Genomic DNA, 72,089 nt, shown 5'->3' with positions numbered 1-72,089 from the left:
ATTTTGTATTACAGAAACTGGGAAAGTTGAATACAGCCCCACATTGCTTATCCACAGGATTGTTTACAGTACGAATGCATTCATAAAACTAAACAAATTAGAACCCTTGAGCCCTTTTTATTCCTTACATGCATAGAATGTATTCATTTTGGCCTGAGTCTTTCCAAAAGAATCTTCCCAGTCCATAGAGGAAACTGAAAAGATAAGAACACTTCCCACATTTCTTATATTCACAGAGCTTCTCTACATGAGTAGTTTCATATGTGAGAAGAAAAATTAGTCAGAAATATATTTTGATGGGTTGTAGCAAATCTCCCAAATTCAGAGGGCTTGTTTTCCAGTGTGAGGGAAATGGCTTTGAAGGCAACAGAGAAAATGGACTGATTTGTCATATATTTTTTATAGTTAAAGGGTTATTCAGTCAGATGTGGTGATATCTGCCTTTAATCTCTGAGATTCGGGAGGCTAAGGCTGAAGGATCACAAGTTTGAGGCCACTTTCAGCACCTTCACAAGACTCTAAGGAACACAGCAAATAACTATCTCAAAATTTAAAAAAAAGAAATACAAATGTTGCTCAGTGTTAGAGTTCCACCAGGCTAACGCTCCATTACTATATATATATATCTATATCTATCTATCTATCTATATATATATATGCACACACATATACTTGGCAGTGGGAGCCTTTTCTTGTCTTTGAAGGTGGCAAGAAATACTGATTTATCCACATTTCACATTCAAAGGATTTTTCTCCAGTAAATTTACTACATATTTATGAGGGAAACAGTAGTAACAGTAGACTTTGCCAATTGTTTTCATGAGCAAACCTCTCTACAGTATGTGTTCTTCAATGTGTGTAAAGATGAGGTGATGTAGCAAAGGCCTTTTCACATTTTTGATATTCATAGGGCTTCTCTACAGTATGCAATTTTTCATGTTGGTGAAGGTTAGAGGATGTAGCAAAGGCTTTCCCACATTGTTGACATTCATAGGGCTTCTCTCCACTATGTGTTCTTAAATGATTTTGAAGGTAAGAGGACCGAGTGAAGGCTTTGCCACATTGTTTACATTCATATGGCCTCTCTCCAGTATGAGTTCTTTTATGTGTTTGAAGGTGAGAGGACTGAGTGAAGGCTTTCCCACACTGCTCACATTCATAGGGCCTCTCTCCAGTATGTGTTCTTAAATGATTTTGAAGGTAAGAGGACCGAGTGAAGGCTTTGCCACACTGCTTACATTCATGGAGCTTCTCTCTTGTATGAATTTTTACATGTACGTGAAATTTACAGGATCTAGCAAAGGCTTTTCCACATTGTTTGCATTCATAGGTCTTCTCTCCAGTATGTGTTCTTTTATGGTTTAGAAGACTAGAGGACTTAGTGTAGGCTTTGCCACACTGATTACATGCATAGGGCTTCTCTTCAGTGTGAGTTTTTCCGTGTCTGTAAAGATCACTGGATGTAGCAAAGGCTTTGCCACACTGCTTACATTCAAAAGGCTTCTCTCCAGTATGCGTTCTCCTATGTTTCTGAAGGTCAGAGAACTGAGTGAAGGCTTTGCCACACTGCTTACATTCATGGAGATTCTCTCTTGTATGAGTTCTTACATGTACTTGAAATTGACAGGATCTAGCAAAGGCTTTTCCACATTGTTTGCATTCATAGGGCTTCTCTCCAGTATGCGTTCTTTTATGGTTTAGAAGATGAGAGGACTGAGTGAAGGCTTTGCCACACTGATTACATTCAAAGGGCTTCTCTCCAGTGTGAATTCTTCCGTGTCTGTAAAGATCCCCGGATCTACCAAAGGCTTTTCCACACTGCTTACATTCATACGGGTTATCTCCATTATGTGTTCTTTCATGGTTTAGAAGATAAGAGGACTGAGTGAAGGACTTGCCACACTGCTTACATGCATAGGGCCTCTTTCCAGTGTGAGTTTTTCCATGTTTATGAAGCTGATGGGATCTAGCAAAGGCTTTTCCACATCGTTTACCTTCATAGGGTTTCTCTCCAGTATGTGTTCTCTGGTGTATTCTGAATAAACAGGGATGAGCAAATTGTTTCCCACATAGCTTGCATTTAAAACGTGTATTCCCACGGTGCCTTATCGTGTGAGTTGGAAGACTTGTGAGTGTAATGAAGCTTTGATCACCTTGTTTATATTCATAGAATTTCTTTCTAGAATGAGTCTCTTCATGTCTCCTCAAAAAAGATAGGAAAGGAAAGGCTTTCCCACATACCTCACATTGAAAAGATTTGCCTCCACTGTGTGTTCTCATGTGTCTTGGAACACCCGGGAGAGAAGAAAAGGCTTCACAACATTTTTGACCTTCATGGGGTTGCCATCCATGAGTTTTTTCATGTCTTTGAATGTCACTGGGACAACTGATGACTTTCTCACATAGTGTACTTTCATGAGGTTCATCTGCAGATTGTATTAACATTTGTCTCTGAACACTTTCAAGAGAAACCAGAGATTGCCTGTACTGTTTAAATTCACATGGCTTCTCTTCACAGTCCTCATGCTTGTAGAATTTGATTCCAGAGTGAGAACTGGTCTGCCTATAAAGGAAGGAAGGGCATATGAAGTCTTTTGCACACATGATGCAGTCATTTGGACTTACTCTATTACACTATTTCTATGTCCAGTTAAAAATTGGCATCTCATTGAAAGTTTCCCCAAACTAGCTTCTTTGCCTTTGAATTTCAAGATATAACTTCTTTGAAGAACAATACTCACATTATCAGTGCTTAACTCATGCATGATTTTCTATTTATTTACAGGTTTTAGGCCGACATTACTACTAACATCAGGTAAAGGCTAGAATAAGCTATCATTACTACTAACATCAGGGAAAGGCTAGGTTTTCTGACTTGTACAAAGTGCCTAAATCTAAAGAAATTGAAAGAAAGGAATCTTTCTCAACATAGCTTCCTTATGGCTAACATCCAAATAGTGTTATTCACATACACAATTTCATACCACTTTTTGCATGTCAGCAACTTTGAAAAGACTGAATATCTTTTACAGTTATGTAAATATTTTTGGTAAAAAATGCAAGAAAATAAGTACATTTCAACTTGTGCATATTTCTTTGGTTGGTTTGTTTTAAAATTTATATGATATTCTCAGATTCCCTCCAGGATTTCTCTTGTGACTATAATTACCTTAGACTGTTTCCAGGATTTTCGACCTGATCTTCAATGTTCTTGTCATTCCATTTGTTTCCTAAAATGACAAACCAGAAAAATCTTTTATAAATTTTGAGGAGCTAGTAATGCCTTTACCTGCTCCTTATGCTAAATAATTCACCAACTGATTGCCTTTTCAAATTCTACATAAATGACCAAAATCTTCATGAGTTCTCTAGTTGATTAATTAAATAATCATCAATATTACCTATAAATGCCAGGTTTCTGAAGACTTCCAGCATCACGTCTACGTAAAGGTTCTTCTGAGATAGATCCAGCCAATCCCACTCTTCCAGGGTGAAGTTCACAGCCACATCCTCAAAGGTCACTGAGATCTTAAAAATGCCACAAACGTATAGTGTAGTCCAGGATAGACTGACAACTTGATAAATCTATACTTAACATGCATGCTATTCAGATGATTCTCTGACCTTCTGATTAATTCTACAACTTGGTTCATCAAATCTTTGTGGCACTCAATTCTTCTCAGACATTCCAACACTTGAACTGGGCCGCTTCGAAGGCAAAAAGCAAAGTGTTTTATACCCTTCCTTTGGTAAGTTCACAGTAAGTAAGGTGGGCTCCTGAGTCACTCCTCACTTCTGGGTTGGTTGCACCTCTATTACACATCCTAAAAATGTTCTGTGCAGTACAGAACTCATATTAGCACTAATAATAGTACTTACTCTTAGAAAAGAAAGGCAACTTACTAGGAAATTGCTACAATCATGGATAACAGCATTTGAGAGCAAATTTTCCAACCACAGTGTTTCACTGTGCCTACACAGTTAACATAGACAACATGGTATTTACTCATCTCTTGAAACTTTCTGGAAGTCCATTGTTCTATCTAGAAAGAAATTCCTAGAAGCAGCCCTTTTTTGACTCACAACTTCTAGGCATGGGTCACAAAGAAACTTCTCTCATAGACAATATAAAGACAAACTTTCAAACAGGTTGTCAGAATTTGTGAACTGGGGATTGAGCTCATCTATGTGGTTACAGCAAGAGAGCAACAAGAAGTTTGAAGATGCTTTACTCCAGATGAAGACTTTAGTCAACTAGTAAACAAGTACAATAATTAATGAACACAGAAATTTGATAATTTCTTGTGGTCACTTTCAAAGCAGAATGGTGTCATGGAAAGATCACAGGTGTCTTATAAATACCTCAATGGAACAAAGATGTCACCTTGTCCGAACAACAACCTTACAAAGTTTTATGAGACTCAAAACGGTCTTCTTAATAAACAACAGGAACTACGATTCTAAATCTCATAGCAACAATGAATGTACAACACTTGAAAAACTCTTATGAACAGAAGTCAGTTCACTACCATGGGAACTTTCATGTACCTCATGGCCACGTTCTGAACAAAACTCTTTGAGCAAGGAGGGACCACATGTACAATGGATGTCTGTTGTGAAAGAGTTTTCTCGTGCCTGTAATGATGCTGGTGCAAACAAACCTAAGGTAAAAGCATTTCCAGATTGTGCTAAAACAGCAGGGTTGCAACCCAGAATCATCACCTATCTAACACAGTTTGGGTGTGAAACAGGTCACTCCATGTACACCTCTGAGAATGCTGTGAATTCTGTCTGCACAATGACAGAAAAGCCAAAAAGATTATCTACCAGAATGTGCCCCTGCCACTGATACACAACCGTACTCAAGGACTTAAAACAGGTGACCTCCTGAGCAGCATAGTATCAGCAGAGGTGAGGAAGAGACCCAGAGGAAGCTTTCAATGTGCTGGCCTTCTCACCATGAAAAGATCACAGACACCAGATGTTTGGATACAGATCACAATGATGGTCCAGGAAAACTGGAATCTAGTTGCAAAGGGCATGACATACCACTATTCTGTAGAAAAAAAAGCCCATTTATTATACATTCAAATGTGAAAGAGTAAAACACTTTTCAGATGCTTACAAAAGGTTTAAACTATTTATTTATTTATTTAGGTGGGGGCAAATTAAAAGAAAAAAAAATAAGCAGAGATTGAACCCATGGCACTTAACCACTGAGATACATGCTCAGCACACTTTTCATTTTAAGACAGTACTCACTAACTTGTTCAGGGCCTAGTAGGTGGCTGAGGTTAGCATCTAAATTAATGATTCTCCTCCTTGAGCCTCCCCAGCTGCTGGGATTACAGGCAGGCACCCTGCACCAGTGAAAAGTTAGTTTTTTAAAAAAACAATAAGATAAACAATTGTATAAAAATGATAGGCAGTAAATACAAAGATCAGCATGCATACCAAAAGGATACAACAGGGGGCTGGAACTATCACAGTACTGCAATGAAACAGAACAGAACAGAAAGCCTGGAAACATTTTGATTCTGTCATCAGCTAGAAGGTAATAGAACCCCAAAATTACCTAACACAAATATAGCCAATTGATCTTCAAAGAAAGAAAGTCATTTACACCCAAGATTGAAGTTATTCCAGGGAGAGAGAGCTGCTACACACATACCTCCAGAGAAAAGTGGAAACACAAGCAGAACCATCAGAACAAGACATCACCATGGCCAAAACCCTGAAAGGATCCCAACAGCTCCATGAAGCAGTCACAAGGAAGAATGGAGAGCGGCAAGCAAAGTGTGACCTTCTCTAGCCCTTCAGACTGACCCTCTCTGGTACAGGACAGAGGCCTGACATCCCAATGTGAGAGCATGGTCACTGTCTCCAGAGTGCACACAGCAGATCTGATGTAAGTTTGGCCAATCGATACTAAAATCATTATGGAACTATATTAATGTCGAAAACAAACTCTCCCTCTTCTATTTCAGAAGTGATCATTTTGAAAAATAAGCAGAAATTCCTTAAAAGAAATTAAGTAAACAAACAGCCTGCATTAGAAAAGTAGAGCAAATCATTGTTTACTCTCTCAACCATCAACTAAAATCTGATTAAAAAGAAGCTTCAGAAGAGACCAGACTCCAGAATTCCGGGGTTAAATTTTGTATTTATGTATTTGTTTGTTTATATTTTATACCAATGATTGAAACCAGGGGTACTTAACAAATGAGCAATTTTAAAATATTATTTCTAATTTGAGAAGAAAAATTCTAAGTAGCTCAGCACCTAAGATGTTGAGGATGGCTTTGAACTTGGGATCCTCTTTTCTAACACTCCTCAGTTGCTGGGATTCCATATATGTATCACTGTGTCAGCCATAGGCTAAACTTTGCAAATAACTGTCTGGAATTTTTAATGTGCATGGACCTGAAACAAAGCAGAAATATACAAAACTGTCCAGAACGAGGAAGACTCTGCGGTTACACTTTGAGACAACACCACGAGTCTGTAGAGTCTGACACCACACAGCAAAGAAGCAGACAGGAGGGCTTCACTGGCCATTCACCAACAGCAAAACACACAGCCTTCTCAGGATCACAGCAACACTCCCCAGAATAGGCCACATTCTGAGCCATAAGCCTCACTTCAACAAGTGCGCAACACCAGTGAAATCCTAAGTAGGCTCAAAGAACATGGGAGCTAAGCAGAAATGAGATCAGAAGCAGCTGGAAAGCCTCCAGGAAACGGGAGATGCAACACAGGACTCTAAACAGACTCAGGGGAAAGAGGTGATGCAAGGGAAAACTGGACCTTGTTTAGAAAAACATGAAATGTAAAAGTCCAACATGGGAAACAGCACAGATGTTGTCTCAGTGGTATCTACAGCATCCAAAACATTATCTAAGGGATCCAAAACACATTTCAGAATAAAAGAGAAAAAAAGCAATCATCAAACCTTCCACTTCAGAAAACCAGAGAATGAAAAGCAAGGTAAGTGTAAATTAACACAGACAAATAACATAAAAGGTACTGACGAAACCACAATCAGGAAGTCAGCAGTCTGCAAAACCAAGTTCTTCATGAAGATCAGCATCACTGATAAACTGATAGGAGGATAAGGAAACAGAGCACAGGGGTGAGGCTATGGCTCATAAAACAGCTTGCCTAGCACCAGTGAAGCACTGGGTTCAAACCTTACCACCACATCAAAGGAAGTAAATAAAACTAAGGCATAAGAAATACTATGACATTAAAGTAAGAAGACAACAGAGGACAGAGAAACTACACATTAGCATTAAAAGAGCCATTGTTAGCTTTCATGGGCACTGCAAACATATCATGAACATGTGCTCCATAAAAATTAGATAACTTAGAGGAACTGGCCCAGTACTTTGAGAGAAACAATCTCTTATAACTTACACAGAAGTACAGATACACAATACAGATGAGCCCATGCCTACTGAAGAAACTGACTCAATAACTGATGACTATCCAAAAGAAAACATAGGGACTCTCAGCGTCACCAGTTGCTGTGTGCGCATGGAGGACTGAGCTAGCTTGCAATAAACACCTCTTTGCTGCTTAAAAAAACAAAACCAAAACAAAAAAAAACATAGGGCTCTGATACATCAGACAGGCTTCCAAAAGGCGCATAGGAACCACCACCAATTTTCTACATTTCTTTTCTAGCATGAAGAAGCAGAGAAAACGACGGTTTCTTCTGAGGCACATGTTACAATATTAGCAAAATGAACATGATAAAATAAGGGAGCTATGAATTACTCTCATGGTCATAAAAGCAAAACACCTCCACAAACATGACTTAACTAAATACAAAAATAAATAAAAAGAATCACACAACAATTCCAAGAGAGAATTATTACACCTATGCAAGGTTGATTCAAAATTTAAAAACTAATTAACATCATCCATCACAATAGAAAGTTAAATAATAAATATAATGGGTGCATCAATACTAAGGAAAAAGGTCAAGAATAATGAAGAAATATACTGAAGCTCAGAAAATCACAAATTTCTTTAGAGAGAGACATGAACCTTTACTCTATGTGAAATAAGTCAAAGAATTATGAACATCAACAAGATGATATCACGGTTGTAAAGCACAAGGTTAACAAATAGGAAAATTGTTATACTGATGGTAGCAGCAAGGTGGGCACAGAGGCAATGCCCGGGATCCCTGAACTAGTTGAACTATCTGCAGTGACAAGAGCCAAGAGGATCCCAGCTTTGAGGCCAGCATGGGCTGTTTTACAAAACTGTCTCTAAATAAATAAATAAACAAACAAATAAATAGTACTAAAAATGTAGGTTAATGGTAGAGCACTCTTGAGTCCAACACCCAGCACCAGAAAACAAAACAAAACATTAGCACAAACATATACGAGTTATATAGCACACATACACAGAAAGAAAGAAAGAAAGACTCATATATAAAATTGAAAAAAAAAAAAAAAACTGTATGACAAAAAGTGCAAGTTTTTAAGGAGAGAAGGAAAGACCCGGCAAAAATGTGTAGATATTTCATGTTCATATTTGAGAAGCTTCAGTGTAATCATCAATTATTATCAATGTCAGTTATGGATTCAATAAAATCAAAATAAAATACCTTTCATGTTTCATTTACAGTCATAAAAGGCCCATAACAACAACAAAAAAAACCCCACAATAATGAAAACTAAATCCATACAATGGACATTATCTGAGGTTCGAACTACTAAAAGGCTACAATCATCAAGACAGTGGTATTTGGCACAGTAGAAATATACTCTACTGATATTTGACAAATAAGCAAAGGAGAAATCACTGCAAAATATACTCTCTAGAAAAGTGTTGCCAAAGCACCTGTACATTAGCATGAAAAGAAATGGAGCATAGTTACTTCACAAATGTCACAAACTCAGCTACCAGTGGAGACTCGGTTTACAAATATGACACAGGGCTGGAGGTGCAGCTTTAGCAAAGCACCTGGCTGGCACTTAGGAGGCTGTGGATTCTCTACCTACCACCAAAATATTGCCTACCCATCCTCCAACTGAATTCAAAATTTAGAACTTCATAAAAATAACGCAGAAGTACTTACAAACAAATATGGACTTGGCATGAAAGCTTCATATGCAATATGAAAAACATGACCCGTGAGTGAAACACTAGTAAACAGAACTTTATCAAATTGAAGTTTCCATTTTTCAAAAGATAAACTTAAGAGAATAAGAAGACAAGCAGAAAAACTGGAAAAATGTTTTCAGAACACACAATAACTATGGACTGGTGTTCAACATACATGAACAACAACTTAGTAAGAATGCAAGCAACCAACTTAAAACTGGGCAGAAGATCTCAAGAGACACTCACACAGGCAGCACAGAAAGACAGTGAAAACATAAATCATCAAGAACTCTTTCCCTGCTCATGTGAATGGAAAGGAGAACAGATACTGTGGAAGACACTCATGTGCTTACAAAATCAATAGTGTGCACTCTACAATTAACTCAGGGGCACCTTTCAAGAAGTGAATGGAAAAACTACAATGTTACTACACAAAGAATATCACACATAAAACGAGCTCTCCAGCCTGGAAAGATACAGCACCCTTCAATGCACACTGGTAAGTGAAAGAAGCCAGTCTCAAATGGCCAAATGCAGTAAGACTCCAAGTCGACATAGTTCTGAAAAAGGCAACCTTATGGAGGAACTAGCATGACAATGGATGCCAGAGACTTAGGGCATGTGTAGAGAAGAAAGTTTGAAAAGTAAGAAGTGATAAAAAGAAGAATCACAAATTCTCAGGGCAGCGAATCTCTTCTGTATGACCTTGTCATGTAGAGTACATGACACACACAATGATATCACAAAGAGAAGGAAACCTAAGGTAATGTATGACTTGGACTGATGATAATGTGTTGCTTCATTCACACTCTTCATCAAATACACTCAACTGGATCATTAACTAACAAACATCCTACACCAATGCCAGATGTTGAAAACAGTGGAGACTGTAAGCTGGATGGAAGGGGTGTATGATACTACGTGTAATGGTTCACTTGAATTGTCCCCTTGATTGGATTCAGAGATGCTGATGATAATGAAACATTTGAGTGGTTCATTGAGGGTGTGGCTAGGAGAGATTGCCATGTGGGATACCAAAGTGGAGAACGTCCCTAGATGTGGGCAACATCAACCCACTAGGACCCTGGCTTGGATGCAATAAAAGTTGGAAGAACAAGGCAGGAGCATCAGAGCAAGCTGGATTCTTCTCAGACGGCTGTTCCACTGCTGCTGTGATCACCTGAAGATACCAGACTTTCCCTTCTTCACTCTTGTAAAGCAGATTCTGCCAGGATATTTCCAGCGAGTGTCCAAAAGCACTGAATCACAGACTAGGGTACCACCATCAAACCCTCTTGTTCTGAAGCTTAAGTATCTTGGACTGCACATCTTCTACTTCTATAGCTCTCAAGCCTGAAGATGGCCATTGTGGACTACGCAGCTTCTGGTCATGTAACACAATCTAATAAATATCTTTTTAAAACTATACTTCCTCTCCATCTGTTCATCTAGAGAACCCTAATACACTATATAAGCCTACAACTACTCTAAGAAATAAACTTAGTTTAATAAAGAAGTGGATAAACCACCATACCATAGCATATTCACAAATTATACATAAGAAATAATATTACATAATGGATATATGTTCCATAATAATGCAAGAACAAAGGAAAGTGGATGACACACACACACACACACACACACACACACACACAGTATAAAGAAAAGAAAGAAAGTGGATTTTCAATACTGTTCTCATCTAGAGAAATGGATAATTTATTTTAAAAGTCATTATAATGGGATTCATCCCAGGAATGTAAGGTTGCTTCAAAACACAGAAATCAAGAAACATAATTCATCCTATTAATAGAATTAAACACAAGAATCATATGATCTCTCAATATATGCAGAAAACGCATTTGACAAAATACACCACAACTTCATGTTCAAAACACTACAGAAAATAGGGATAGTAGGAACACACCTCAACATTGTAAAACTATATCTGCTAAATCCAAGGCCAGAATCATTCTAAATGGGAAAAAAATGAAAGCATTCCTGATGAAAACGGAGCAAGATAAGGATGTACTTTTTCACCACTTCTATTCAACATCATCCTTCAAACTCTAGTCAGAGCACTTAGAAAATGTCTACATTTCATAAATGAATTCAGCAAAGTAGCAGGATATAAAATCAACAACCATAAATCGAATGCATTCCTATATATCAGCAATGAATCTTCTTAAAGAGAAATTAGAAAAACTACTCCACTCACAATACCCTCAAAAATAAAACTAAATACCTGGGAATCAAGCTAACAAAAGAGGTGAAAAACCTCTGATTTAAAATATAGAATAGTAAACAAAGAAATTGAAGAACACCTCAGAAGATGGAGAGATCTCACAAGATCCTGGATAGGCACAATTAATATTGTCAGAATGGCCATACTACCAAAAGTGTACAGATTAATGCAATTAATACAATTCCTATTAAAATCCCAATGAAATTCTTCATAGAAATAGAAAGCGCAAACATGAAATTTATTTGGAAAAATAAGAGACTCAGAATAGCTAAAGAACTCCTTAACAAGAAAAGTGAAGCAGGAGGCATGACAATACCAAACCTTAAACTACACTACAGAGCTTTAGGGAAAAAAAACAAAACAAAAACAAAAACAAAAAAACGCTGCAAAATATTGGCATCAAAATAGATTTGTAGACCAAGGTACAGAATTGAGGACACAGAGACAAACCCACTTAAATATAGTTATCTCATACTAATCTAAGGTGCCAAAAACATTCAGTGGGGAAAAAAAGAGCCTATTCAACAAATGGTGCTGGCAAAACTGGAAATACATATGTAGCAAAATGAAATTAAACCTCTATCTCTCAACCTGCACAAAAATCAACTCAAAGTGGATCAAAGACTTAGGCCCTAAATCAGAGATTTTGTGCCTAACAGAAGGAAAAATAGGCCCAAATCTTCACACCCAACTCACAGCTCACCCCGCGGGACCCGCGACCCAAATCTTCACACATTAGCCTAGGATCTGAGTTCCTTAACAAGAATCCTAAAGCACAAGAAGTAAAATCAAGAATCAATCAATGGAATGGATTCAAATTAAAAAGCTTCTTCTCAGCAAAGGAAACAATAATGTAAGAAGAAAGCCTACATGATTAGAGAAAATCTTTACCACATGCACCTCTGATAAAGAATTAATCTCTAGGATATATAAAGAACTCAAAAAACTTAACACCAAAAAACCAACAACCCAATCAGTAAAGGGCAAAGGAAATGAACAGATATTTCACAGAACAAGAAATACAACTGATCAACAAATATATGAAATAAAGTTCAACATCCCAGGCAAGTAGAGAAATGCAAATCAAAACTACTCTAAGATTTCCTCTCAGTACTGTCAGAATGACAATCATCAAGAATGCAGGCAACAATAAATATTGGCGAGGATGTGGGGAAAAAGGTACACTCATACATTGCTGGTGGGACTGCAAATTGGTGCAACCACTATGGAAAGCAGTATGGAGATTCCTCAGACAACTGGGAATGGAACCACCATTTGACCCAGCTATCCCTCTCCTCAGTCTATACCCAAAGGACTTAAAATCACCATATAGATAGTGATGCAGTCATGTCAACATTTATAGCAGCTCAATTCACAATAGCTAGACTATGGAACAGCCTAGGTTTCCCTCAATAGATGAATGGATAAAGAAAAAGAGGTATATATATATATATTTAATGGAATATTACTGAACTTTAAAAAACACTGAAATTATGCCTTTTGCCAGTAAATGGTTGAAGTTGGACAGTATCATGTTAAGCGAAATTAGTCAATTCTATAAAACCAAAGGCCAAATGTTTTCTCTAATATGTGGATGCTAATTTACAATAAAGTCAGGGGGCGGGGGCACTAGGGAAAAATAGTGTTACCTTAGATTAGGTAGAGGGAAGTGATGGGAGGGGAGAAGAGTGGATGTGGGGGTGGGAAAGATGGTAGAATGAAATAAACATTATTATTGTATGTATATGTGTGACTACATGAACAATATGATTCTGCAAGATGTACACTCAAAAAAACGAGAAGTTATTTCCCATCAATGTATAATACACCAAAGTATATAAATGCATCCTACTATCATGTATAATTAAAACAAATTTTTAAAAAATTAAAAAAATATAAACTATTTTCTTCAGATATGGTGGTCAGTGCTTTTAATGCTAACAGCTTGAGAAGCTGAGGCTGGAGGATCACAACGTTCAGGATAGGCTGGGTAACACAGCCAGATGCTGTCTTATATTAAAATTTAAAAGGGCTGGAGATGAAGAACAGTAGAATAAATCAGACATTATTACCCTATGTGCATATATGACTACATGACCGGTATGAATGTACATTATGTACAATCAGAAAATGAGAACTTTCACTCTATTTATGTATGATGTGTCAAAATGCATTTTACTGTCATGTATAAGTAATGAAAACCAAGTAAAATAAATAATTTTCTGCAAAAACCAACAAAACAAACAAAAAGGGCTGGGGATGCAGCCCAAGATTCAGTATCCCTAGTACAACTAACCAACTGCTTTATTTTCTTCAAAGCAGTTATTTTACCCAGACACGGGATGTGCCAAGTGATGATTCTTTACCCTCAAGTATGATATTCAGAGACAGAAAACAAATGCTTTCAAAAGTGTTATTCCTGCCAGGGATACTGGAACAGGCCTATAGTCCCAGGGTCTCAGGAGGCTGAAGCAGGAGGATCACAAGTTGGAGGGCAGCGTACAAAACACCTGGAATAAGATCTCAAAATTTAAAAAGAGGAAAAATATGCGTGGCTGGGATTTCACTGATAAAGCTTCTCTAGTTTTGATCCCCAATACAAAAACAAAATACTCTTCCAATATTTCTCTAGAGGAAAAGTGAAAATTAATAGACTGTGTTCATTTGAAACACAGGAGGAAGACCAGATATTTATGACGGGAAGTGGAAAAGATGGTGGCATTTTAGAACGCAGGAGGCAACTGCAGTTTGAAAGACCTACAGCAGCTTTCAGGGGAACTAAACTGGGGGAAGGAAAGTGGATTTGGGATCCTGCTTCCTACACATTTGGAAGAGTGGGTGCGGGCCACCAGCAGGGAGGGGAGGGGAAGCTGGAGTCCTGAGCCGCCCATTCAACAATGGAAGCCAAGGGACAGGGACAGGGCCCAGGGCCACCTGCCAGTGGGAACTGGGCCTCAAGCTCCCCAGCTGACCTCAGGGACCAGCCCACCCCTAGGGGCCAGAGAGCAGAAGCCCAGGGCCATCCGCCATGGAGGACTAGGCTGCACCCTCTGCACCAACCTCGAGCACCCAACACCCAGCTCACCCCGCGGGACCAGTGGACAGAGGCTTAGGGTCAGCCGCCAGCGAGGTGACTTCAAGGTTCTTGCATCCAGCCCAACCCCCAGGACCAGGGGACAGAGACCCAGGGCAACCTCCAGAGGAGACTCGGCCAGGCTCTGCAGCTCACCCGTTTGTGGGGCCCCAAGGCAGGTGCTGACCCCGTGGCTCCAGCCCTGGACACAAACTCACCATTTCTGTCTTCCTGGGGGACCCCGGGTTCTCTCCAGGAACCTCAGGGAACCAGAGATGGAGGGGACACAGGCTGCTCAGAATCACCCAGGCCTTTCTGGCAGAGCACGTGGGGCCCGGAAAGGGAGGAGCCGAGTTGGTCAGGAAGAAAAGCCCGCGAGATTTCCAGAGCCCGCCCTTTCCCATGGTTGTCGGACCTGATTGGACACTTCCACCCCAGCGTGTCTGATGGGCCGCCTCTAGGCACGCCTCTGCATTGTGACTGACAGCTGAGTTGATCCAATCACTACCTAAAACTGGCTAGAGTGGCAGATCCTTGGCCCCAGCCCTTTTCAGGTGCGACTTTTTAGCTAGACTGAGAAGGAAACCAGGTGGGAAACCTTTGCTTGGAACCTGGTACAGTTGGGAACATCTGGGATTGAGCTCTGGCTGAGGGAGACTGCTTTCCCAGCATGGGTGATGCCCTGGCTTTTAACCTCACCACAGAAACAAACAACAATTAAAACAAACCAACAAAAAAAGTGACTTGGGGGGTGGCGGAGGCAGGAGGAGCCCAAGGTTCAGGTCAACATCTAAAAACAGGGAGATCCTAGCTGAAATTAAAATAAAGAGGGTTGGGGATCTAGCTCAGAGGTCAAGCCCCACAGGGATTATCCCACAGAACCTCAAAGAAAAAGATACCTCTATGCATTTATAGTGTCAGCTGGTGAGACCTCAGGCAACTTAGCAAGACAGTCTCAAAATTCTTGAAACAATATTTAAAGATATCACATATATCACACTTGTATGATATCTAAAAATGCAACGAGTTTGACAATTATTTCAGTAATTGTCCTCACCTCCTGGCCACTGATCTTATGAGGAGATAGCCTGAGCAGTTGGTGTTGGTGATTTGGCTCAGTGTTCTCTCCCCAGCAGAATGGGGGTGGAAGGAAGGCAATGTGCCGTGGAAATAAAATGGGTGCCTTGTGCTTAATGTAGGTGCTCTACATTAAGACTTTGTGAAGTCTTCCACATGTGGCACACTGTCCCGAATTCATTCTACCAAACAATGTCATTCATGGATAATAGAGGCAGGTGGCTAATTAGGAAGAGTCACATTCCCACAAGTGTAGAAGAGTGGCCACATGCCAGTTGAGGGCTGAGAACTTCAGGTGCTTTTTCCCCCCCTCTGTGCTGGGCATTGAATCCGTGGCAGGGGCACTGTAACCCTGAGCTCCATCCCCAGCCCTCTTTTTTATTGTGGTACAAAGAAGGTGGGTGGGAGCATAAATGTAATGGGTTTGAGAATAAAACTCAGGATGGGGACTCCAATTTACTATTGACAAATGAAGCACAAGACAAATAAAAAGATTAGACTGGGCATGGTTGCACACATCTGCAATCCCAGTGACTCCAGAAGCTGAGGCAGGAGGAGTGTCAGTTCAAAGCCAACATCAGCAATAGCGAGGCAGTAAGCAACTTAGTGAAAACATGTCTCTTAAACAAATACAAAATAGGGCTCGTGATGTGACTCAGTAGCCAAGTTGCTGTGCATTTAATTCCCGGTACCAAAAATAAATAAACAAATCCTAATTATATCATTGGTCTCCTTTTAACTTCCTCAAAAGACATTGAATTACAGAATGCAATAAGTATTCTAGCCAGTTACTGTTTAATCTGGAATTTGACAGCTATATGACATATAAAAAATAATATGCAAAAATTAAATGAAGAAAAGGATTTACAGCTGTCTGTGTAGGAGGGTGGATATTAACTTTGTTTTTGAAACCAGGGATTAACCTGAGGTCTGCCTAAACACTGAGCCAAATTTTAACTCTTTTTACTTTATTTCTTTGTCTTTTCTGTTTTTTTTTTTTTTTTTTTTTTTTTTGAGACAGGGTCTTCTAAGTTGTTTAGGGCCTCACTAAGTTTTGAGGCTGGTTTTGAACTTGCAATGCCTCTAACTCAGCCTCCCAGGTCACTGGAATTACAGGATGTGCCACCGTGCCCGGCAGTGTATTTCTTTAAATGACCCAATGGGAGACAGTAAAACCCAGGTGATGATCCAGAAGAAGGTATACCCCATAGTACTCAGACAATGAGAAATGAAGGTGGGTAAAAGGACCTTGTGCACCAGAAAATAAACTACTGACTCTGCTGTTTTCTGTGTGCCTTCTCCCACAAACATTTCACCTGAAAGACCATCCGTAAAACCTGTGCTTTCTCTGTACATTTGTCTCTCAGTCTTTTGTTATACTTAATGCTTTGTCCTGGGGTTTCATAAACTGACTTCCAGAGCACTCATGTTTAATAGAATCAAGCCTTTATTGAAGCACACCAGTGGTGGCTGACCAGAACATAAAGCTGCTCCCCTGATCAGCCCAGAACAATTGCAAGGGCACTCCTTATAAGCCTGAAAACTGCAAAAGGGATGTTCAGGGGGTCTAGCCAATGCAAGCAAGCCAGATTACAGAAGCGGGAGAGTGCAGTCAAGGGGCAGGAAGCCTAACCAATCACAGTTAGCCCAGTCACCCCAGTTACAGAAACAGAGCCCTGTTACCCTAGTTACAGAAACAATGCCCCATTAGGTAGTTCCATGTTCTTAAAGGTTTCTATAGCAAAAGGAAAAGAACATCTTGCCCCAGTCATGACTCTTCTACTTGGCATGGTTGTTTTACAGGATGAAGTCATAAAACAAAATGGAGTCACATGTGCTCCTACTATCACACAGCTACAAAAAAAAAAAAATAAAAATAAATAAGAATCTAATTAGAACTGTTCATCATGAGCCAAGGTGACATAGATTTAGTTACCATTACAGTGGGTACTTGAAGGTTGGATGTCACCCTGTGGTCAGTCAAAAGTTAAGTGGTGGACCTGGGCAGGACTCTCTGAAATCTTGTCTGGCACTCCAATGAAACTGGAGTGTAGAAGGGGTACACTCTCCCTCTCCTCTCTGAGAGGACCTAGTCTACACCTTTAGAGTGTCCCCTTCCCCTGTTTCTAGCCCTTCAATAAGCTCATGTCTATTACTTGGCAACATGTCTCAAATTTTTCTGACTTGCTTCCAAGAATTGAGGTTTGAAGGGGGTCTTCACACTGCCTCAATATCACAGAAGTTGCCAGGTCTGCAACAAGGTCATCTTTGGGTTAGAATAAGTGAGCGTATTTGTCACATCTCTAGGCCAATACATTAAAAAAAAAATGAAAGAAAATCATTGAAGAATTTCATTGTTAGCAAACAAAAACAAAACAAAACAAAAATAGAACAGTAGCCTGGAATGGTGGTGGAAACCCTTCCAGGGGGATCAAACATTCTAGGCCAGCCTCAGTATCTTAGCCTCACTGTCTCAGAATAAAACTTCAAAAGGAGCAAGGGATGTATTTCAGTGTTAGAGCACTGCTTGGCTCAATTCCCAGAACACAACACAACAAAACAAAACGTCAACAAAAACACCATGAAGAGGGATAAAGAAATTTTTAAAAAATAAGGAAATGCAAAGTGAGAAAGGGCAGACATCAATCCAACTACATCAACAGTGACATTATATGGCCATTGACTGGACAATCCTATCCTAAGGTAGAGATCAGCAGACAATGAAAACAAGGTCCAATTCTGTGCTATGTCCAGGTGACACTTCTGGGATGCAAATGTATAAAGACTTTGAAAATAAGAGCATGTGAGTCCTACACCATGAAAGCAGACACCATGAGTGAGCTCTACTATACTACCTCCCCAACATCAGGAAAAATATTTCAAAACCAAAATTTATTGAGAGATAACAGCCATGAGACAGGGACACATGAGCTTAAGGTGTTACTGAATGCTCCGTCCTCTTTCCCATGCCAAGCAATAGTGAGGTCACACTGTGAGATTACAGGGAAAAAAATTGTTTGCTAGCAAAGGAGCAGCACAGTGCAGCAACTCCTATTGAAGAGGCTGTGATTCTGCACATCAGAAGAAACAGTTGACCCTTTGGGGTGGGGGGATTCATGGATTGAACTCAGGCCACTCGACCACTGAGCCACATCCTCAGCTCCATTTTGTATTTTGTTTAGAGCCAGCATCTCACCGAGTTGCTTAGCACCTCGCCTTTGGTGAGGCTGGCTTTGCACTCTTAATCCCCCTGCCTCAGCCTCCCAAGTGGATGGGATTACAGATATCACCACCACACGTGGAACAAAGCAAAATATTTTGTTAATAAGATAGAAAATCCTTATTTTGATGTAAATGAGAGTTTAGAGTTCAGCTATTTGGTTTGAGTTTGCTATTGTAGGAGCCCAAAACACATTCCAGTAGACAAAAAGATGATAGTGTCTACATAATCTTAGATGTTTTGGCCTCATGTCCTCCCCGGCATGTGAAAGCATCCTATCACATCCTCTCACATTCTTACAAATATGAAAGATTCCAGGGTGAACAGAAAACACAAGCTGACTTTGGCACCTAAAAGAGGGCCTCATGTCTAACAGAAGAGTGGGGTACCATGAGGACAATGGGTGGCGAAGCAATGACAGAATGACAGACATGCCACATCTTCCTCCCATGTGAAGGCTGAGTTCTGGAGGCTGCTCCTGCCAAGGGGAGGGACACACACAGGTCTTGGGCTGGGGATCAAGTCTCAGGCCACGTGGGTTGCAGATGTGATCTGGGGCTCTGCACAGACCTCTGCAAAACCCATTTCTAGGACAGTGACAATCCCAGGCCTCCCTACATCCCTCATCCCCATGTTTCATCAGCCCTTGGGACCCAGAACAAGAAATATGGTGAGAATTGGACCCAACTCTGCCCCAGATCTCAGTTCAGGCTGCTTGGGTGCATACAGCCTTGGGCTCTGGGCAATTCAAAGAATCGAGTAGAAAGGTGAGACCCAGACGGGTGTCAGGTAGCCGTGCTGGATGACCAGCTTTCCCATGTCAGGACAGCCACAGAGGGCTTGGGGGTTGAGGTGGGGCTGTCCACTGGCAGCAAGGCAGCACAACAGCTGAGACACAGGGGTTTCCCTGGAGGGTGATTTGGAGTGGGAGGAGAAGACTGAGACTCTGTTGCCCACCCCAGTGCCAGCCCTTTCATACTAGATGCCTGGCCAGAAAAACAACCCAACAAATCCTGTAAGAGCCCTTTTTTTTCAGTTTTAAAGTGAAAATTAGAGGGACTGGGTGTGGGATGCTGCCTTGGTCTGAGGGAAGCACAGACTAAACATGGATTTGAGGAGTCAGGCAGCTGACTGGCTCCATCCCTGGTCCCTATGATGGGTGTGTCTTGCCAGAAACTAGTTTGTCTGTCTGTTTGTTTGTTTGTTTGTTTCTTTTCTGTGTAAATGGGGCAATGCTGTGGTCATCCATGTGTTTCTGCTGAGAGAATGAGGCACAATGGGTGTGGAAAGGCAGAGTTTACCTGGGTCAAGTGAGAATGATCCTTAGGAGAAAGAAATTCTGTCCACCTAGAACCTGTGCGCTTGCATCAGCATCCTAGTCATCTGGGTTTATAGATCATTATGAAACCACTCGAGGAGGATCAGAGGAGGAGGTGGCAGCACAGATGTCACTGTGCTGCTCTGGCTGAGGAAACCAGAACTCTGCTAATGGCAATGCCCTTCCCAGGGTGTCTTCTGTCAGAATGACCCAGATGGCTTCAGTCCCAGGCCTTTTGGTTTCCCAAGCTAAGTGATTTGTCGCCTCTTCCACTTGTTGGCAGGTGATGCTTGGGACCCTTTTCCACATACAGGGTCACATGTGGTCACTGTTGAATGATGACAGCTGTAGAGCAATGAGTCATGGGGATGAGGAAACTGGCCCATGGTTCTGAGGACGGCCCTGTGAACACCCAACCCCTCTTGCAGTCTCCTGGCCTGCAGGTCAAAGCCCTGTCAGTGGAAGAAGCTCCTCACACAAGGCCAGGTGCACCCTCTTCCTCAGCAGCAGGTGAAGCTGAGGCCTAAGGAGCTCCAATGAGTCCCTCCAGCTCTGATGAGATGGGAAAACTGGGAGCCTCTTCCTGGGATCAAATGAAGGTTATGAAAAGAGCACATGTCCCCATCCCTCATCCCTGACAGCCCTTTCCCAGATCCTCTCATTCTCATGAGCCAGGGAAACCTTTAATTTTCATAACTAGTTGATGCTGTAGTTGGACATGATACCGAAATATGTCCTCTAGAGCTTTGGAGTTGTTCTGTAACCTCACTTGCAGTGGAAGCACAAATGAGAGTCAGACTCCATCCTTCCTCCTGCATTAAGAAATCCTGCAGGAGGAGTGGGAAGTGTGTGGGAAGGGCGCCCCCTGCCTGGCTTCTGCGGGATCACATGGCTGCCCTGCTCTCAGCATTCATGTTAGCCTCAGACTGTGTCACCTGAGCAGGGAGACGAGACAGGATTCCCCAGGTGTGGGATATTTTCACAGAGCATGTCAGTAACCTCGGGAAAACAGGCACTGTCGGACTCAGTGAGACCCATTCTATCAATGAAATACATAATGGCCTGGGGATGTGGCTTAGTAGTCAAAGTCCCTGAGTTCATTCCCCAGTACCCTCCACTCCATCCCGGGGGGTGGGGAAAGACTTCAGGAACCAAGTCCTGATACAGGAAAGGGGCGCCCTTTCTCTAGGATCATCCAGATGATGGGGAGTGAAGGTTAACAATTGGCACATTGAACATCATCCTCAGGAAACACCATAAAAGGCAGCAGATCTCTTTGAGGGTTTCACAGTTCTGAATTCATTGTTTAATTGCTCAACTGTCATTTTATAATGGACTCACTAGAGTTCCTTATATAGTCTGGATACTATAAACTAATTAAATGTGTAATGTGAAATGGTTTCTCCTGCTCAGCATCCTGTTTTTTTTTAAAAAAAAATTTCACATATGTGACCTTCTCAGCAGCCACATCAATGTTTATAGCAGCTCAATTCGAAATAGCTAGACTATGGAACCAACTTAGGTGTACCTCAATAGATGAGCAGATAAAGAAAATAGGGTATATATAACCAATGGAATATCAGTCAGTTTTAAAGTAGACTAAAATTATGGCATTTGCTAGTAAATGGTCTGAGTTGGAAAATATCATTCTAAGCAAAATAAGCCAACCCCACAAAACCAAAGGCCGAATGTTTTCTCTAATATGCGGATGCTAATTGGAATGGGGGGGCGGTGAGTGACTAGGGAAGAATAGCAATTACCTTAGATTAGGTTGAGGGAAGTGATGAGAGGGAAAAGGAGAGGGATGTGAGGATAGGAAAGATACTAGTAGAATGAAACAGACATTATTACTGTATGTATATATTGGACTACATGACTAATATGATTCTGCAACATGTAAACTCAGAAAAATTAGAAATTCTATCCCATCTATGTATGATATATCAAAGTGCATAAATACATTCTATGTCCTGTATAACTAATTAAAACAAATAAAAAATATTAAAAAATATTTTCACATCAAATTGTATGTATAACTAAAATAAATATAATTATGTATTAATTATATTTTGTTGTACACATACATTTTGGAATACTTAAACCTAGAGACTATTCTCTTATTCTTTATGATGTTTGAAGAAAATTTTTTTTTAAATATGATGAGGTACTCTTTATTAAATTTTCTGTTCTTGCTGGTGAGGTGGTGCATGCCCATAATTCCAGTGGCTTAGGTGGCTGGGGCAGGAGGATTGTGAGTTCAAAGCCAGCCTCAGGAATTTAGTGAGGCCCTGAGCAACTCAGTGAGACCCTGTCTCTAAATTGGTAAACCCAGCTTAATTCCCCCTTTAGATTGGGAGCCATCTCACCACAAAGGCATGAAAAGTTAATTTTGGCTTTACTATAAATTACCACAACTTCTAAACTTGCTTGGAATGCCTGTTCGTGCCTTGAACTTACCCATGCCTGGCTTCCCCTGACCAGATAGCAGCCCTCTCTGAAACTTTAGTGGACCTCATAAATTCTGGCCTTCTCTGGCCAGATAATGACCCTCTCTGAAGCTCTAATGGTGCCTCATAAATTCTGATGTTGGGATCTAAATTTACTCCCTAAGTGCTGGACCATTAACTTACTACATGCCTTTGTGTTATGCTTGTCAAATCCTGTTATCTGTAAGATCTCAAGACATGCCCCCCCCCCCCCGCCTTTGAAACATTCTGTGCTATAAAGCTGCACTCCTAGAAAGCTGCGGGGCTGTCTTCTGTTCCTACGGGTTTTGGGAGAGGCAGCCCTGGCTGGTGGGAATTACCAGCTTGCTTTAATTTGATTTCAACTGGAGTCAGTGGTCTTTCTTTATGTTGTGGTTTATCAAATGTAAGAATACTGTAGAGTTGTGTGTAAAGCAGTAACTTTCCAAAGAGATTAGAGCCTCTTTGATTTGGGTTTAAAAAAAAAGCATCTATTTTTATAAAAATGAAACTTTGGAGAACATTTTTACTGGTCCTGGAGCAAATATTTTGACTTGAATACTTTGAGAAATCTTTTCATATGATACCTTGTGAGCTTTTAAAATTTACCAGGAAATTTGCGGTGGTTGGAATATTAGTAAAATATTTATGATGTAGAATATACTTTTGAGATCTTTGTATAAAAGGAATAGAATCAACGATGGAGACACTGCTGATTTTATTTTTGTAATTCTCAGTGTAGCATGTGATCATCCTGGTTATTATGGGATAGGTGGCTCACATTGATTTGTGATTTTGAAACAAAGAAAAAAATACAGAAGAATAAGAGCAGGGAAGAAATTTAAATTACCAAGAGATAGGAAAAAAAAATCTGTTCTTTCTAAAGAAATCCCTTCGGATAGAGCTCATGTTTTTGAGTGATATACTTGCAGTATTGTTTGAAGAATTGTTTTGTCTTAAGAAAAAGAGATGTTGCTCATGATTTGTATTGCAGTGTAGAAATTCTGTGTTTGAAATTGGGGTCTACAGACTTTGTGATTGTGGCAGTTTCTTTGCAAAGACAAAGAATGCCTGGCTGCTAGGTAATACCTGCTAAATGGGAAAGTCCTGTGCAAGAGTGTGGTGAGCCGTGTTTGTAGACCGTTGCCGCCATTAGAAGATGGCGCCGGTCTCCATTGTAGATCTTGGTAAACAACTCCTTATTAGGAAAAGTTGGCGCGCTGTCCCTCAATACCCTATGAGAAAACCCCACGTGGCAGCTTTTGATTGGACTCGAGTAAGCTTTATTAGGCTGTGTGTGGGTGCGTGGAGAGAAAGAGCGTGCTTGAGAGAAGACTAGAGTTAAGGCCTGAATAAACTGCTGAAAGAAGAATCCTGTGTCGTGTCTTCCTTGCTGGCGAGGGGGTCGCGACACAAGAGCATGCACTGCCTGGCTGCCATAGCATTGTCCTTTACAACTTTCCCTGCTTCCCAGACCTGGGATGCCCAGCCTCCTCCCTCTGAGCTATGGAGCCAACTACGCAGGCACTATCTGGTTTCCATGGATATGCCCTTGGTAGGTAGGAGCCCTGTGTTACTTCTAACCTGGACCTTATCTCAGCTTGACCAGGGTGATGGCCTCTCGGATAGCAGCAGCTACCTCCTTGGAGCACTTTACTCCCAGTCCAATGTGACCATTGTAGTCCCCAATAGCTACAAATGCCTTGAACCTGGTCCTCTGGCCAGCACGAGTGTGTTTCTGTACAGGCATGATCTTCAAAACCTCATCCTTAAGTGATGCCCCCAAGAAAAAACTAATAATCTCAGAAAAAAAATCAATGATCTCAGAAAAAGTCAAAGCTCTCCATTGTTCCTGTGCAGAGAGGCTACTGTGGGGACAAGATTAGCAAGCTTCACACTGTCCCTTGCAAGGTGACAGGATGTTGTGGTTCTGTGCTAGTATGGCTCAACCTTGCCCCCAGAGGTACTGGCATTGTCTCAGCTCATGTACGCAAGAAGCTACTGATGCAGGCTGCTATGGGTGACTGCTACGCTTCTGCCAGGGGGCTGCACTGCCACCTTGGGCAATTTTGCCAAGGCCACCTTTGATGTCATCTCCAAGACATACGGCTATTTGACCACTGATCTCTGGAAAGGATCTGTGTTCACCAAGTCTCCTTTCAGGAATTCACTGACCATCTTGTGAAAATCCACACCAGAGTCTGTCCAGAGGGCTCAGGCTCCAGTTGTGGTTACAATATACAGTTTTTATACAAAAATAATAATAAAGTGAAAGAAACCTGTAAAAAAATGAAGAAATGCTAATCAGGATATAATCATAGAAACGAGAGGTGTGTCTTCTTTGCATTAATAAACTCCCAGGTAGGGAGGAGCAAACACTTCACTTTGGCACCTCCTCTTTACCACTTTGCTTCACTCCTATCTACTCCTCCTGGCTGTCTGCTGCAGTATTTGTGTCTGTGTCTGTCTTTGTGTGTTTTCTCACAGGTATTTCTCCACAAGTGTTCCTTTACAGCTGGAGCCCAACGTGAGGCACTAGAACCCACATGTCCTCCCAGTCCACAGAGAGTTTGGGACAAGGAGATCAACCCAGACAGAGACCTTTTCTGTTTAGACAAGTAGAGGAAGGTGTGGCTCACACTGGCCCGGAAACTCAAGGGGACTTCTTTGTCTGACATGCAGCTGCACCACAGAGAGGAACTTTCTTTCCTACTGTGCAAGGCTGGGCATACTGTAAGTGATGGTAATCTTACTGCCTTGCTAACAGAGATAAGCTCTTGCAGTCCCTTCTATCCAGAAAATGGATCACTAAATTTGAAAGATGGGGAGAAGATGGGTGGAATGATAGAGGAATCACGAGCCCCCATACCCTTGTTGCAAAGTGAGTTTGTTTGTAGGGATGAAATTGATAAAGTCTCAGCTTCTCTAACTGCATGCTCTTCTCTTTCTGTACCTGGCCACGCCGTCCTGCCGCTGCTTGTTCTGTACACTCCCGACCTGCGACCTGCTGCTCCCCTAGGTGATTTACAACCTTTTTCTTCATGCATTGCCTCTAGCTAATGTCCCGCCCCCGGCTAAATTCAAGTTAACTTTGTTTGGGACAAGCTGTGAAGGAAGGGGGATTTCATGATTTAGCTCTCTGTTCCACTGGGTTAAATTTTGCCGGTCAGCCAGAGCATAAGCAATGACCTTCTGTTCTATTTGAAGAGTTGTAATGTACTGTTTTAGAAAATTCCAAAATCACTAAAATGGTAACTCATCAAGCTACCTTACTTGCCACTGCCTTAAAACTCAGGACAAAAGGAGGAGGAACTAATTTCTCCAGCCCCCTCAGGATCCCATGATGCATCGTTTCCAATTTAAACAGAGACCTCTCAACCTCATTTCACAAGTCCTTTCATGCTACTAGAGAAAGCGCTGAAATAGGCTTGATTACTACTAAAGACATCCAATGAGGGGTCACAGGGACAGGAGCCATAACTCAATTGATAAAGTGTTTGCCTCCTATGCACAAGCACCCAGGTTTAATCCCCAGCAACAACTTTTAAATGAAAGGGAAGATAAAATGTTAGACTCTTCTGTTACTGGTGATGTTTGTCAATTACTAAGAGTAGACCTAAATAAACTTTTTGTTCTACTAAGCAGTTGATTACAGGATTATCAGACAAATACTAATGTCATGGTAATGAATACTTTTATGGTATGGCTTTATGCATGGCCTCAAGAGGCCACACCAGTTTGTAAAAAAAGAAAACAAAAATATACAAGCATCCCAAACATCCCTGTGGCTACCATGCTCTGCCCCTTCCAATCCACAACAAATCATTGGTTATGTTCAAACATGTGTGGAAAATGTTACAAGATTTGCAAGGATGAAAACAAAAAGAAAAAAGAAAAAAAGAAAAACAACTCTCCAGAAAGAATATAAACTGCAACACCATGTTTAAGAAAATAATCTTATAAAAGAAAGAATGATACTACAGTTGTCCTTACTTTTAACTTCTGCTGGATTTCTAACTTTACTAGCCTTATATTAAAATGTGAATTACAGACACTATATGATGTACTAGGGTTGTAAAACACCAGTTTAGACAAAAGAAGTGTATCTTTTAAATCCAAGCCTCCCCTTTTGTAATGTTGCAACACAAAAAGAAAAGAAGTAAAAAGATTTCAAAAGTTCAAGTTTTCTTTTTTCAAAAGTTTTTTTTTAAGAATTTTACAGGTTTCCAACTGATCCTTGTGAGTTAAACATATATTCTGACCTGACAAAAATGTTGATATTACTCCATGTAAGTTTTTAAATGTTCTATTAAGTTGATGTGTTTTTCTGATTAGTCTTGTTTTATCTAACTATAAAGGTTATTATGTCTTTCTGCAATGGCCAATTTCTATAGAGTTAACTCTTAAACACATTCAAATCTTTCTTTTAATAAATTTTATGAAGATAAACATGGTTATGTTGGGAATAAGTCTGATAATATCAAGGACAAATATGCTAGCTATATGAAACCAATGATTTCAATGTCCAACATGTTTTTTGGATTTTATACCTGACATTTCCAATTACACAGGCCTGTCTTATGGCTACATATTATATACTTGGTATTGAATTGACATTTAGACAAATGAACACTCATCTATTAAAATTCAAAGAATTAAATGGATCCAGATAACTTAATGCAAATCAAGTAATTAAATAAATATGTAAATGTCTTTAAGGTTATGGCTCATGGGTTTTTCTAGGTGGCCAAACAATAAAATATTAATTTCAAAAAGTATGTAAAACATAATATTCATTATTCCAATTTTTCAACAGAAAAAGGATGATAAATATTATTAATGTTTTTCTTATATTTTTGTTACAATTAAAATGAGTAAATTAAATTTAACATTAATAGGATTAGTCTTCATAAATATGTTTTCTTAAATAAATAAATTAAAAATTATAGCTGATGCCGAGCTGATCTCCTCTTTTGTTTCCAGTTGTTAAAGAAACAGGTTTCTGCCTCCTTTCTTTATTCGACTTCTTCAAAGCAGGCTTTACAAAGAATTAATGAAAAGTTAACGACAGTGATGGTTGATCAATTTCCTATATCTAATGTACCATTATCGTTGATAGTTTTTGTTGGGAAACCTTATGCTTTTTATCAGTAGTTGCAATTCATAATAAGAAAGTGTGTATAATAAAATGGTTATATTTTCCTCATTTTAAAGGCTATAATATTTTGTATTTTGATGAGATGTTTTCTCAGCTAATTGCTAATGGTCATACTAAAATTTTATCCTTAAGAGGTATGGACATTCATGTTTTATGCCATACTTATAAAAAAAAAAACCACCCTATATCTTTAATACTTACAGTTCAACCTATTATCAAGCTGTATTAACTAAAATTTTAGTGCCCACTGTTTTCACATGCCTCATGATGGACAATTGTCTTTGGTATATGTGGTTCCTGCATTATAGCCTTTTTCCTTAATTTCTACTGTTTCTCTTATAGATGAAATTGTGGTGTATTCAGATGGAGGTAAACAAAGAGGAATAATGTCTGTTTTTATTAATGATAAATAAAGTGACTATTATACTCTAAATCAGATTTTTCCATAGCAAGCTGAGTTAGCTACCATTATCCTAATGCTGAAATTGTTTTCTACTGTTTTAAATGTTATTACAAATTCTCAATATACAGCTAAGCTTGTGCCTCATATTTCCATGGCTGTGTTATGCCCTCGTTTGGATTCTAATTTATTCTCTCTCTCTCTCTCTCTCTCTCTCTCTCTCTCTCTCTCTCTCTCTCTCTCTCTCTCTCTCTCCTTTACACTCTTTTACACAATCACACATCCCACATTTTTTTCACCGATATATCTAGCCACACCAAGATTCCTGGACCTCTGACAGAGGGTAACATTCATGCAGATGCAGCTGTGAAGTTCCTTTGCCTTTGTTCCAGATGCTATGGAATCTCACAGATTTTTATCATCAAAATGCCTGATCACTAATGAAAATGTTTGTAGTTTATTTACAGACTGGGTCTCACTGAATCCCGCAGTATTATTTAATCTCCCCTGTATTCCCAAGGTTATCATCCTGCTCTGTGCAAACACCCTGCACCTCTGAAGCCTGGGGAATCTGAGGTCCCATCTCTGCTCCCTGCTTAGGTGACATAGTCTGAGCTAACATGAATGCTGAGAGCAGGGCAGCTGTGTGATCCCACAAAAGCCTGGCAGGGGGTGCCCTTCCCACACACTTCCCACTCCTCCTGCAGGATTTCTTAATGCAGGAGGAATGATGGAATCTGACTCTCATTTATGCTTCCACTGCAAGTGAGGTTACAGAATTTCTTCAATGATTTTCTTTTTTTTTTTTTTTTATGTATTGGCCTAGAGATGTGTCATCATGTGTGACAAATATGCTCACTTATTCTAACCCAAAGATGACCTTGTTGCAGACCTGGCAACTTCTGTGATATTGAGGCAGTGTGAAGACCCCCTTCAAACATCAATTCTTGGAAGCAAGTCAGAAAAATTTGAGACATGTTGCCAAGTAATAGACATGAGCTTATTGAAGGGCTAGAAACAGGGGAAGGGGACACTCTAAAGGTGTAGACTAGGTCCTCTCAGAGAGGAGAGGGAGAGTGTACCCCTTCTACACTCCAGTTTCATTGGAGTGCCAGACAAGATTTCAGAGAGTCCTGCCCAGGTCCACCACTTAACTTTTGACTGACCACAGGGTGACATCCAACCTTCAAGTACCCACTGTAATGGTAACTAAATCTATGTCACCTTGGCTCATGATGAACAGTTCTAATTAGATTCTTATTTATTTTTATTTTTTTTTTTTGTAGCTGTGTGATAGTAGGAGCACATGTGACTCCATTTTGTTTTATGACTTCATCCTGTAAAACAACCAGGCCAAGTAGAAGAGTCATGACTGGGGCAAGATGTTCTTTTCCTTTTGCTATAGAAACCTTTAAGAACATGGAACTACCTAATGGGGCATTGTTTCTGTAACTAGGGTAACAGGGCTCTGTTTCTGTAACTGGGGTGACTGGGCTAACTGTGATTGGTTAGGCTTCCCTCTGCTTGACTGCACTCTCCTGCTTCTGTAACCTGGCTTGCTTGCATTGGCTAGACCCCCTGAACATCCCTTTTGCAGTTTTCAGGCTTATAAGGAGTGCCTTGCAATTGTTCTGGGCTGATCAGGGGAACAGCTTTATGTTCTGGTCAGCCACCACTGGTGTGCTTCAATAAAGGCTTGATTCTATTAAACATGAGTGCTCTGGAAGTCAGTTTATGAAACCCCAGGACAAAGCATTAAGTATAACAAAAGACTGAGAGACAAATGTACAGAGAAAGCACAGGTTTTACGGATGGTCTTTCAGGTGAAATGTTTGTGGGAGAAGGCACACAGAAAACAGCAGAGTCAGTAGTTTATTTTCTGGTGCACAAGGTCCTTTTACCCACCTTCATTTCTCATTGTCTGAGTACTATGGGGTATACCTTCTTCTGGATCATCACCTGGGTTTTACTGTCTCCCATTGGGTCATTTAAAGAAATACACTGCCGGGCACGGTGGCACATCCTGTAATTCCAGTGACCTGGGAGGCTGAGTTAGAGGCATTGCAAGTTCAAAACCAGCCTCAAAACTTAGTGAGGCCCTAAACAACTTAGAAGACCCTGTCTCAAAAAAAAAAAAAAAAAAAAAAAAACAGAAAAGACAAAGAAATAAAGTAAAAAGAGTTAAAATTTGGCTCAGTGTTTAGGCAGACCTCAGGTTAATCCCTGGTTTCAAAAACAAAGTTAATATCCACCCTCCTACACAGACAGCTGTAAATCCTTTTCTTCATTTAATTTTTGCATATTATTTTTTATATGTCATATAGCTGTCAAATTCCAGATTAAACAGTAACTGGCTAGAATACTTATTGCATTCTGTAATTCAATGTCTTTTGAGGAAGTTAAAAGGAGACCAATGATATAATTAGGATTTGTTTATTTATTTTTGGTACCGGGAATTAAATGCACAGCAACTTGGCTACTGAGTCACATCACGAGCCCTATTTTGTATTTGCTTAAGAGACATGTTTTCACTAAGTTGCTTACTGCCTCGCTATTGCTGATGTTGGCTTTGAACTGACACTCCTCCTGCCTCAGCTTCTGGAGTCACTGGGATTGCAGATGTGTGCAACCATGCCCAGTCTAATCTTTTTATTTGTCTTGTGCTTCATTTGTCAATAGTAAATTGGAGTCCCCATCCTGAGTTTTATTCTCAAACCCATTACATTTATGCTCCCACCCACCTTCTTTGTACCACAATAAAAAAGAGGGCTGGGGATGGAGCTCAGGGTTACAGTGCCCCTGCCACGGATTCAATGCCCAGCACAGAGGGGGGGAAAAAGCACCTGAAGTTCTCAGCCCTCAACTGGCATGTGGCCACTCTTCTACACTTGTGGGAATGTGACTCTTCCTAATTAGCCACCTGCCTCTATTATCCATGAATGACATTGTTTGGTAGAATGAATTCGGGACAGTGTGCCACATGTGGAAGACTTCACAAAGTCTTAATGTAGAGCACCTACATTAAGCACAAGGCACCCATTTTATTTCCACGGCACATTGCCTTCCTTCCACCCCCATTCTGCTGGGGAGAGAACACTGAGCCAAATCACCAACACCAACTGCTCAGGCTATCTCCTCATAAGATCAGTGGCCAGGAGGTGAGGACAATTACTGAAATAATTGTCAAACTCGTTGCATTTTTAGATATCATACAAGTGTGATATATGTGATATCTTTAAATATTGTTTCAAGAATTTTGAGACTGTCTTGCTAAGTTGCCTGAGGTCTCACCAGCTGACACTATAAATGCATAGAGGTATCTTTTTCTTTGAGGTTCTGTGGGATCATCCCTGTGGGGCTTGACCTCTGAGCTAGATCCCCAACCCTCTTTATTTTAATTTCAGCTAGGATCTCCCTGTTTTTAGATGTTGACCTGAACCTTGGGCTCCTCCTGCCTCCGCCACCCCCCAAGTCACTTTTTTTGTTGGTTTGTTTTAATTGTTGTTTGTTTCTGTGGTGAGGTTAAAAGCCAGGGCATCACCCATGCTGGGAAAGCAGTCTCCCTCAGCCAGAGCTCAATCCCAGATGTTCCCAACTGTACCAGGTTCCAAGCAAAGGTTTCCCACCTGGTTTCCTTCTCAGTCTAGCTAAAAAGTCGCACCTGAAAAGGGCTGGGGCCAAGGATCTGCCACTCTAGCCAGTTTTAGGTAGTGATTGGATCAACTCAGCTGTCAGTCACAATGCAGAGGCGTGCCTAGAGGCGGCCCATCAGACACGCTGGGGTGGAAGTGTCCAATCAGGTCCGACAACCATGGGAAAGGGCGGGCTCTGGAAATCTCGCGGGCTTTTCTTCCTGACCAACTCGGCTCCTCCCTTTCCGGGCCCCACGTGCTCTGCCAGAAAGGCCTGGGTGATTCTGAGCAGCCTGTGTCCCCTCCATCTCTGGTTCCCTGAGGTTCCTGGAGAGAACCCGGGGTCCCCCAGGAAGACAGAAATGGTGAGTTTGTGTCCAGGGCTGGAGCCACGGGGTCAGCACCTGCCTTGGGGCCCCACAAACGGGTGAGCTGCAGAGCCTGGCCGAGTCTCCTCTGGAGGGTGCCCTGGGTCTCTGTCCCCTGGTCCTGGGGGTTGGGCTGGATGCAAGAACCTTGAAGTCACCTCGCTGGCGGCTGACCCTAAGCCTCTGTCCACTGGTCCCGCGGGGTGAGCTGGGTGTTGGGTGCGCGAGGTTGGTGCAGAGGGTGCAGCCTAGTCCTCCATGGCGGATGGCCCTGGGCTTCTGCTCTCTGGCCCCTAGGGGTGGGCTGGTCCCTGAGGTCAGCTCCGGAGCCTGAGGCCCAGTTCCCACTGGCAGGTGACCTTGGGCCCTGTCCCTGTCCCTTGGCTTCCATTGTTGAATGGGCGGCTCAGGACTCCAGCTTCCCCTCCCCTCCCTGCTGGTGGCCCGCACCCACTCTTCCAAATGTGTAGGAAGCAGGATCCCAAATCCACTTTCCTTCCCCCAGTTTAGTTCCCCTGAAAGCTGCTGTAGGTCTTTCAAACTGCAGTTGCCTCCTGCGTTCTAAAATGCCACCATCTTTTCCACTTCCCGTCATAAATATCTGGTCTTCCTCCTGTGTTTCAAATGAACACAGTCTATTAATTTTCACTTTTCCTCTAGAGAAATATTGGAAGAGTATTTTGTTTTTGTATTGGGGATCAAAACTAGAGAAGCTTTATCAGTGAAATCCCAGCCACGCATATTTTTCCTCTTTTTAAATTTTGAGATCTTATTCCAGGTGTTTTGTACGCTGCCCTCCAACTTGTGATCCTCCTGCTTCAGCCTCCTGAGACCCTGGGACTATAGGCCTGTTCCAGTATCCCTGGCAGGAATAACACTTTTGAAAGCATTTGTTTTCTGTCTCTGAATATCATACTTGAGGGTAAAGAATCATCACTTGGCACATCCCGTGTCTGGGTAAAATAACTGCTTTGAAGAAAATAAAGCAGTTGGTTAGTTGTACTAGGGATACTGAATCTTGGGCTGCATCCCCAGCCCTTTTTGTTTGTTTTGTTGGTTTTTGCAGAAAATTATTTATTTTACTTGGTTTTCATTACTTATACATGACAGTAAAATGCATTTTGACACATCATACATAAATAGAGTGAAAGTTCTCATTTTCTGATTGTACATAATGTACATTCATACCGGTCATGTGGTCATATATGCACATAGGGTAATAATGTCTGATTTATTCTACTGTTCTTCATCTCCAGCCCTTTTAAATTTTAATATAAGACAGCATCTGGCTGTGTTACCCAGCCTATCCTGAACGTTGTGATCCTCCAGCCTCAGCTTCTCAAGCTGTTAGCATTAAAAGCACTGACCACCATATCTGAAGAAAATAGTTTATATTTTTCAATTTTTTAAAAATTTTATTTAATTATACATGATAGTAGGATGCATTTATATACTTTGGTGTATTATACATTGATGGGAAATAACTTCTCGTTTTTTTGAGTGTACATCTTGCAGAATCATATTGTTCATGTAGTCACACATATACATACAATAATAATGTTTATTTCATTCTGCTATCTTTCCCATCCCCACATCCCCTCTTCTCCCCTCCCATCACTTCCCTCTACCTAATCTAAGGTAACACTATTTTTCCCTAGTGCCCCCGCCCCCTGACTTTATTGTAAATTAGCATCCACATATTAGAGAAAACATTTGGCCTTTGGTTTTATAGAATTGACTAATTTTGCTTAACATGATACTGTCCAACTTCAACCATTTACTGGCAAAAGGCATAATTTCAGTGTTTTTTAAAGTTCAGTAATATTCCATTAAATATATATATATATACCTCTTTTTCTTTATCCATTCATCTATTGAGGGAAACCTAGGCTGTTCCATAGTCTAGCTATTGTGAATTGAGCTGCTATAAACGTTGACATGACTGCATCACTATCTATATGGTGATTTTAAGTCCTTTGGGTATAGACTGAGGAGAGGGATAGCTGGGTCAAATGGTGGTTCCATTCCCAGTTGTCTGAGGAATCTCTATACTGCTTTCCATAGTGGTTGCACCAATTTGCAGTCCCACCAGCAATGTATGAGTGTACCTTTTTCCCCACATCCTCGCCAATATTTATTGTTGCCTGCATTCTTGATGATTGTCATTCTGACAGTACTGAGAGGAAATCTTAGAGTAGTTTTGATTTGCATTTCTCTGCTTGCCTGGGATGTTGAACTTTATTTCATATATTTGTTGATCAGTTGTATTTCTTCTTCTGTGAAATATCTGTTCATTTCCTTTGCCCTTTACTGATTGGGTTGTTGGTTTTTTGGTGTTAAGTTTTTTGAGTTCTTTATATATCCTAGAGATTAATTCTTTATCAGAGGTGCATGTGGTAAAGATTTTCTCTAATCATGTAGGCTTTCTTCTTACATTATTGTTTCCTTTGCTGAGAAGAAGCTTTTTAATTTGAATCCATTCCATTGATTGATTCTTGATTTTACTTCTTGTGCTTTAGGATTCTTGTTAAGGAACTCAGATCCTAGGCTAATGTGTGAAGATTTGGGTCGCAGGTCCCGCGGGGTGAGCTGTGAGTTGGGTGTGAAGATTTGGGCCTATTTTTCCTTCTGTTAGGCACAAAATCTCTGATTTAGGGCCTAAGTCTTTGATCCACTTTGAGTTGATTTTTGTGCAGGTTGAGAGATAGAGGTTTAATTTCATTTTGCTACATATGTATTTCCAGTTTTGCCAGCACCATTTGTTGAATAGGCTCTTTTTTTCCCCACTGAATGTTTTTGGCACCTTAGATTAGTATGAGATAACTATATTTAAGTGGGTTTGTCTCTGTGTCCTCAATTCTGTACCTTGGTCTACAAATCTATTTTGATGCCAATATTTTGCAGCATTTTTTTTTGTTTGTTTGTTTTTTTTCCTAAAGCTCTGTAGTGTAGTTTAAGGTTTGGTATTGTCATGCCTCCTGCTTCACTTTTCTTGTTAAGGAGTTCTTTAGCTATTCTGAGTCTCTTATTTTTCCAAATAAATTTCATGTTTGCTCTTTCTATTTCTATGAAGAATTTCATTGGGATTTTAATAGGAATTGTATTAATTGCATTAATCTGTATACTTTTGGTAGTATGGCCATTCTGACAATATTAATTGTGCCTATCCAGGATCTTGTGAGATCTCTCCATCTTCTGAGGTGTTCTTCAATTTCTTTCTTTAGTATTCTATATTTTAAATCAGAGGTTTTTCACCTCTTTTGTTAGCTTGATTCCCAGGTATTTAGTTTTATTTTTGAGGGTATTGTGAGTGGAGTAGTTTTTCTAATTTCTCTTTAAGAAGATTCATTGCTGATATATAGGAATGCATTCGATTTATGGTTGTTGATTTTATATCCTGCTACTTTGCTGAATTCATTTATGAAATGTAGACATTTTCTAAGTGCTCTGACTAGAGTTTGAAGGATGATGTTGAATAGAAGTGGTGAAAAAGTACATCCTTATCTTGCTCCGTTTTCATCAGGAATGCTTTCATTTTTTTCCCATTTAGAATGATTCTGGCCTTGGATTTAGCAGATATAGTTTTACAATGTTGAGGTGTGTTCCTACTATCCCTATTTTCTGTAGTGTTTTGAACATGAAGTTGTGGTGTATTTTGTCAAATGCGTTTTCTGCATATATTGAGAGATCATATGATTCTTGTGTTTAATTCTATTAATAGGATGAATTATGTTTCTTGATTTCTGTGTTTTGAAGCAACCTTACATTCCTGGGATGAATCCCATTATAATGACTTTTAAAATAAATTATCCATTTCTCTAGATGAGAACAGTATTGAAAATCCACTTTCTTTCTTTTCTTTATACTGTGTGTGTGTGTGTGTGTGTGTGTGTGTGTGTCATCCACTTTCCTTTGTTCTTGCATTATTATGGAACATATATCCATTATGTAATATTATTTCTTATGTATAATTTGTGAATATGCTATGGTATGGTGGTTTATCCACTTCTTTATTAAACTAAGTTTATTTCTTAGAGTAGTTGTAGGCTTATATAGTGTATTAGGGTTCTCTAGATGAACAGATGGAGAGGAAGTATAGTTTTAAAAAGATATTTATTAGATTGTGTTACATGACCAGAAGCTGCGTAGTCCACAATGGCCATCTTCAGGCTTGAGAGCTATAGAAGTAGAAGATGTGCAGTCCAAGATACTTAAGCTTCAGAACAAGAGGGTTTGATGGTGGTACCCTAGTCTGTGATTCAGTGCTTTTGGACACTCGCTGGAAATATCCTGGCAGAATCTGCTTTACAAGAGTGAAGAAGGGAAAGTCTGGTATCTTCAGGTGATCACAGCAGCAGTGGAACAGCCGTCTGAGAAGAATCCAGCTTGCTCTGATGCTCCTGCCTTGTTCTTCCAACTTTTATTGCATCCAAGCCAGGGTCCTAGTGGGTTGATGTTGCCCACATCTAGGGACGTTCTCCACTTTGGTATCCCACATGGCAATCTCTCCTAGCCACACCCTCAATGAACCACTCAAATGTTTCATTATCATCAGCATCTCTGAATCCAATCAAGGGGACAATTCAAGTGAACCATTACACGTAGTATCATACACCCCTTCCATCCAGCTTACAGTCTCCACTGTTTTCAACATCTGGCATTGGTGTAGGATGTTTGTTAGTTAATGATCCAGTTGAGTGTATTTGATGAAGAGTGTGAATGAAGCAACACATTATCATCAGTCCAAGTCATACATTACCTTAGGTTTCCTTCTCTTTGTGATATCATTGTGTGTGTCATGTACTCTACATGACAAGGTCATACAGAAGAGATTCGCTGCCCTGAGAATTTGTGATTCTTCTTTTTATCACTTCTTACTTTTCAAACATTCCTCTCTACACATGCCCTAAGTCTCTGGCATCCATTGTCATGCTAGTTCCTCCATAAGGTTGCCTTTTTCAGAACTATGTCGACTTGGAGTCTTACTGCATTTGGCCATTTGAGACTGGCTTCTTTCACTTACCAGTGTGCATTGAAGGGTGCTGTATCTTTCCAGGCTGGAGAGCTCGTTTTATGTGTGATATTCTTTGTGTAGTAACATTGTAGTTTTTCCATTCACTTCTTGAAAGGTGCCCCTGAGTTAATTGTAGAGTGCACACTATTGATTTTGTAAGCACATGAGTGTCTTCCACAGTATCTGTTCTCCTTTCCATTCACATGAGCAGGGAAAGAGTTCTTGATGATTTATGTTTTCACTGTCTTTCTGTGCTGCCTGTGTGAGTGTCTCTTGAGATCTTCTGCCCAGTTTTAAGTTGGTTGCTTGCATTCTTACTAAGTTGTTGTTCATGTATGTTGAACACCAGTCCATAGTTATTGTGTGTTCTGAAAACATTTTTCCAGTTTTTCTGCTTGTCTTCTTATTCTCTTAAGTTTATCTTTTGAAAAATGGAAACTTCAATTTGATAAAGTTCTGTTTACTAGTGTTTCACTCACGGATCATGTTTTTCATATTGCATATGAAGCTTTCATGCCAAGTCCATATTTGTTTGTAAGTACTTCTGCGTTATTTTTATGAAGTTCTAAATTTTGAATTCAGTTGGAGGATGGGTAGGCAATATTTTGGTGGTAGGTAGAGAATCCACAGCCTCCTAAGTGCCAGCCAGGTGCTTTGCTAAAGCTGCACCTCCAGCCCTGTGTCATATTTGTAAACCGAGTCTCCACTGGGAGCTGAGTTTGTGACATTTGTGAAGTAACTATGCTCCATTTCTTTTCATGCTAATGTACAGGTGCTTTGGCAACACTTTTCTAGAGAGTATATTTTGCAGTGATTTCTCTTTTGCTTATTTGTCAAATATCAGTAGAGTATATTTCTGCTGTGCCAAATACCACTGTCTTGATGATTGTAGCCTTTTAGTAGTTCGAACCTCAGATAATGTCCATTGTATGGATTTAGTTTTCATTATTGTGGGGTTTTTTTTTTTGTTGTTATGGGCCTTTTATGACTGTAAATGAAACATGAAAGGTATTTTATTTTGATTTTATTGAATCCATAACTGACATTGATAATAATTGATGATTACACTGAAGCTTCTCAAATATGAACATGAAATATCTACACATTTTTGCCGGGTCTTTCCTTCTCTCCTTAAAAACTTGCACTTTTTGTCATACAGTTTTTTTTTTTTTTTTCAATTTTATATATGAGTCTTTCTTTCTTTCTTTCTGTGTATGTGTGCTATATAACTCGTATATGTTTGTGCTAATGTTTTGTTTTGTTTTCTGGTGCTGGGTGTTGGACTCAAGAGTGCTCTACCATTAACCTACATTTTTAGTACTATTTATTTGTTTGTTTATTTATTTATTTAGAGACAGTTTTGTAAAACAGCCCATGCTGGCCTCAAAGCTGGGATCCTCTTGGCTCTTGTCACTGCAGATAGTTCAACTAGTTCAGGGATCCCGGGCATTGCCTCTGTGCCCACCTTGCTGCTACCATCAGTATAACAATTTTCCTATTTGTTAACCTTGTGCTTTACAACCGTGATATCATCTTGTTGATGTTCATAATTCTTTGACTTATTTCACATAGAGTAAAGGTTCATGTCTCTCTCTAAAGAAATTTGTGATTTTCTGAGCTTCAGTATATTTCTTCATTATTCTTGACCTTTTTCCTTAGTATTGATGCACCCATTATATTTATTATTTAACTTTCTATTGTGATGGATGATGTTAATTAGTTTTTAAATTTTGAATCAACCTTGCATAGGTGTAATAATTCTCTCTTGGAATTGTTGTGTGATTCTTTTTATTTATTTTTGTATTTAGTTAAGTCATGTTTGTGGAGGTGTTTTGCTTTTATGACCATGAGAGTAATTCATAGCTCCCTTATTTTATCATGTTCATTTTGCTAATATTGTAACATGTGCCTCAGAAGAAACCGTCGTTTTCTCTGCTTCTTCATGCTAGAAAAGAAATGTAGAAAATTGGTGGTGGTTCCTATGCGCCTTTTGGAAGCCTGTCTGATGTATCAGAGCCCTATGTGTTTTTTTGTTTTGGTTTTGTTTTTTTAAGCAGCAAAGAGGTGTTTATTGCAAGCTAGCTCGGTCCTCCATGCGCACACAGCAACTGGTGACGCTGAGAGTCCCTATGTTTTCTTTTGGATAGTCATCAGTTATTGAGTCAGTTTCTTCAGTAGGCATGGGCTCATCTGTATTGTGTATCTGTACTTCTGTGTAAGTTATAAGAGATTGTTTCTCTCAAAGTACTGGGCCAGTTCCTCTAAGTTATCTAATTTTTATGGAGCACATGTTCATGATATGTTTGCAGTGCCCATGAAAGCTAACAATGGCTCTTTTAATGCTAATGTGTAGTTTCTCTGTCCTCTGTTGTCTTCTTACTTTAATGTCATAGTATTTCTTATGCCTTAGTTTTATTTACTTCCTTTGATGTGGTGGTAAGGATTGAACCCAGTGCTCCACTGGTGCTAGGCAAGCTCTTTACTGAGCCATAGCCTCACCCCTGTGCTCTGTTTCCTTATCCTCCTATCAGTTTATCAGTGATGCTGATCTTCATGAAGAACTTGGTTTTGCAGACTGCTGACTTCCTGATTGTGGTTTCGTCAGTACCTTTTATGTTATTTGTCTGTGTTAATTTACACTTACCTTGCTTTTCATTCTCTGGTTTTCTGAAGTGGAAGGTTTGATGATTGCTTTTTTTCTCTTTTATTCTGAAATGTGTTTTGGATCCCTTAGATAATGTTTTGGATGCTGTAGATACCACTGAGACAACATCTGTGCTGTTTCCCATGTTGGACTTTTACATTTCATGTTTTTCTAAACAAGGTCCAGTTTTCCCTTGCATCACCTCTTTCCCCTGAGTCTGTTTAGAGTCCTGTGTTGCATCTCCCGTTTCCTGGAGGCTTTCCAGCTGCTTCTGATCTCATTTCTGCTTAGCTCCCATGTTCTTTGAACATACTTAGGATTTCACTGGTGTTGCGCACTTGTTAAGGTGAGGCTTATGGCTCAGAATGTGGCCTATTCTGGGGAGTGTTGCTGTGATCCTGAGAAGGCTGTGTGTTTTGCTGTTGGTGAATGGCCAGTGAAGCCCTCCTGTCTGCTTCTTTGCTGTGTGGTGTCAGACTCTACAGACTCGTGGTGTTGTCTCAAAGTGTAACCGCAGAGTCTTCCTCGTTCTGGACAGTTTTGTATATTTCTGCTTTGTTTCAGGTCCATGCACATTAAAAATTCCAGACAGTTATTTGCAAAGTTTAGCCTATGGCTGACACAGTGATACATATATGGAATCCCAGCAACTGAGGAGTGTTAGAAAAGAGGATCCCAAGTTCAAAGCCATCCTCAACATCTTAGGTGCTGAGCTACTTAGAATTTTTCTTCTCAAATTAGAAATAATATTTTAAAATTGCTCATTTGTTAAGTACCCCTGGTTTCAATCATTGGTATAAAATATAAACAAACAAATACATAAATACAAAATTGAACCCCGGAATTCTGGAGTCTGGTCTCTTCTGAAGCTTCTTTTTAATCAGATTTTAGTTGATGGTTGAGAGAGTAAACAATGATTTGCTCTACTTTTCTAATGCAGGCTGTTTGTTTACTTAATTTCTTTTAAGGAATTTCTGCTTATTTTTCAAAATGATCACTTCTGAAATAGAAGAGGGAGAGTTTGTTTTCGACATTAATATAGTTCCATAATGATTTTAGTATCGATTGGCCAAACTTACATCAGATCTGCTGTGTGCACTCTGGAGACAGTGACCATGCTCTCACATTGGGATGTCAGGCCTCTGTCCTGTACCAGAGAGGGTCAGTCTGAAGGGCTAGAGAAGGTCACACTTTGCTTGCCGCTCTCCATTCTTCCTTGTGACTGCTTCATGGAGCTGTTGGGATCCTTTCAGGGTTTTGGCCATGGTGATGTCTTGTTCTGATGGTTCTGCTTGTGTTTCCACTTTTCTCTGGAGGTATGTGTGTAGCAGCTCTCTCTCCCTGGAATAACTTCAATCTTGGGTGTAAATGACTTTCTTTCTTTGAAGATCAATTGGCTATATTTGTGTTAGGTAATTTTGGGGTTCTATTACCTTCTAGCTGATGACAGAATCAAAATGTTTCCAGGCTTTCTGTTCTGTTCTGTTTCATTGCAGTACTGTGATAGTTCCAGCCCCCTGTTGTATCCTTTTGGTATGCATGCTGATCTTTGTATTTACTGCCTATCATTTTTATACAATTGTTTATCTTATTGTTTTTTTAAAAAACTAACTTTTCACTGGTGCAGGGTGCCTGCCTGTAATCCCAGCAGCTGGGGAGGCTCAAGGAGGAGAATCATTAATTTAGATGCTAACCTCAGCCACCTACTAGGCCCTGAACAAGTTAGTGAGTACTGTCTTAAAATGAAAAGTGTGCTGAGCATGTATCTCAGTGGTTAAGTGCCATGGGTTCAATCTCTGCTTATTTTTTTTTCTTTTAATTTGCCCCCACCTAAATAAATAAATAAATAGTTTAAACCTTTTGTAAGCATCTGAAAAGTGTTTTACTCTTTCACATTTGAATGTATAATAAATGGGCTTTTTTTTCTACAGAATAGTGGTATGTCATGCCCTTTGCAACTAGATTCCAGTTTGCCTGGACCATCATTGTGATCTGTATCCAAACATCTGGTGTCTGTGATCTTTTCATGGTGAGAAGGCCAGCACATTGAAAGCTTCCTCTGGGTCTCTTCCTCACCTCTGCTGATACTATGCTGCTCAGGAGGTCACCTGTTTTAAGTCCTTGAGTACGGTTGTGTATCAGTGGCAGGGGCACATTCTGGTAGATAATCTTTTTGGCTTTTCTGTCATTGTGCAGACAGAATTCACAGCATTCTCAGAGGTGTACATGGAGTGACCTGTTTCACACCCAAACTGTGTTAGATAGGTGATGATTCTGGGTTGCAACCCTGCTGTTTTAGCACAATCTGGAAATGCTTTTACCTTAGGTTTGTTTGCACCAGCATCATTACAGGCTCGAGAAAACTCTTTCACAACAGACATCCATTGTACATGTGGTCCCTCCTTGCTCAAAGAGTTTTGTTCAGAACGTGGCCATGAGGTACATGAAAGTTCCCATGGTAGTGAACTGACTTCTGTTCATAAGAGTTTTTCAAGTGTTGGACATTGATTGTTGCTATGAGATTTAGAATCGTAGTTCCTGTTGTTTATTAAGAAGACCGTTTTGAGTCTCATAAAACTTTGTAAGGTTGTTGTTCGGACAAGGTGACATCTTTGTTCCATTGAGGTATTTATAAGACACCTGTGATCTTTCCATGACACCATTCTGCTTTGAAAGTGACCACAAGAAATTATCAAATTTCTGTGTTCATTAATTATTGTACTTGTTTACTAGTTGACTAAAGTCTTCATCTGGAGTAAAGCATCTTCAAACTTCTTGTTGCTCTCTTGCTGTAACCACATAGATGAGCTCAATCCCCAGTTCACAAATTCTGACAACCTGTTTGAAAGTTTGTCTTTATATTGTCTATGAGAGAAGTTTCTTTGTGACCCATGCCTAGAAGTTGTGAGTCAAAAAAGGGCTGCTTCTAGGAATTTCTTTTTAGATAGAACAATGGACTTCCAGAAAGTTTCAAGAGATGAGTAAATACCATGTTGTCTATGTTAACTGTGTAGGCACAGTGAAACACTGTGGTTGGAAAATTTGCTCTCAAATGCTGTTATCCATGATTGTAGCAATTTCCTAGTAAGTTGCCTTTCTTTTCTAAGAGTAAGTACTATTATTAGTGCTAATATGAGTTCTGTACTGCACAGAACATTTTTAGGATGTGTAATAGAGGTGCAACCAACCCATAAGTGAGGAGTGACTCAGGAGCCCACCTTACTTACTGTGAACTTACCAAAGGAAGGGTATAAAACACCTTGCTTTTTGCCTTCGAAGCGGCCCAGTTCAAGTGTTGGAATGTCTGAGAAGAATTGAGTGCCACAAAGATTTGATGAACCAAGTTGTAGAATTAATCAGAAGGTCAGAGAATCATCTGAATAGCATGCATGTTAAGTATAGATTTATCAAGTTGTCAGTCTATCCTGGACTACACTATACATTTGTGGCATTTTTAAGATCTCAGTGACCTTTGAGGATGTGGCTGTGAACTTCACCCTGGAAGAGTGGGATTGGCTGGATCTATCTCAGAAGAACCTTTACGTAGACGTGATGCTGGAAGTCTTCAGAAACCTGGCATTTAAAGGTAATATTGATGATTCTTTAATTAATCAACTAGAGAACTCATGAAGATTTTGGTCATTTATGTAGAATTTGAAAAGGCAATCAGTTGGTGAATTATTTAGCATAAGGAGCACGTAAAGGCATTACTAGCTCCTCAAAATTTATAAAAGATTTTTCTGGTTTGTCATTTTAGGAAACAAATGGAATGACAAGAACATTGAAGATCAGGTCGAAAATCCTGGAAACAATCTAAGGTAATTATAGTCACAAGAGAAATCCTGGAGGGAATCTGAGAATATCATATAAATTTTAAAACAAACCAACCAAAGAAATATGCACAAGTTGAAATGTACTTATTTTCTTAAAGTTTTTACCAAAAATATTTACATAACTGTAAAAGATATTCAGTCTTTTCAAAGTTGCTGACATGCAAAAAGTGGTATGAAATTGTGTATGTGAATAACACTATTTGGATGTTAGCCATAAGGAAGCTATGTTGAGAAAGATTCCTTTCTTTCAATTTCTTTAGATTTAGGCACTTTGTACAAGTCAGAAAACCTAGCCTTTCCCTGATGTTAGTAGTAATGATAGCTTATTCTAGCCTTTACCTGATGTTAGTAGTAATGTCAGCCTAAAACCTATAAATAAATAGAAAATCATGCATGAGTTAAGCACTGATAATGTGAGTATTGTTCTTCAAAGAAGTTATATCTTGAAATTCAAAGGCAAAGAAGCTAGTTTGGGGAAACTTTCAATGAGATGCCAATTTTTAACTGGACATAGAAATAGTGTAATAGAGTAAGTCCAAATGACTGCATCATGTGTGCAAAAGACTTCATATGCCCTTCCTTCCTTTATAGGCAGACCAGTTCTCACTCTGGAATCAAATTCTACAAGCATGAGGACTGTGAAGAGAAGCCATGTGAATTTAAACAGTACAGGCAATCTCTGGTTTCTCTTGAAAGTGTTCAGAGACAAATGTTAATACAATCTGCAGATGAACCTCATGAAAGTACACTATGTGGGAAAGTCATCAGTTGTCCCAGTGACATTCAAAGACATGAAAAAACTCATGGATGGCAACCCCGTGAAGGTCAAAAATGTTGTGAAGCCTTTTCTTCTCTCCCGGGTGTTCCAAGACACATGAGAACACGCAGTGGAGGCAAATCTTTTCAATGTGAGGTATGTGGGAAAGCCTTTCCTTTCCTATCTTTTTTGAGGAGACATGAAGAGACTCATTCTAGAAAGAAATTCTATGAATATAAACAAGGTGATCAAAGCTTCATTACACTCACAAGTCTTCCAACTCACACGATAAGGCACAGTGGGAATACACGTTTTAAATGCAAGCTATGTGGGAAACAATTTGCTCATCCCTGTTTATTCAGAATACACCAGAGAACACATACTGGAGAGAAACCCTATGAAGGTAAACGATGTGGAAAAGCCTTTGCTAGATCCCATCAGCTTCATAAACATGGAAAAACTCACACTGGAAAGAGGCCCTATGCATGTAAGCAGTGTGGCAAGTCCTTCACTCAGTCCTCTTATCTTCTAAACCATGAAAGAACACATAATGGAGATAACCCGTATGAATGTAAGCAGTGTGGAAAAGCCTTTGGTAGATCCGGGGATCTTTACAGACACGGAAGAATTCACACTGGAGAGAAGCCCTTTGAATGTAATCAGTGTGGCAAAGCCTTCACTCAGTCCTCTCATCTTCTAAACCATAAAAGAACGCATACTGGAGAGAAGCCCTATGAATGCAAACAATGTGGAAAAGCCTTTGCTAGATCCTGTCAATTTCAAGTACATGTAAGAACTCATACAAGAGAGAATCTCCATGAATGTAAGCAGTGTGGCAAAGCCTTCACTCAGTTCTCTGACCTTCAGAAACATAGGAGAACGCATACTGGAGAGAAGCCTTTTGAATGTAAGCAGTGTGGCAAAGCCTTTGCTACATCCAGTGATCTTTACAGACACGGAAGAACTCACACTGAAGAGAAGCCCTATGCATGTAATCAGTGTGGCAAAGCCTACAGTAAGTCCTCTAGTCTTCTAAACCATAAAAGAACACATACTGGAGAGAAGACCTATGAATGCAAACAATGTGGAAAAGCCTTTGCTAGATCCTGTAAATTTCACGTACATGTAAAAATTCATACAAGAGAGAAGCTCCATGAATGTAAGCAGTGTGGCAAAGCCTTCACTCGGTCCTCTTACCTTCAAAATCATTTAAGAACACATACTGGAGAGAGGCCCTATGAATGTGAGCAGTGTGGGAAAGCCTTCACTCAGTCCTCTCACCTTCAAACACATAAAAGAACTCATACTGGAGAGAGGCCATATGAATGTAAACAATGTGGCAAAGCCTTCACTCGGTCCTCTTACCTTCAAAATCATTTAAGAACACATAGTGGAGAGAAGCCCTATGAATGTCAACAATGTGGGAAAGCCTTTGCTACATCCTCTAACCTTCACCAACATGAAAAATTGCATACTGTAGAGAAGCCCTATGAATATCAAAAATGTGAAAAGGCCTTTGCTACATCACCTCATCTTTACACACATTGAAGAACACATACTGTAGAGAGGTTTGCTCATGAAAACAATTGGCAAAGTCTACTGTTACTACTGTTTCCCTCATAAATATGTAGTAAATTTACTGGAGAAAAATCCTTTGAATGTGAAATGTGGATAAATCAGTATTTCTTGCCACCTTCAAAGACAAGAAAAGGCTCCCACTGCCAAGTATATGTGTGTGTATATATATAGATAGATAGATAGATATAGATATAGATATAGATATAGTAATGGAGCGTTAGCCTGGTGGAACTCTAACACTGAGCAACATTTGTATTTCTTTTTTTTTTTAATTTTGAGATAGTTATTTGCTGTGTTCCTTAGAGTCTTGTGAAGGTGCTGAAAGTGGCCTCAAACTTGTGATCCTTCAGCCTTAGCCTCCCGAATCTCAGACATTAAAGGCAGATATCACCACATCTGACTGAATAACCCTTTAAATATAAAAAATATATGACAAATCAGTCCATTTTCTCTGTTGCCTTCAAAGCCATTTCCCTCACACTGGAAAACAAGCCCTCTGAATTTGGGAGATTTGCTACAACCCATCAAAATATATTTCTGACTAATTTTTCTTCTCACATATGAAACTACTCATGTAGAGAAGCTCTGTGAATATAAGAAATGTGGGAAGTGTTCTTATCTTTTCAGTTTCCTCTGTGGACTGGGAAGATTCTTTTGGAAAGACTCAGGCCAAAATGAATACATTCTATGCATGTAAGGAATAAAAAGGGCTCAAGGGTTCTAATTTGTTTAGTTTTATGAATGCATTCGTACTGTAAACAATCCTGTGGATAAGCAATGTGGGGCTGTATTCAACTTTCCCAGTTTCTGTAATACAAAATGATTCATATCAGGGACAAAAGTTCTGCTCTTTAAAACAGGTTGTAACACTTTCAACTTTTCATGTCCCTTTGAGCATCATGGAAAAACTCAGTGTAGAAAAGCCTTGTATGTAGAAATGTAGTGGGACCTTCAGTTGATTCAGATTTAGTTGGACTTTTTCAGACTTGAAGAAATTTTTCTTTTCTTTTATTTATTTATTTGTTTTGTTATGAGAGATTCAACCCAGAGATACTTAACCACTGAGCCAAATCACAGATATATGTATGTATGTATGTGTGTGTATGTATATATATATATATATATATATATATATATATATATATATATTTTTTTTTTTTTTTTTTCCAATTTTGAGAACTGTTCTAATTGGATTGCTTAGGTCCTAAGTTGCTGAGGCTGGATTTGAACTTGTGATCCTCCTGCCTCCCCCTGATATAGTCATGCAATGCCTTCAGCAATCAACTGTTTTTTCTTTTTTTGAGAAAATGATTATAGGTGTGGAAAAGTGTGTGTTCCTTCATTTCTCCTCTGTCTATTAATAGGTAATGAAATGCACCCTGGAGTGGCCAAAGGATGGCATCAGCATGAAGACAAGAAAGCCTCATCCTTTCTGGGTTAAATCTCTCTTATTATTAGATTCAATTTTCCTGTTTTTATGGGGTTTTTTTTGCATCTGTAGTCAACTCTCAAACATTATGACATAATCTTATATATACTGTGCATACACTTGTGTGTAAAATCTTGTATGCATTATAATTTTATACATAGAAATATATGGAAAAAATTTAGAGTTTTCATTTTTCTATTTTCTGTAAGTATGTGTTCTCTCATGTAGTCCACCTTTTCCAATAAAGGAGTCAGCCAAGAAAATATATTTAAAACTCTGGTCTCATAATCAAAAAACCTTTTTCCAGGCCCATGTTTAGTTCAGATATTTTCTCCTCAAATATTTTATAACTTTCATATATGTTGTGACAAAGAAACATTGTGAGAGGTTTTGGATATAATTCTTAGGTTCAGAGAATGACGAGGGTAATAAAAATTACATCATCAACATCATCAAGTCTGAAGTGCTTAAGCTCTGAAACCAATCCCTAGCCCTTTTTATTTTTTATTTTGATAGAGGGCCGCACTGTGTTTCTGAGGCTGAGTGTAAAATTTCAATTCTTATGCTATCGGCATTGACATTACAGACACATGCTAGCATGCCCAGGTCCTGTATGTTTTCTGAAAACCTGATCCCAGGTCTATGCCATGGTGAGGGCATCTTCCCTTACTGTGGAACCATGGTACACTGCCCTGAGGTTTCCCAGGTGTGTGCCACAGGGTGGGCAACTCTGCCTGACGTGTGGAGCCCTTACACACTCTTCCCCTATCCCAGGTACCCTGCAAAGTAAAAAGAGCGTGGCTTCCAGCAGAGAACCTGGCTTCTCATCTGCTGTAAGAGTGAGATTTAAGTGATCCACATTGACCTGCCATGTGCTCCACCTCAGGGAAGACTCTGCAGGTTTCCCTGGTTGTATTATGCTTCCTGAAACATGCCACCATGATATGAACTGTATTCATGTCATCTATAAATGGCTGTGGTTTATAATTTAAGGTTTCAGTTTAGTCTGAGGTTACCACAAATTATATTTAACCAAAAATGAGTAAAGTGGGAAAAGGGGTTGAGGATGGAATGATTTTTTATCTCTTAGTAATGTTTTACTTGGATAGTGCTTTTTTGGTGGTCCACATTAAGGCCATTTTTGCTTTGACTTGGAACGATTTTATAGTATATTGCTGGAACATGCATGAGAATTTTAAAAAATGGCTCCTGAATTCACCAATCTCTAGAGTCGAACCAAATGGCCTTTGACAAGTGTCAGAGGATGCCTGTGGCTCTACTTCAGGTGCTACCTAAAGCCTTCAAGCAGATCTACATTGTACAGTCCATGCTGTGGAGAAAGCGATTTCTGCTCAGGGTAAGGTTTTCACTGGATTGTCCTGGGTTAAACCTCACCCACACTCTAGTATTCTAGTGTCATGGATCTTGTGTGGTCATTGATAAGTGTTTCTTACATACTTGTGTCCAAGTATTAAATGTATCAAACATACTAAAGATGGGGTGATTGTCACTGCTATCTCTGTTACCAGCCTTTAGGGGTGCATCTCATACTGTTCATTTAGAAACAAATGGTCAAAAGACAGTGCTGTGGCACTTCTGTTTTCAATAAATGCAGCTTAAGCTACCAAATATGCACTTAAGTCTTTAAAAGATAGTTTTGAAAGCTCCCCAGGAGTACTGAAAACTTTCATTCCACCTAATAAGACGTTTTGGCAATTGCCTAATTTGATATTTCTGATTAAATAAAAATATTGCGTAGTGGTATGTAATCACTTGTTGCAGTCAGAATTTTTATGTGATAAATCCTTTTTCGGAAGGCAAGGGTTGCATGCTTGCTACTGCCCAGTGTGAAGCATATGAGTGAATGGAAATTTTCTGGGGTGGGAACATTCTCTGTAGAGTTTCGTCCTGGTGAGTACATCAGTGCAGAAATCAGACTTCTGTTAGGGCCATAGTATCTTCTGTGAGGATGTGCCTACGACTTCTGGTCAATAGTGTAGGCATATAGCTGGCAGGTGGATGGCCACCTTCTGATGTGTTTAGGTGAGTATCTGAGCCAGTAGGAAGATAATTAAAAGATCCTTTGCTATACTGATGACATGATATGGATGCCAAACCCCATTACAAGTAACCTCTTGGGCCTTGAGACACATTTTATTTCACACATGAATTTTCCCACAAAATTTCATAGTGAGATGCTTTTGTGGAATGAACTGGGATGAATATAAAGAGATTTATTTAATGACATAGTGTCCTTGACATTTGGAAGACCTGCAGCAGACTTAAATTTAAACACTTGTTATAATTTTATGAAAAAGTGTAAAATTCTCAAAATGCTTTTCAATCACCAGGTGTAGTGGTACACAGCTGAAATCTTATTTTGTCAGCATGCTGAGACAGGAGGATTGTGATTTCAAAGCCAGCTTTCACAAATAGAGTTTCTAAGCAACTCAATGAGTTGAATATGGATCAGGTTTTAATAAACTGTTTCGATGGGTGGTTGGAACTGTCCATTATACCATTTTCTTCTTCGGATTCTCAGGCATGGTTTAGCAGTTCAAGAATGCTGTGAAATGATCAAGTTCAGTCAAAAGCATGTATTAGATTTAAAAAATAATAATATTGCAAAGGCCATGAGGGACAGTTCCTTCTCTGGGAACTCTCAGTAATTAATATGAATTAATGACAAATTATTGTAGTATCATGTGATTTTACATAGAATGTTTTTACTTCCTAATAACTTAGTTAGATACATGAGGTTATCAATCTAATCTGTTCTTTTCATGTTGGTTTGAAATGATATTTAAACAATAATTTACTGTTCTCAATTTTTTTTACCAATTTTTAAAGTTCATACCATAATTAAATATCTATTGCTCAATAAATACTCAGGATTCTACCTAATTAAACAAAAAAATACATTTGTCCATCCAAGTTTAAAATAACTGAAGTTCATTTAAAAGTTTTTTCTTTTATATTAGGTAAAGATATATATATATATATATATATATATATACATACATACATACATACATATATATATAAACATTGCATTATTATTTTTATACATATTTCTATGAATGTCTGTAAGCATCCATTAGTTCTCTTTTATTATGTCTCTCTTTTCTGTTTTCTTTTATTTATTTGTTTTTATGTGGTGCTGAGGATCAAACCCAGGGCCTCACACGTGCTAGGCGAGTGCTCTACCCCTGAGCCCCAGCCTCAGCCCCATGTCAATTATCTCATGCTGTTGCTTCTGGCTCATCTTCCTTTTGTTAGATTTATCCAGTTTGACCTATAAAATTGTATTTCATATTTTTGCCAATCATTGTAATTAATTTTCCAACAGCCTTTTCTCTTTATCTCTTAAAATTAAAAAGACATGGGGCTGGGATTGTGGCTCAGCAGAAGAGCATTCACCTAGCATGTGTGAGACCCTGTGTGCAATCCTCAGCAGCATATAAATATGAATAAATAAAATAAAGGGAAAAATTAAACAGACATGGTGTTTTGATTTAATGACAGCTGAGTCTTCCCCAAAGTTGTGAAATTTCCTGTAAAGTGACCATTCTTTCAGTCACTTCCAACCTAGCAAATACACTTGTTTGTGGCTGGGTGGTAGTGAGTATCGTTTGTGTGTGTGTGTGTGTGTGTGTTTGTGTGTGAGTGTGTGTTTGTGCATGCATGTGCACACAAGATTAATTGTTTGCATCTTTAGGTTTCATTATGTGAGCTTTACTCAAGTCCGTTAAACTTCAGCTCTAACATAATACATAAGCCAAAAAATCACAGAAACTTGGGGAGTACCTCTCAAAATTGTCCAGTGATCCACTTCATGAAGAACAAAATCCCCTATACTCCTCTGATCTGAATATTGTCAGGATGACAGTTCCTTCTTCCACTTAGGCAAATGAAAGGTTTTCTGTCACATGATTTTTGAAGGGCCCATAAATCTGTGGTTTTGGTGCATAAGCATCACAGAAGCACAGAGACATAACACAAATGCTGTTTGTGAAGAGCTTGGGCGCAGCTGGGAATCTGAAGTGAACATGGGGATAAATATCAGATATGGGAACGACATTCTACAACACTCTGGAGATTGGATGAAGACCAAAAGGAGACTAGATGGAGGTGAACAGTGAAAAGCCAGAGTATGAATTTCCTGACTAAATATGTGAGGTCTTGGCAGTAAAAATTCAGTATAAATTTTAGAACAACAACAAAAAAAATGTTTCCTGACTTAAGATGTGCTGCACCTGGAAGGGCTGAGAAAGCACCACTTGAGAAGGAAAAACCATATTTCCTTACAGTGAATAATAAAAGTGAAATTTTGGTAATAAATCTTAATGAATAAATATGGAAGAAATAGATCCCACTGTGAACATTTTTAAAGAATTTTGTAATATGGACCTTTATTGGATGCATTTACATAAATTTTTTATGTCTATGTTCTGGGAAAACAATTGCATATAATAATTTGTAAGTTTATTTATGGATATAAGACATTCTTATTCTACTGATGTTAGAAAAATTTTATTGTTCTGTACATTTTGAAGTTTCTTACAAAACAATTTTGTCATAATTTATCTTAGAAAATATTAATCTCTAAGGAAGAACTTGAGATTTCCTTTTCTCAAATGCATAAAACTGGTTCTTCATTTCTGATGTATGCATTGAATGGATAACACACAGCCTGATTCCACAAAGAAATTTTCAAAATTGACTTAATCATTACTTAACATACTGCTTCTTGTGGGTCACTTTATGGTAAACCATATTAAAGCTCTGTAGCATCTTATGATCAGTGTCAACTGATTTCATCTTGTTGGAATTGTTTCCATCATTAAGAGTTAGTCTTGTTGGGCACACTGTCACTCACCTATACTTCCAGTGGTCCAAGAGGCTGAGGGAGAAGGATTGCACCCTTACACAGCCTTATCACCTTGTGAGGTCCTGAGCAACTTAGTGAGACCCATTGTCAAAATAAAAACTAAATGGTCTGGAAATGATCCTCAGTTGTTGTGCACTCCTGCTCAATCTCCAGTACAAAATAATAAAAAATATAAAAAACAGATTTAGTGTTTTCTCTTTGTTTGCATTATTCTCATCTTCCTAATCGCAATAATTGACAACCTATCCATGATCATTCTCATCCTCCTGGATGTCCATCTCCTCCACATACTCCTCTATTCCATGCTTAGTTGTCTGTCCCTCATTGATCTAAGTTACATCTCCACAAATGTCCCCAAGATGGCTTTGGCTTTCCTATTTCACTGAATGTGGAGTTTAGTGTTTCTTCTTTTTTCTTTAATAAATGGAGACACACTATTCCTGATATCTGTGGCTTTTTTTTTTTTTTTTTTACTGTGTATTGAACTCAGGGGCACTCAGTCACTGATCCACATCCCCAGCCCAATTTTGTTTTATTTAGAGACAAGGTCTCACTGACTAGCTTAGCACTTCAATCTTGCTGAGGCTGGCTTTGAACTGGTGATACTCCCATCTCAGCCTCTGGAGCTTTCGAGATTACAAGCCTGTATGACTGCATCCTGTGAAAATGGGTCTCTTTATAAAGAGATTTATCAACTTTTGTGCTTGTTAAAGCATCATCCCAGGGTTTCATAAACTGACTTCCACACCACTCACAATCAAATCAAGCCTTTATTGAAACACACCAGTGGATACTGACAAGATAGTAAAGCTGTCCCCCTGATCAGCCCTGAACAAGTGCAATGGCACTCCTTATAAGCCTGAAAACCACAAAAGTGACCTTTGGGGGTCTAGCCAATGCAATCAAGCCAGGTTACAGAAGTGGAGGAGTGCAGTCATGTGGAAGGATTCTTAGCCAATCACAATTTGTCCAGTCACCCAGTTACAGAAACAGAGCCCCATTAGGTTGTTGTGTGTTCTTTGTTTTAAAGAGAGAGAGAGAGAGAGAATTATTTAATATTTACTTTTTTAGTTTTTGGTGGACACAACATCTTTATTTTATTTTAATGTGGTGCTGAGGATTGAACCCAAAGCTCCTTGCATGCCAGGTGAGCGTGTTACCATTTGAGCCATATCTCCAGCCCAAGTTCTTGGTTCTGAAAGGTTTCTATAGCAAAAGGAAAAGAACATCTTGCCCTGTCATGACCCTTACAGTTGGCATGGTGTTTTACAAAATGGAGTTAAGAAACAAAATGGAGTCACTCTTGCTTTACTATCACATGCTCACACCACATATGCACTCCATTATCTCTTGCTGCTGATTCAGGACCATCAATCATTTTCTCTGCAATATTTTCACCATGCTGGCTTTGGCTTGAATAAACATCTAGGTCCAAAAGCATAGCCTTGAAGCTCTCACAGAGCCCTCCTGGGACTGGAACTCTGTGAATGTGCAGAGGTCTGTGCACCAAGGCAGCCCTGGGAAGGAGAGTACAAGGGGGTAGGAGGTAAAATACAGAATTCAGATATGAAAATTGATGGGAATGTGCTATGGGGGGAATGTCTGTTTCCTCCAAAACTCAGGTATCATAATCATAACCTGTGTTGATGGTTTTAAGAGATAAAACTTGTGGAAAGTGACTATCATGTCATGAATGTACGGACTCTTCAATTGAATCAGGACCTTTGACAAATGGTTCCTAGTGAGTTTGTTCACCCTCCTCCAAGTGAAGACACAGAAGAAGGCACCATGTTAAACAAGAATGCAGCCCTCACCAGACACTGAATCAGTAGGAATAGGTTTACATTTTATATACGCTTTCTACCTTAAGGTATCTTGGAATTGCAGATTGAATGCACTAAGGTACAATCTCTGCTGTTCTTGTCAGTTGCTTTCCCTGAAAAGGCCCTGAAGGATACTGAATTAATCAGAGGTGCTGAGTGCAGGCCCTGACCACATTCCAGGCTGTAAATGGTGGAGGCAATCAGAATATTGGTGCACTGTTTTTTCACACACACATCTCCTTGGAGAACTTTCGCATCTCTCTGAACTTAGTTTGCTTGAAAGCAAATGTCAGCACTTGCCCATTATATCAGTAATGGCACCACTGACACAACATGCAGACTGAACTCTTCTAATACCCACTGAAGTTAGACCTCAGATGCCAGAAGAAAAACAAACAACACTATCAGCAATTTTCCCAGGAGGTCATAGGATCAGCCCGCTGTCTTTAAGACTCTATGTTTTGTTCTTAGCATCTTTTTATGGAATTGCCAACAATTTTTAATGATTTGGGCAGATTTCTCTCCAAAATTTATGAGGTTTTGGTATGAGGTGTCTGCCACCAAGCTCTTTCATGAGAAAAGAGTCTTATAAACCAATGAAAACATTTGAAGATAGAATGAAGCACACAATTGTGAACAGTTCATTTTAGCAAATGGATTAAAAACATCAATGAAGAGAATTATTTTCTAAAATGCTTCTATAAAATGCAAAAGTTGTCCTGCAAAATGATGAAGCTGGAGTCCCAGCACCAGTCACACATTAAATACACAGTCATTCATGGTCAAGAAATATAGAAAAAAAAATTTCAACATATCTAACAATTAGAGATATGCAAATTAAAACTACCTTGCCATTCCATCTCACTCCAGTCAGGAGGGAAAACACCAGAAATATAAGTAAGAGTAAATATTGGTGAGAATATGGGGGAAAGATTCACTCATACATTGCTGGTGGGACTTCAGATTGGTGCAACCACTCTGGAAAAGAGTGTGAAGATTCCTCCGAAAATTTGGAAGAGAAACGTAATTTAACCCAATTATTCCACCCCTCAATTTGTAACTAAAAGGAATTAAAATCAGCAAACTACAGTAGCTCAGTCAAATCAATGTTTATAGCAGCTGAATTCATGGTAGCTCTTGTGACCTTCAGCAGATGAATGGATAAAGAAAATGTCACAGACACACACACACACACGGGGGGGAGGAAAAAATAAAAGTCCATTGGATTAGACAAAGGGAAATTATGGGATGGGAGGCAGAGGGCATAGAAAAGGGAGTAGACTGAATGGGACAAACTATTTCTATGTTAATATATGACTAGAGACTAGGGTAACTTCACATCATGTACACCCAAAAGCCTGGCTCCTAATAAGTTATACTCCATGTATGTATAATATTTCAAAATATATTCTAATGTCACGTATATCAAAAAAGAACACATTTTAAAAAGTGAAAAAAAAAACAATACACTCATGAAGCACACATATATGCAAATACTGAAATTACTAAAATTCTCAGGGCAACATGAAAAAAAGGAAATTTTGATGATCTTGGGAGAACAAAAGATGTCTTAGAAATTATACTGAAGGTACAATCAGAACCATTCTTTTTAATTTTTTTTTAAATTTTAATTTTCTGGCATGTAGTATTGAACCTATGGGCACTTAACCACTGATCCACATGCCCAGCTCTTCTTTACATTTGATTTAGAATAAGGTCAAGGGGCTGCGGATGTGGCTCAAGGGGTAGCGCACTCGTCTGGCATGCGTGCGGCCCAGGTTCGATCCTCAGCACCACATACAAACAAAGATGTTGTGTCCACCGAAAAAATAAAACTAAAAAATAAATATTAAAAAAAATTCTCTTAAAAAAATAGAATAAGGTCAAATGTATGCTATGAGGTTATGAAGGCCATAGTAGCAGAAAGGGAAATAGAACAGAGAGGAAGGACAGAGGGACCGCTGGGCAGCAGCACTGTGGAGGCCACTCCAAGGAGGTGCTACCGCAGCCCTGAGGCTCTGAAACATTCTGCACAGACTGAGCAGCAGGGTCAGCCCTGGAGGGAGTCTGCCCGGGTCATCAGGGCAGCAGCAGAGACAAGAGGGCTCCGGAAGCTCAGGCCCCCTGGCAAGTGTGTAGGGAGGAGTGAGGACGCAGACTCTGTCTGGACCAGGGGAGAGGCCAGTGGGTGTGGCATGAGGCCATGTCCCCTTCTGGAGCTCCCACAGTGGGCTGAGGTTGAGCAGAGAGCTGAGAGGAGGAGTCCAGGGTGGAGAGTGGACAATGGTGAATGAGAAGAGCTGGGGCTTCCATGGCTTTAGCAAAAGACCCCAAACAACTAGGAACCCTTGAGGCCTGGGCCCATCAGCACGAGTGAGTGCTGTTTAGGGACAAGCTGGGGCCTACTGCATCACCTGTGTAACCCCTGGCTCAGGGGCTGTGGCACAGTAGGCTCTCAGCAGATCTGCTGAGTAACTGGACCAAGCACTAGCCTCTGAAGGAAATGAGCACCGTGGATGTCGGGGGCAGCAGGCACCGTGGCCCTAAGTGCTGGATCTGCCCTCTGTACCAGCACCCTCCCTGCCACCAGCTCCCTAAACCCCTAAATCACTAGGAGAGGGATTTTTAGAAAAAACAGAATTCACAGCTCAGGGTGGACTTGGAGGCCAGCTGCCCAGCGTGTGGTGGTCAGGGCACCCAGGAGGCTGTCTCCTGCGCAGTCAGCACAAATGCAATTGCTTCTCTTGGGTAAAGCTGTGGGACGAACGTGAGGCAGTCAGTGTCCGGGTCCAGCAGTGCTCACCGGGTCCCACTGTCCCATGGTCTACAGAAGCAAAAATTGCTCTTGACCCCTGTCCAAGCTCTGGGGTGGGCACGTCACAGGCTTTATGTGGGTGTTATTTGAAGTTGTCCCCTTCAGGCTCAGAGTCTGAGCCATGACCTAATGGAGCACAACTACATGACTACTGTTTACTTCCCAGGTTGGAAATTGCATAAGATAATGGTGAATGTGTTATCATAGAAAATGTCTCATTTTTATATTATTTTTAACTTGATTTTATGGTAGATTTTTAAGTATTTTATCTGACATCAGAACAATCTGGATGCTGGGTGAGGAGAGTGATGGACTCCCTAGGGTTGAGGACCCAGGATGCTCCTCTGAGCACTTCTCTGCCTCCTCCAGGTGAAGTTCAATGTGCAGGGTGCATTTTGTGGGGGGTATTTGCTAGGTCATTTCCTCTCCACTATGAGGGGAGAGTCACAGGTGTCAGGACTGTTGGTGCTCCCAGGAGGCTGTGTTTCCTTTTGGGAGTGCGAAGCCTGAGCAGGTAACCTGTACACATGTACCAGAGGCTTAGAATCCTGTCCCCATTGTGTAATTGAGGAGTGTGGTGAGCCGCTTCTGCCGTTTCTGCAGACGATGGTCGTCATTACAAGATGGCGCTGGCTCCGCTGTGGTCTGTGACAAACAACTCCTTATTTGGGAGAGTTGGCGCATGGTTTTTCACTACCCTATGAGAAAGCTCCATGTGGCAGCTTCTCATTGGGGCTTGAGATGCTTTATTAAGGCTGGGAGGGGCATGCGAGAGAGAGAAGAAGAAATATCAAGGGCCTGAATAAACTGCTGAAAGAAGATTCCTGAGTTGCGTCTTCCTTGCGGGCAAGGGGTCGCGACAAGTGGTGCCGAAACCCAGGAACCAGAACTTTCAGCAGTCAGGGGTGGTGCACCGGTTAGTCCCAGGTAAGTGGGATCCGCGACCAAAGCGGGGTTAGTCCCAATAAGTGGGATCCGCGACCAAAGCGGGGCAGCTCCTCTGTAAAGAAAGAGAGAGCCTTACATTTTATTGCAGCTGCACTGTGTACTTTCGCTTTTGTTTTCTGTGTTTCTTTTGTTGTGTCATTTCGCTTTTGTTTTTTGTGCTTCTTTTGTTGTTGTGACGACAGGGACGCTCCCCTGTAAAAGGAAGAGAGCGGGGACTTTTGTACTTTCACTTTCTTTATAGCTCTAAAAACATTATGGGCGTTGCTTCTTCAAGCCCAATTTTGTTGGCCCTAGATGGGTTGTTACATTCAAAAGGACTTAAGATAAAGCAGAGCACTTTGCAGATGTTTTTAAGAGAAGCTGATATAGCGGCTCCTTGGTTTGCTTTTTCAGGGAGTCTTACGGTTCCCAGCTGGGACAAATTAGGGAAAGATCTAGATTTCGCTCATGAGCAAGGTACCTTGCAGGGTGGCGTTATACCACTTTGGAAGTTAGTTAGAGGATGTATAACAGATGGTAAATGCCAGGAAGCTGTGAGTGAGGGTCAAGCTATTCTTGAGCAACTGCATGAGGAAAAATCTGAAGGATCATGTAGTGAAGTGGCAGAGAGTATTAAGAGTAACAGTAGTGAGAAGGCAAAAGAGCCTGAAGATAAAAATAGGAGAAGGCTCTACCCAGACTTGACCGAATTAAAAACGCCTGAGAACACAAGCGACTCAGAGAGTTCTGAGGACCTTGATGTATTGTTACAACAACTACATAAGATAAAAATGAAAAAGAAGAAAAAGGAGACACAGGGCACGCAGGCCTACTGTAAGAAGGGGAAGGGAGTTAACATCGGTCAACAAAACTCTGAGGAGGAGGAGGTAGAATATCTAGAAGAAGATATGGTGCCGATTGCCCCACCTCCGTATGTGGGGGGGAGCCAAGGTTCCGGGAGATCTTTTCATGCACAAGTTTGGAGGACAGTTAATACAGATATGGGACTTGCATACCCTGTATTTCAGGACAATAACAGGGGAAGATATCATGAGCCTTTAGACTTTAAGATAATTAAAACCTTGGCAGAATCTGTCCGCACTTATGGCATAGATGCCGCTTTCACTCTCACTCAGGTGGAGGGACTTACTAGATTTTGCATGACTCCCTCAGATTGGGCTAGTCTAGTCCGTGCTTGTGTTTCCCCAGGGAAATATTAGGAGTCCAAAGTTGGCTGTTTAATGTTTCTGGCAGTACCCAAGACTCGGAGCGAGGTAGGAGACTTAAAATTACTTCACACAATTCACAATTGTTTAATGCTACATTACCCTCCGCAGCAGTCTGTCTCCAATCTCCGTTTCTGTTTCTTTTGGCTAATGTTACATCACAGGGGATGCTTAATTGTTCTAATACTACCTGTTACTTGTCTGAGTGTTGGAATGGATCCTGGCCTATGGCAGTGGTTATGAAAATTCCAACCTTTGTCCCGATCCCGGTTACTGCAGATCCAGAGTCATTTCCTATTGTTGAACTGATTAGAGCCCGTAGAGATTTTGGAATTACGGCAGCTATAGTGACAGCTGTGGCGGTATCTGCTGCTGCAGCAGTTACAGCTGGAGTAGCCATGGCCAGCCAGGTACAAACTGCTGCCACTATTAATCAGGTTATTCAACAAACATCCACCATACTTGAATCTCAAAGTAGAATTAATCAACACATTTTATCTGGGATTCTGGCTGCTAATCAAAGGATAGATCTGCTTCAAGCTCAAGTTGAGGAATTGTCTGACCTAGTACATTTGGGTTGTATTGATCAACATGCACATTTATGTATAACCTCTGTCAGATTTAATGATTCCAGGAATGCCTCCCGCATCATTGGCGAATATTTGGCCGGAAATTGGTCCATGGCAGCGGAAGACATGATCCAGTCTCAACTAACCCAGATAGCTGTCTTGAACAGTACCCGTGTCGATCCCGTGACTTTGGGTCAATTCACCGATTGGATATCTTCTGCTTTTTCCTTCTTCAAAGAGTGGGTGGGGGTAGGCATTTTTGGCGCAATGTGTTGCTTCAGTATGTTCCTCTGTTTGTGGTTTCTCTGTCGCCTTAAGGCCCGCAGTGCTCACGATAAGGCTATGATCATACAAGCTCTTGCAGCTTTAGAAAATGGCAACTCACCTCAAGTCTGGCTTGCGCATCTTAAACAGTAAACCTTTGACATGGTCGTTACACCCCAAGTTATTATAACATTGCACTGGGATCGACATGACTTTCCTTGTTATTCTCTTAGTGTTGGAAAGCCCTTGCACTCTGCCGGTCTTACTGCCATTGCACGCAGATGGGTTTCCACACTAGTGCTTTTCTATCGCCTTAAAGTCCGTGCCTTTCTTTCAGGGTGCTGTCAACTTGTTTGTCGTTATAAACAGCCACAGTTCAGCCTCAGCTATCCCCCTTCGTCCACCATCGTCACGATACAGGATGCGAGGCAAGGCACTGCACTTGAGTGATCCTTGACGTGGACCTCAAGGAGAGCATGTCCTATTGCATGCGGGTTAGACGCGTCCACGCCCCGCCCCACGAAAAAAGGCGTCGGCTGATATGGCCTCAGATCTGGGGAAGGGCCCTCCTTAGGACTGAGCCATACTATGCAGCCACTTCTGCACAGTGGGATAGGACCTCTACTCTCGCCTGTATTGTTTTAAGAAAACAGAAAGGGGGAACTGTGGTGAGCCGCTTTTGCCATTTCTGCAGATTATGGTCGCCATTACAAGATGGCGCTGGCTCCGCTGTGGTCTGTGACAAACAACTCCTTATTTGGGAGAGTTGGCGCATGGTTTTTCACCACCCTATGAGAAAGCTCCACGTGGCAGCTTCGCATTGGGGCTTGAGATGCTTTATTAAGGCTGGGAGGGGCATCTGAGAGAGAGAAGAAGAAATATCAAGGGCCTGAATAAACTGCTGAAAGAAGATTCCTGAGTTGCGTCTTCCTTGCGGGCAAGGGGTCGCGACAGAGGACGACACATGTCTCCCACCACAGGGGTGGCTGAGGTCAGGGCACAGGGCCAGGCTCCCTGAGTTCCTCTCGTGCAGTGATGATGCCTGCTGCAGTTTTGCTTTGGTTTCCATTTCTCTTCTTTACACCTGGCACAATGCATGGTCTCTGTTGGTGGAAATGTTGATACATTTTAACTTTTTTATATATTTTTGTATATTAGTAAGTGATAAAATGTCATAATAACTGCACAGATGTTATGCATTCATGACATCCTAGATTTGTGTTTAAAATTTATATATTTAGTCACATGTTCTGTCTTTGATTTTATCAAATGGTTGCAAATCTCTAAACATGTTTAATTTACTAAAAAAGATTTCTGTACGAGTGTGCCCTTGTGTTTGAAACCCACGATGTTGAAAGATCAGCTGTATATGGTGTTTCATAAATTTTATCAGGTGGTTGCTTGGAGCCTTCTTTTGTGCCTCTGATTTTGACAGGAGCTCAGAAACTTGTGGCTTGTGAGAGAAGCAAAGGTTGGAATTTGGCAGGTGTGGGTCTTGCCTCTCTGGAATGCCAGAGTACCAGGTGTGAATAAAGATGAAGATGTCAGCCACATTTCCTGTGTGCAGACCACCTCTGCCTCTCTACAGATGACATTTACTTAGCACATGGGTGCCTGTTTCTTTTTCTGGAAGTTGGAGATAATAATAATAACCATAGCAGAGCCTCCACACCACTGTTTATTTATTGTGAGTAAATAAACCCATATTGTGCTCCTTTAAGCCTGGCTAGGAGTCCATACTCCAGCATCAGCCATTGTCATTACTGGTGTTGACACCACTCCTCAAGTGCAGTAGAGATGGGTGAGAACAATGGCAACCCCCAGGCCACTTCCTCCTCCTGGGTTTTTCTGACCACTCTCTACCTGGAGAGGGTCCTCTTTGTGGTCATCCTGGTAGCCCACCTGCTAACTACTGGGCCACACACCATCATCCTGGTGTCGCAGCTGAATCCCCACCTCCACACACCTGTATATTTCTTCCCCATCTCCCCGTCCTTCCTGGACCTCAGCTTCACCACCAGCTCCATCCCCAGCTGCTCCACAACCTGAGTGGCCGTGACAATCAGCCATGGAGGTTGCAAAGTCCAGCTCTTCCTGTTCCTGGGCCTTCATGGAGTGGAGTGACTGCTGGTGGCCATCATGGCCTCTGACAGGTTTGTGGCCATCTGCAAGTTTCTGCACTATATGGCATTTATGCATCCACAACTCTGCCTGGTCTTACCTTGGCTCTGTGGTGTCCAACTCTTTGGTCATATCCCCAATGACTTTGCACAACAAGGTGAACCACTTCCTGTCCTGTGTGAGATGCCCACCTGGATCCGCTTGGCCTACATCAGCACTGCTGTGGAGGGCATCGCCTTCACCCTGGCCATGGGCATCTTGCTCTCTCCCTTGGTCTTCATCTTGGTCTTCTGTGGCCACATCATCAGAGCTGTGTTCAGAATCCAGTCATCCTCAGGAAGACAGAGAATCTTCAACCCCTGTTTTTGCCAACTGTCCTAGCTGGTGAGCTAATGCTGGGTTCACAAAATCTGACTCTTCCAAGAACTCAACAAAACAACAAAGAAAGCATCCATCCATACAGAAGAACCATTTTCAATATTCCAGAGATGGCTCTGTGACTTTAAGGATCCTTGGAAAGAGAGGGAACTGCTGGACTTCTTTAAATGCATATAGTGAATACACAAGGGTAGGCTCCATGGAACATTCTATCACAAAAGGGCAAAAGAGTAGCATTACAATAGAGCAGATGAGCGTGCCTCAACCTATTAGGTGACTACATCTGAAGACAGGTTTTGCTATCCAAGCTGTGACAACACCCCAAGTCACTACAAAATGTAGTGATTGGTTAGAGCCTGCTGCTTCAGGACTGGAAGGTGTGATTATTCAGATTGGCTTCCACCATTTCTTAATGTATATATTAAAAAGGCAACTGAGGAATTGTATCTTTCAGCCACTGGATTCTTGGACCAAGGTCATCATGCCCTACTATTGAAACACAAAAAGCCAAATGTCTTCTTTGATATAAGGAGAGTAACTAAGAACAGAGTAGGGTTGAAGAGCATGAGAAGAAGATTAACATTAAACAGGGATGAGAGGTGGGAGGGAAAGGGAGAGAGAAGGGAAATTGCATGGAAATGGAAGGAGACCCTCAGGGTTATACAAAAGTACATACGAGAGGAAGTGAGGGGAAAGGGAAAAATAATACAAGGGGGACAAATGAATGTCAGTAGAGGGGGCAGAGAGAGAAGAGGGGAGGGGAGGGGAGGGGAGGGGGGATAGTAGAGGATAGGAAAGGCAGCAGAACACAACAGACACTAGTATGGCAATATGTAAATCAATGGATGTGTAACTGATGTGATTCTGCAATCTGTATATGGGGTAAAAATGGGAGCTCATAACCTACTTGAATCAAAGGGTGAAATATGATATATCAAGAACTATGTAATGTTTTGAATAACCAACAATAAAAAATTAAAAAAAAAGAAACACAAAAAGAATTAGTAGAATACATTATTTCAATAACATAACTTTAGAAGATCCAGGTTATTATTATTACTCTAACACACTCATCAGAAGATTCTTAATATTTTTTTTCCATTTTATTGAGAAGCATTGTGTTTGGCCATAGTAACATAGACATTTTTATTTAGCATGGCATTTAAGCCTTTCCACAATCGCTAATTTTCAATATTCATTACAGTGGATTCTAGAGCATTTTAACTTAGTTTCAATCCTTCTATCTGCACTTATCTTTAAATTATTAGGAACATCCACATGTTGTAAATTGAGACATAGCCATAAAGCCTGTAATTGTAGGAACAAGGAATAATATAATATAGTCACTCAAGGATCATGAGACCAGGAGCTGGAATAGGTCTGGTTAATTGGCATGCACCTGTTTCAAACCTGTTCGTTAACTTCAGCATTTGATAGTTCTGAAATATCATCTGGCAATAACTAGTGTATGATAAGATAAATTGCATTCATACAGGCTACAGGATATTCATCATCCTTTCTCTTAATTCTCACAGTTAAGGAGTCTATTAGGTCTGTCAGTGATGTAAATATTCTGAAGGTTGAAGACAAACATCAAAACATCCTTTTGAGTGCCATCTCACTGAGGGTTAGTGTATTACCAATAAACCTCCAGGTGTTATGGCATCCTTGTATAATCATCTTTGTCAATTCTGGGAGACCACTCTAAAATAGGCCCATTATTTCTAGACATTTTATGTTGCACTGGCAAGATATTTGCACAATCGGTCCACTTAGGAAAGGTACTAATTTCTATTGTAGAATGATTAGGGCAACAATACCTTCTTGGATCTGTTATGTAAATAACTGGCCTGTATAGGAAAAATCTGTTTTAATTATCTGTCTGACAATTGTGCAGATATATAGTCTTAATTCCTGAAGACCAGCATAATTTGCTGGTTTACTTTTCTTATATGCTGTCCTTTTCTGTAAAGATACTTGCAGAGAGTCTGTTTACCATAGGATCAACATAGAAGTATAACTGACCATTATAAGCCATACAATTAATCTAGTTACATGGGTGGACTTTTCCAGTCCACACTGCAAAGCATATTAAAGGAGGACCAAAGAAATGGGTCCATAGGATATTGGTCATAATTTTTACATACCTGACAAGCCTGTGAAGCTTCAGGGCTCTAAATTTTGCAGCTGAAAATTTTCCTTTCTGTGTCAGGCTTTCAATCATTATCATGATGACAGGTTTTACCTCTCCTTCAAAATCTGAATACTTTACTAAATCATATTCAGTAGAAGTAAGACTCTCAGCATCACAGTTAAGAAAATTTTTGACAACCCACAATAAAAAAAAATTGTAAAAAAAAAAAAAAAGAAAAAAGAAAATTTTTGAAATATTTGTAAGATCTAGTGCATCCTATGTGGTTCTTTTTCCCCCTTTTTTTATTTAATAAAATTGAGTAAAGGCCTGCCATCAGCCATAGTATCATCAGCTAAGTTATAAACAATAGTACAAGTATTTAAATACTAAGAAAAGATTTGTCATCATTAATTTTGACAAAAGTTATTTAAAGGGACTATGGCAAAAAAGAAATCCATTTTGTTTCTGATATTAGATTTAATTTTGACTTTAGTTGAATTACCAAAAATAAAGATAGTAAGTTGTATATGAAATTTGTACCTTGAATTTAGTTCTAGATAAACTTAAATAGTTATTGTAATTTGGAATGAAGTAAGACAAGTTTTATAACTTAGGAGTGGGGATCTTGCCTAGGGGCATGAGGAAAATATAAACATCTATCTGAAATACAAAGTCCATATGTTAAATAAGCCTAGAGTAGATATTTTGGTTTTTACCATTAATAAAAAAAATGAAATAGAGAAATTAATAGTCTTTTTTCTATGAACACATTAAGTCCTATATCCCCCTCTTCTTGAGGACTCAAAATTTCTAAAGACCCTCTCTGTCTCTTGCCACATCTGCCAAAGGCCCAATCCCAACATAAAACTTCACCACTTGCCTTCCCAGTCCATGAAGCTTGAGGCCATTTGCCTGCATCTGACTGGCAGATGGACTTCACCCACATGCCCACAGTAAGGAGATTTAAATATCTTCTGGTCTTTCTGTGAGGAGCTGCCCATCTGGGAATGAGTTAACTGGAGCTGCCTGCTCCTGCAGGGTTCCTTTAAGGACATGTGCCTCTTTAGTCAGGTCAGTGCCTTGAGGAACATAGCTCTGATTCTCATTATAGCTCTTCCTTGTAATGTTCTCTTGATAATGGGATGTTATTCTGTCCTTGGGAAACTTGGCGGTACATTGTAAGGAGTTCATAAGTAAACTCTTCTGTGCTTTGTTTCTGTTTATGGTATCTTAAAATACCATAGGGTGCACAAATGTTCCTTAGTGTGAAAACTGTATAAATATGCAGCACGGCTGAATAAAGTTGCAGTTGCTTCACCTTGAGTGTGGCTTCTGTCCTTCCACTCCCCAAGCCTCTTTTTCAGGACTACGTGGTGTCTAGCATGCCACATCTTTCTAGAAACCTTCAGCAGCTGGACAGAGGCTAATAAGAGGGCCCAAGCAGTAGCTGACACCTTAATAGAAAAAAAAATCATTCCCCACTTGGGGTCACCTTGCTCACCACAGACTGATAATGGCCCGGAATTTACATTTCAAATCTCCCAAATTATTTCAAAGGCCCTAAACATTCCTGGGCACTTTTACATTCTCCATCTTCAGATGTCTGGAAAGGTGGAACAAACTAAACCCTAAAATCAACCTTGACGAAGCTGTCGATAGAATTACATTTAGACAGCCTTAAACTCCTCCCTTGGGCCCCACTGGGGTTGCAGCCCTGCTCTTGTCAGATGGAGGAGGCCATTTCCCCCTCAAGCTAATGTCAGGCGTCCCCATGCTCCCTCCTACTCTAGCTCACCTACCCCCACCTCCTCCATTATCTAAAGACCCCTCTCTTACACTCTTTCCCATGAGCCCATGCTGACCAACTGCTGCCCAATCCGAAGGCCTCATGCTCTTCTCTGACTCCGGGAGACTGAGTCCTCTTCTCTCCTCCCCACACCTCCTCCTCTTTACTAACCTCAAAATGGAAGGGACCATTCAGAGTTATCTTACCTACCCCTCTGTGGCCTAACTCGAGGGCATTCCAAACTGGGTTCACAACTCCCATCTCAAACTCTTCACCCCATCTCGCTCTATGGCAACCCCCTCTATCTTTGGCATTTCCAAAATTTGGCCTTTCAACCTTCCAAAGTTTCTGGCGGATTCCTGATGGAGGCTCCTGTCAGACAGAGGAGGCCAGGCTACTGCAAAGGATAGAAAAACCCTGGTGGCTCTTCCCCCTCTGCCCCCATGGCAGGAACCTTTGTACTTACCCTCTAGCCAGACCCAGTGTCTCCTAAACCAAATCTAGCTAATTTCCCAGAGTGTCCTGGGGCTTGCTCTTCCCAGGGTTCCTTTGCTGCCTATAGCCATGTCCCAGAGGAATGCTATGATCAGCCAACCCTCTGCAAATGAGATCAGGCTAGGTATTGAACAGGACCGTCAAATTTTAAAGCTAGACTATCTCAACGTCCCTAGCCAGATCAAGCCACTCTCAAGACATACTGCTAGACTGTCCAGACTGACTTGCGAATGTCAGATGGGGGTGGGGTGCAGGATCAGGCTCACTAGGAACACCATTTTACTGAGCTGCCCCAAGGACTTCCTAATGTCTTCTTCCTATAAGGTGACCGAGCCCTAAATCTATCAATCAGATGGAAACCCTGATGTAAGGACAGTTTCTTAATTCAGATAGTTAACGCCACTCACCATCTGCTAAACCTTACTAAGACTTCCCGGCCCAGGGGTGTTGGATGGGCCTAAAGGCTGGTTTTTCTCATTGAATAGCAGGTCCTCTAGGCCTGAGCAGCTCATTGTTCTCCGTGAGACCTCCCCAGACTCCACTGACATTTCACCTGAGCTTTCAAGAGTACCCCTCTTCCAACTTGTCCATAGGTTTTAACTCATAGGGGAATATGACCTCTGGGGACTTGCAGAAATGTCAGTGTGGACAGATCATCTCATACACAGTGTCTCAAACACTGCTCACCAGTCCCCAAGGCCTCCTTCCTGTGCAGGACAGCTATATATCGTTGCCTGCCCCCCAGATGGAAGGGTCTATGTGCTTTAGTTCTCTTATTGCCATCTACAGTCTTTGTCTCAGGGAATGGGGAAGTCCCTATCCCTCTTATGACTCATATGAGCCCTTGCCACAAATGGGCTATTGAATTTTTTCCCCTAGTATCTGCTCTGGGGATACAGCAGGCCCAGCCTCAGGAACGGTGGATAACCACGTTCATTACCCATGTTCCTCAGTTCCCCAATCAATCTAATAAGGGGACACCCAACAGGTAGCCAAGTCTATATAGCTCTCCAGAATCAACTGGACTCCTTAACCACTTTTGTTATACAAAACTGCCATGGACTGGACCTATTAACAGCAGAGAGAAGAGGCCTCTGCCTATACCTACAGCCAGAGTGGTGTTTTTATGTCAACCAGTCAGGAGAAGTAAAGGACAGGATCAAACAGCTCCAAGAGCAGCTAGATAAGGGGAGACAGCATCTAGGACAACAGTCCCCTGGGGAGCATTCAGTCAAGTATGGCCTTGGCTCCTCACCCTCACAGAACCCCTATTATCCTCTGTGTTTCTCCTAACAGGACCATGCCTGTTCAATTGCCTACAGACAAGATCAGAGAAAGAAACTCACCAATCCGCCAGTCAATCAACTACTTCTCCTTCAAGACTCCAAGCCCTGATGCCCAAGACCAAGACCTACGACTCATGGTCAAGTCCTCTGACTCCAGAGACTCAGCCCCACCTAAAACCCTACCTCATCCCTTTAGAGGAGTGAGATTCTTTGCCCCTAATCAGCAGAAACAAGCAACAGAAGAAAGACCATTGTCCCCACCCTCAGTATGTATAAAAACAAAAAGGGAGAAATGTTGGCATCGGATCCACCATTTTAGGAGGAGCCATTTAATCTGCAGACCCTGAGGCAATGCTGCTTAGCCTCCCTTAAGAACCTGTGCCTGCTAAAGAGTTGTCCTCACTCCAGCAGATGACATAACCCCTAAGCATGCTGGTGACATTCCTCTTGCAGGCTATAAAGCTGCCCTGTGAGTGCCCACAGGCTGCTGCTCTCTTCGAAGGTACAACCTTGTCAGTTTGCTCCAGGCTCTGCCCATAAATTGTGAAAGACCAACCTCACACATGACTGAGTTAACTCCCTTGCTGGGCAATGTGGTGTCAGACACCCATGCTGCTAGACTGCCTTGCTCTTCTAGGGTTCCAGTGCCTGGGCATGTCTTCCTACAGCCCCATGGGTGGAGCTACACTCACCTGTTTTTTTGTAATATAAGCCCTTGCCCTGTTTAAGATACAATGTTCCATGGAAGTGCATTGTGTGTCCCCTTCTCTTACTGTGCCCTTGGGTGTGGCCTACCCAGGTGTCAGTCAACCTGCTGACAGTGGACATCAGGAAAATAGACTCAGCCCCCTGAAACCTGACCCCTTGCCTCATTTGAATACCTTCTCCTCAATAAAAAGGGTCAGCATATGCGCTCTCTCTCGCTCTCTCTCTCTCTCTCTCTCTCTCTCTCTCTCTCTCTCTTTCTCTCTTCCTGTAGACACTTAAGGTCAGAGGAACCATCACAGCGACCCCAAAGAAAAAGGTATTTGTGTCTTGTGTGTGGTAATTTTGTGCAGCCCAGTTAGCCCAGTTTACCTGGAGTGACCCCTGAGCCTTTTAGCTGTGAACAGAAACTCAGCAAAAAATCTCTCCAGTGGGATTCAGGTGCATTGTGTGGTCCTTGGACATTGTGTGAGTGTCCTTTCACTAGTAGGGACAGAGGGATGCCAAGATATAAGGCCAAGGCGGGTAGCAGTGAAGCCAGAATTAGACAGGCATCAGGGGAGATAGGTAAATTGAGTCAGGTGGCGTCAAGGAGGCCAATTTGAGTGTGTCCAGAAAGTTGGCGGCTGTCCCCTGAGGGATGGAAATGCCTTCAGAGCCCTTCCCCCACCCTACCAAGATAACACAGGAAGGAGAGATGAGGGCCAGAGAGCAGGAGCACAAAGCAAGCCTAAGCCCTGAGAAACAGCAGAACACCCTCCTTCTTGGGACACCAGGATTCCAGCCCTGGCCCCTTCGCCCTCCTGGTGATAGGACCACTTGCCTGTGAGGAGTTCTGCTTCCTCACGTGTTGAGACATAACAGTAGGGAACCTCTCCAAGGCAAGCATGTGAAGGGGAGTTGATGTTAATAAAAGTAACCTTTAGACTTCTCCCAAGAGGGAGAGGGGGCCATAGCTGGTTTCTTGGGATCCCAAGAAGGGGGTGTTCTGCCTTTTTTAGTAGGTCTTAGGTTTTCTTTGTTCTGGGGCTCTCTCCCCTGATCTCTCCTTCCTGTGTACATGATGAGGCCCAGGAGATTGTCCATGAGGTGGCCAAAACGTGAAGACCAGATGGACAGGAAAGGGCGGGATGGAACAGCCCAGGACATGTTAATTAATAACTTCCCAGCTCCCTGCAGGGAGGGGCAATTCCTGGGGCAGGTTACCTTAGCAACAGGTGGGAGCAGGGGCAGGTTATCTTGGTGAGGCTGGAGGAAGGGCTCTCTCCAACTTCTCAGACTCACTCCAGTTGGCCTCCTTGACCTGACCTGACTGGATTTACCTATGTGGACCAACTGCCTGTCTATTTCTGGCTTCACTGGGAGAAGTAGACCTCCGCCTTTTAAAATAAACCTTTCTTAAATGCTTGTCTTGGTGTGCTTCTCTAATGTTGAACATGTGAGGGAACACAACTTGTCACCCATAACCAGCTGGGGACATATGCTGTGCCTACTAGACGCCAAAACCTAAAACCTGTGTTTCTCTGCAGAAACCTGTGCATACAGCCAGTGCATCCCAGCTAGGGGCTAATGAATGTTTGGGGCCATCTAAGCTCTTCTCACCAGGAAAATAAAATCAAGGCTAATTTGTGTCAGGTAAAGAGGTCTGACTTGAACCAGCTGAAAGAATATTACAACCTCATCTGCATTTTGAACCCCTGTCAGTTACTAAATGAGGAGAATTAAAGCAAAAGTGAGAAAAGGCCTCATGTTCCTCCACAGTTTTATTGCAGGGCTGGACTTGACTCTACTCAGGGAGGACTTCTGTGAGCATGGACAAGCATAGTGGATAAAAGAGCACATTCTTGGATGAAATAAAACATGCACACACTGATACATGTTAGTTATGGGCTGCTCATGGGCATTAAGTGGCAAAGAGTTTGATTTCACATAGTAGTAACAGAAAGACAATGCTGTGACCTCACACTTACATTTGCATCACTCCAGTCTCTGAAGCATTCATATGGACACGCTGGCCCACAGAGAGGACGAGTGTGGCCAGAAGCTGTGCAACACTGCCCCCTGGAGGAAGTAGGGAAGATAGCGCTTCATCCCACCACCTGCAGGTGTGACTTGGAGGTAGCTGCAGTGTCCCCACTTGCCTTCTCACTTTTCTAATGCAGACCAGACCTAGAAGTTGTGATGCGTCATCAGCAACACAGTGGTGGGGACCGCTGCTCAAGAAGTGTACCCTTCTCCTTAGCTTTCTTCATTCCCCTGCAAGCCCACAAGGTTGTGTAAGTAGGGTTGATCATAGGTGTGCCAGTGAAGCTGTCCCTGGGCTCAGCTTTGATGTGAAGCCCGGATGTTACAGCTCCATTGAAGGTGACATAAATGTTTGCTGGGCCAAAGTTTAGTCAACCTAATGACTCATCCTTATGAAATACACTTAGAGCAAAGAACCATTGCTACATCCATTTGTTTGTAGAAATTCCCAGGTGAATCCCTTATCAGGGTCCTTGTCCTTCACCATCCCACAGGCAGTAACTGACCATCCTGGGCAGGCTTCAGGTCAATTTAGCGGAGCTCTCTGAGGCTGATGCTTGGTTTAGCCACCTTCCTCTACTGACCCTGCACCACTCCATCGCCACGTGCTGCGCTCCCTCTCAGGACTGAGTCCAGAGGCCCAGCACAGTGGTCCTTGTCTATGGTTTTCCTACAGCACATTAATATCTATCATTGAATATTTTTTTCTCAATAAAAGATATGAAAATAATGTAAAAAATATCAAAGCCTTCTCCCAGAGACCATGGAGAAAATATGCCATATAAGATCTGAGCAGCTGGAAGGGGAAAGATGCAGTGTCACTTACAATTGGTGCTTTATTATTTATTACCATTTTAAAAGTTTATGGAGAAGTATTTTACAGAAAATATTTTACAATTATCATTGGGTAAAGGAAGGACTGTGTCCATACAGGCACATTAACTAGTAAAAAAGGCCCATTTTCCCTGGAAGCAATGTACAGTAGCAAATGCACCAACAGACACTTGGAACAGTGCACCAGAGTATAAGGAAGGACCTTACACGTCTACGTGGGGATTGAAGATTGAACACCACGGAGGAGGGCATGTAAAATCAGTGGTCATAACGCAGAAGGGGGCACTCTGCACATGACGCAGTGTTGAAAACAGGCCCCCCTGCATCAAGAGCAGGATTCTAAATTCAGGAAACTGGCTGAAGCCTTCTACACAGGAGCACAGCCCAGAGAGCAGAGAGTGACTGCAGAGACGTGAAAGAGAGGTCTCAGGAGGTGTTGGCAAAGAAACTGTCCCCATTAAGGGCCTCTAGGTGGG

The 72,089-nt window shown here is 40.9% G+C and overlaps 2 protein-coding genes and 1 pseudogene across 2 annotated transcripts; 2 read left to right on the top strand and 1 right to left on the bottom strand.

Annotated features, from left to right (window-relative positions):
• Positions 1–686: 686 nt before the first annotated feature.
• On the bottom strand, positions 687–2,551 carry LOC124092045 (zinc finger protein OZF-like). Its single transcript, XM_058579041.1, has one exon. The coding sequence runs from the start codon at positions 2,443–2,445 to the stop codon at positions 850–852; it is 1,596 nt and encodes a 531-aa protein (XP_058435024.1). The 5' UTR covers positions 2,446–2,551; the 3' UTR covers positions 687–849.
• Positions 2,552–44,173: 41,622 nt separating this feature from the next.
• Positions 44,174–45,969, top strand: LOC124092044 (zinc finger protein 14-like). Its single transcript, XM_058579040.1, has one exon. The coding sequence runs from the start codon at positions 44,280–44,282 to the stop codon at positions 45,873–45,875; it is 1,596 nt and encodes a 531-aa protein (XP_058435023.1). The 5' UTR covers positions 44,174–44,279; the 3' UTR covers positions 45,876–45,969.
• Positions 45,970–61,646: 15,677 nt separating this feature from the next.
• LOC124092043 (olfactory receptor 2W3-like) lies at positions 61,647–62,351 on the top strand (annotated as a pseudogene).
• Positions 62,352–72,089: the final 9,738 nt, after the last annotated feature.

This window comes from Marmota monax, unplaced genomic scaffold (genome assembly GCF_021218885.2).
Source record: "Marmota monax isolate L192 unplaced genomic scaffold, Marmota_monax_Labrador192_F-V1.1 WCK01_AAM20220418_F8-fsc00168, whole genome shotgun sequence".
NCBI lineage: Eukaryota > Metazoa > Chordata > Mammalia > Rodentia > Sciuridae > Marmota > Marmota monax.
This window is presented reverse-complemented; position numbering and strand designations above follow the sequence as displayed.

Excerpts from the sequence above, each read along its gene's own strand:
- LOC124092044 (XM_058579040.1), top strand. The coding sequence starts at position 44,280 with ATGTTAATACAATCTGCAGATGAACCTCATGAAAGTACACTATGTGGG.
- LOC124092045 (XM_058579041.1), bottom strand. The coding sequence starts at position 2,445 with ATGTTAATACAATCTGCAGATGAACCTCATGAAAGTACACTATGTGAG.